Source organism: Camellia sinensis, chromosome 4 (genome assembly GCF_055761805.1).
Source record: "Camellia sinensis isolate YWXY chromosome 4, ASM5576180v1, whole genome shotgun sequence".
Classification (NCBI taxonomy): domain Eukaryota; kingdom Viridiplantae; phylum Streptophyta; class Magnoliopsida; order Ericales; family Theaceae; genus Camellia; species Camellia sinensis.
In genome coordinates, this window is record NC_138964.1 from 78,052,150 (window position 1) to 78,124,238 (window position 72,089).

The 72,089-nt window shown below is 34.3% G+C and overlaps 1 protein-coding gene across 16 annotated transcripts; it reads right to left on the reverse strand.

Annotated features, from left to right (window-relative positions):
• Window positions 1–18,703: 18,703 nt before the first annotated feature.
• Window positions 18,704–43,125, reverse strand: LOC114290539 (protein ACTIVITY OF BC1 COMPLEX KINASE 8, chloroplastic). Of its 16 annotated transcripts, XM_082925179.1 has the most exons (15): window positions 42,797–43,059; window positions 41,479–41,677; window positions 40,531–40,578; window positions 40,337–40,444; window positions 38,990–39,101; window positions 37,524–37,648; window positions 35,863–35,972; window positions 35,086–35,204; window positions 33,609–33,727; window positions 32,823–32,976; window positions 31,191–31,335; window positions 26,618–26,760; window positions 21,174–21,422; window positions 19,986–20,104; window positions 18,704–18,959 (listed from the first exon to the last, which is right to left on the reverse strand). In XM_082925179.1, exons 5-15 carry the CDS (start codon window positions 39,041–39,043, stop codon window positions 18,902–18,904), a joined length of 1,395 nt encoding a protein of 464 aa, XP_082781305.1. In that variant the 5' UTR covers window positions 39,044–39,101; window positions 40,337–40,444; window positions 40,531–40,578; window positions 41,479–41,677; window positions 42,797–43,059; the 3' UTR covers window positions 18,704–18,901. The 16 variants fall into 16 exon arrangements, 14 of the variants coding, with proteins under 14 accessions (XP_082781305.1, XP_082781302.1, XP_082781300.1 ...); XR_014366701.1 differs by lacking the exons at window positions 38,990–39,101; window positions 41,479–41,677 and adding an exon at window positions 24,421–24,595 and having other exon boundaries at window positions 21,208–21,422; window positions 40,337–40,465; window positions 42,797–43,125; XM_082925176.1 differs by lacking the exon at window positions 38,990–39,101.
• Window positions 43,126–72,089: the final 28,964 nt, after the last annotated feature.

Below are 72,089 nucleotides of genomic sequence, written 5' to 3' on the forward strand. Positions count from 1 at the left end.
GGTCTTCTCCTCATCTGGGGGGTACATAGCAATCTGGTGGTACCCTCTGTATGCGTCTAAAAAACTCATCCTTTCGTGTCCCGAAGTGGCGTCTACCAGTTGGTCAATTTTGGGCAGAGGGAAGCTGTCCTTGGGGCAAGCTTTGTTGAGGCTGGTAAAATCCACACAAACCCTCCACTTGCCATTCTTCTTTTTTACTACTACTGTGTTGGACAGCCACGTTGGGTACTGAACTTCTCGGATGGCCCTGGCTTCAAGGAGTCTGTCTACTTCTTCCTCCACTGCTTCGACGTGCAATAACGTCGGCCTTCTGGCTCGTTGAATCACTGGTTTTGCCGATCTGTCGACATTCAGACTGGGGTAAGTGACCTCGGGGTCAATGCCAGGCATTTCATAGGGTGTCCAGGCGAACGCCTCTATGTTTGCCCTTAAAAAATCTTCTAGTTCCTTTTCTTCTTCTTTGGCTAAGCCAGAGCCGAGAAGAAAAAATCGTTCTTCGTCGCCCTCCTGGACGAGGATTTTCTTTAGCGCTTCTTCGCTTTTTTCGGTCGGTTCTTTCCCGACGTCTTCCAGGACTTCCATGTCTCCATCTTCAACTTCTGCTTTCTTTGGCTCCTGTATACTACAGGTGGACTTTATTGCTGCCATGGAGCAATTTTTGGCTTGTAGTTGATCCCCTCTGACTTCTTCAATCCCATTCTCTGTTGGGAATCGGAGTAGTTGATGCAACGTCGAGGGAACTGCCCCCATTGCATGTAACCACGGCCTTCCCAAGATGATGTTGTAGGGTGAGGGTGTGTCAATTACCAGGAATTCTGTCCTGATCTTCTTAGTGCCGGCTTGTACTTCTATACTTGTTGCACCCAGAGGCCATGTCGGCGTTCCATTAAAGCCGACCATCGGGCCGCTGGATTGTTCTAGGTCATCAGGGTGAAAGCCTAGCTCTTTGTAACATCTGATGTACATGATGTCACAGGAGCTGCCTTGGTCTATTAGGATGCGTTTTACTTGGCACTCCCCAACCTGGAGGGATACTACCAAGGCATCATTATGCGGGTGTTGGACCAGTTCTAGGTCGGCTTCAGTAAAGGCTATCATTGGCCCTTGGCATTCATCCGGCCGATGTCTCTTTTCCCCAACTTGGTAGATATGCTGTAAATGTCTTACCCTCTGGGTTTCTCCTCTGACTTCGTTTTCGTTGACCCTTGAGTGGATCACATTAACCACCCTTGGTTCTCCTGCTTGTGGTAGCTGTGCTGGGGGAGGGGGTGCTGCTGGTGCCTGAGGCAACCTTGCCTGCTCTTCCCTTGTTCTGACCTCATCAACCAGGTCCCTCAAAGGCCTTGTCTGACTAGGTCCTCCAAGTGTGCTTTTAAGGCTCTGCAACCTTGAGTTGGATGCCCTTCTTCATTGTGGTAGGCACATCGTCTACCAACATTCCTTCCCATGAATTCCCCCGGTGCTCTTGCCGGAGCCCTGAAATATGGTTGATTTCGAATCCGATCTAAAATTTTATGGATTGGGATCCGGAATACCGTTGTTACCGCCTGTTTATTTCTTAGTTCTATTTCTTGTTTGGTCGGCCCACTGTTGACTCGGGCTCGCTTTGGTGAGCCGTTTCCCTTTTCTTGTTTTACCTCTTTGTTTCCCGATGTATCCTCCTCGGCCCTGGCGTATTTCTCAATTCTTGCCATGAGTTCTTCCATGCTTTTTGGCAATGTTTTTGCCAGAGACTTCCGTAGTGGGCAGTCATCTTTCAGGCCGTTCTTGAAAGATACGACTGCTACTTCCTGGTTGCATTCAGGTATTCGGTTGAACACCTCGTAGTACCTCTTCGCATAGGCCCTAAGGCCTTCTTCCTTGGTGATTCGTAGAGCCATCAAAGCATCAACCCTCAGGGGTTGCAGCTTGTTGGTCACGAACCTGGCCACAAACATCTCGGCCAAGCCTTCTCATGTCTTTATGCTTCCTTTCGGTAACTTATGGAACCAATCAGATGCAATTTCCCCAAAGGATGAGGGGAATACCTTGCAGAGCAACGGTTCGTTTCCGCTATATAGTGCCATTGAATTTAGGTATAGCCCAACATGAAAGTTTGGATCTGATTTACCATCATAGATTTGAAACCTCGGCATACTGAACCTCTTGGGTGGTTCGAATTTGTCCAGTTCCACCGAGAAGGCTGTCTTCGGTTTTACTGGAGAGTTTACCTCGGCTTCTGCATTCTGCTGCCTCCTCTTGAGGTAGTCCCTTAAGTCTTCTTTGCTCCTCCCTGGAGCTCGGCTGTCTTTAGATTTTAGTCTTTTTGGTATACTGCTTTCGGCCTCGAGGTGGGTCCGTTTGGGTCTTTCTTCATGGGTTGTGTCAAAGTGGAGTACTTGCCCCTGAACATGTCGATGTTCTTTGGGGTCTGGATTCTTCATGTGTTGCGTCCTTCGGGACTCCTCTTGCCTCGGCCTTTCTCGTCCGACTTCCTTGGAAGACCGGTGAGAATGCCTTCCGCTCCTGGTATGTTGAGAGACCTCGGGGATTGTTTTTCCTCCACCCTTCTGGGTGTTGGTTGCTGGTATCGGCGTATCTTGCAGCGGGTATGGTGGTTGCATAACATTATTCTGCATCATGAAGTTGACGACCGACTGGAGGTCCGCCAACTTGTTTGCTAATTCTTTTACTTCCTCGTCTCTGCGTAGGCACCTGTCCCTCCATACCTGGAGGTTGTCTTCATTGTAGTATTTTCCTTGGTTTGACCTCTTTGCTGTGTCGCCTTCCTGGATGTCGTCGTTCTCCCTGTGACCCTGGTCACGGGCTTCTGTATTGTGATTGTCTCCTTCAGCGTCAAGGTTAATTGGTCTGCTGCTCCCAGAAGGAGCATCATCCCCAATATTTCCCTGCTGTCCGTTACTGGCCATCTATTCTTCCTTCGTTCCCACAAACGGCGCCAAATTGTGTGGGTAAAAATCTGACCACACTGCCCGTTTAGTGATCAGCAGCAAAGCACCGGCAGAATAGATGGCTTTAGCAACCTGTAACAGAAAGAAAAAGCTCCGGCGGTGGTTCTTCCACCCGGGGGCACTCCGACGATCAAGTCAGTATGTTTCTCAAGGATAATCAAGTACTAAACTGAATACTCAAAGTATGAATTGCATACCTTAGACCCACGGGGGTGCCTCTCTTTTATAATATACTCAATCCATGTCCAACTAGAAGTATGACTTCTATGAACCCCAATCTTAGTGCTTACTCTGGACTCTTTAGGAGATAGAGATAAACTCCCTAAGAGCTTCATTCTTATCTTGGTTAAGTCCCCTTTTTGCTTTAGGACTCTTGCCCCTTATCTCGGATTCCGATATCTTAGGAGATAACCTCGACATCTCCGAGATTACCTCGGCATAACTACCAGGACACGTGGCACCTCGGCTGACACGTCGGCGTCACCATGCCACATGTTGGTATTCAGAAAATATGTCCCCACATACTGGCTTCCAAAATTGTCGCTAAGTTATTGGGCGGCTAAGGTTTGATGACATAATCCGGAAGCAAGCAGCCTCGCAGGCCTTCGAAGCAGCAGCCACCAAACACCATATGAAACACCTTGGAAATTGGAATCCAAACACTCCTCGTCTCACTTTTCCATTGGACACGTAGTGCCATCTCGGGAACATAATAAAAAGTCACATCTTTGAATAAAATATCTAAAAATGTGGCGGTCAAAAACACAATAACATCATTTTGGAAAGTGTCAAAAACGCAGTTCTAAAATTACAAATTAAGGTTTATGAAAAAAAAAAAATCTTTTATGATGGGTAAGAGTATTTTAGTCATTTTAATTTGATTTGATACCACAAATAAATATTAAATTAAAAAATAAAAAGTCAACTTTTTACTAACTTCCTAAATCACTTTTAAAAAAGTCAAAAAACTTGATAAAAAGCTAAAAATTAACTTTTTACTAACTTTCCAAAACAATTTTGTGGTGTTTTAGAAAGTTGGTAAAAAATTAATTTTTGATTTTTTTAACTAAAAAAATTAGTTTTTTAAATAATGACTTAAGTAAAAAAATTAATTTTTTTAATTAGAAAAAGTTAAAAATTAGCTTTTTGTTAGCTTCTCAAAATGGCCAGATTCCCAACCTTGTCCACCTTTCCTTTCCTACCTCTCTATATAATGGGTCAGGCTTCACTTTTAAAATCAACCCTCCACTCACCCAAAAATCTCTCTCTCTCTCTCTATATATTGCTGTGGATCGATCTAAAAGCGCAAAGGGGCAGGAGGGATTATAATAAATTTTTTGTAAAATGATGAATTCGATATTCAGTTCGTTCGATGCGGTTTGCGCTGAATTTATGGGGCAAACTGTGAAGGCTTCCTTACCAATAATACCATTTAGTAGCAACAACAATAACAACAGGGCCATATTTCAATCTCACCACAAATTAATTAGTACTACTAAAAATAGCAATAACATCAAGGAAGGCAACTCATCGCCGCCACCACCAGTATCACCATCGACATCCAGTCAGCGAAAGGCGGCGGCACGGTTTTGCGCCAGAATTAGATGGCCTGCACTGCTTCGAGACACTCGTCTCTTTTTCTTTTTGAAGAAACAATCAAAACAAGAAGAAGTTGCGTCACTCTGACAAAAAATTATTGGGTGCAGATAGAAGATACTGCGATGCGATATGTTACACGATATTTTCAACCAATCACAAATATCATGACTTCATCATGTTGTCTGATGTTGTTTTTTTGATGGTTTTCATCCATATTGTCTGTTAATGTAAATTGTAAATTGTAAACATACCTACTACTCCACCTACCACCTCCACTTCACCTACTCCACCTACCACCTACTACCACCTACTCTTCTATATATATAGGAGTCATTGTAACATTCAATATATCAATCAATAATACATACAATTTATTCTCTCTCTATCAATTTATCTTACATGGTATCAGAGCAAGGTTGACAACCTAGTAATTCCGCTTCACCGGCGGGTGGCAGCCTCGCCTTGGCTGCCCGCCGAACCTCTACACATACATTCACTCTGCTGCTAACAAATTCCATGGCAGAACTTCACCTTGAAGACACAGAGCATCTGAGCTGAAAACAAAAACAACACACAGCTACACGCATGCACAAACTCTCGCTGGGTTTATGGTAATGATCAACACACACAAGCTCCCTCTCTCTTGCTGGTTTTATGTTCGGCAAACTCAACCACCTTTATCACCATCTCCGATCTCTGACCTGAGTTGAGCCACCACGACAACCAACTCCGCTATGTCGGCGGCACCCGCATTGTCGCCGTGCACCGCCACACCACCTTGGATCATCTTCTTGGCCTCTCGGACAAACCTCTCTCTTGGATATCACACAAAAACAACCCGATTCCACCACATCGGCTCTCCAAGCCTTCTCAGCCGCCTTAGCTCTCTTCTCAATCCTCATCTCCGCGGCTCCCATCCCGCCGGCTTCAGCCGCCATCGCCGGCTTGACTCCATGCAAGGACTCAAAGCAGTTCGGTAAGCACACAGCAGCTGCAGCAGCTGGAGTCGTCGCTCAAACTACTTTCTCCATAGCCCCCTTGGTCTTGGACTCTCTCTCTCTCCTATCATACACAGAAGGAGATGACAGACAGCATTGTTTTTGGAGCTACACAACACACCCACACACCATACTTTCACACCCCAATACAGACAGCCCGACACCGACCCACACCACTCACATTTTTCGACCCTCTCTCTCTGGTCCCTTTTCCTCTCCATCAGACCCACTTTCATCATATCCATCATGTGCCTTCATTTATTCCACTCACCAGCGCACATACTTTCCCCATTAATACCTTTTTATTATTTTTATTATTCTTATTATTCTTCCAAAAAAAAAAAAAAAACCATCCACCGCTCAAACTTTATTTTTTATTATAACTTTATTTTTTTATTATCAAGCTTAATTGGTGCTCTTGATTCGCCCTGTTCCCCACTCCCAACTTTATTATTTTTATTCATCATTATCTATTCATCATCACCGTGCTCATCAAAAAAAAAAAAACAAAAAACAAAACAATTACAAATTTGCACAACAACTCATATTTTATTCATCTCCGGGATCAACCCCGATCACCATTTTACACCACAACCAAATAAAAAAAAAAAAAAAAAAAACCAAGACCCCCATCACAACAACCAAAGATTTGTTTTCTTTTTTTTGCAGACAGCCACCCACCGACCTCACTTCTTCGCCTCTTCCGCCGGTCTTTTCTTCTTGTCTCCGTCCTGGACGGCCCTTGACGGTGCTGCCTCCGTGTTTCCCACTCCACTGGGCACGATCACTACTCCCTGCTCCTCCACTGCAGCATATGGCGGCCCTCCAAATCGGAACATAACGGTGGCCTTCCGCTTCAGCTCCTTATTTTCCGCCTTTAGCACACTTATCTCTGCTCGCGCATCCTTATACATGCGCTGGAGCAGAGCCAGTTGGGCGTTTAACTGCTGCACCTCATTTGTCCTACTCTGCAGTCGGTGCGACAGGTTTGTGACCGCCGTCATGGTCTCCACACATGACTTCAAAGTATACTGATTGGCCTCAATATCAGTTTGCACCGCCATTTTTTGCTCCACCGACCGCATCGGAAAGTTCAACGGAGCAAAACCAGAGGCGCTTGGTTGAGGTTCACTGGCCACCGCACCAGTTATCTATCTTGTTGACTCGTTGAGGTCGGGAAAGAGAGTGAGCAGACCACGGGACGAAGAGGCCATATTCTGGGTAGCTGAACGGGAAGACGAGGCCATATTTTTGGGTTGCTAAGTGTTTCAGAGAAGCAGCGATTACCGATTGGTACTGTCAGACAGGGTTAGTTACAGAGTGTTTCAAGATTTGCAACTCTTAGAGACAAGCTCTCCGAGAGTTCAGAGGTTTCAGACTGGTTTGCACAGCCTCCGCCTCAACCTTGGTTTAAATAGCCAAGGCAGACACGCGCATCATGCGCTGCTCGGCGCTCGACGACAACCTGGGCGCGCCTTTTGATGGCACGCCTTTTGATGGCACACCTTTTTATGTATTGGGCACGCCTTTTGATGGCACGCCTTTTTGAAAACGGGCGCGACTTTTGAGGGCTCGATATATCTATCTACATGTATATCTTTTGGGCAGCCTATCTACAGCCTCATACAGTGTCTTCTACAACGGTCCGCTTTATCACTTCCTTTGTTTCAACCTCAAATAGGTTTCTCTCTTCACACCTATTTGAGTTTGAGGGGGGGTTATACATATATCATGTATCATGGTGAGTATGGTTACACACCATGGGAACCACCCAAGCCACCCCATGGCGCACTCCCTAAGTCGCCCCCTTGGTGCACCACCACAAGCTTCTACAACGGTCCGGCATGACCCCGTAAACTGTCCCGACATTGATTCCGGTCAGCTTCTACATTGGTCCGACAGTACCCCGTAAACTGTCCCGACATTGATTCCGGTCAGCTTCTACATCGGTCCGACATGACCCCATAAACTGTCTTCTACATCGGTCTGACACGACCACACAGTGTCTGCTACAACGGTCCGACATGACCCCGTAAACTGTCCTGCTACAACGGTCCGACATGACCCCATAAACTGTCTTCTACATCGGTCTGACACGACCATACAGTGTCTCCTATCCCATTTTTAATTTTATTTGTCAGCTTATTTTTCTGTTTTGTTACTCTCTCCAAACTCAAGTTGGCTAGTACCTATCCTCCTTGAGTTTGAGGGAGGCTGTTAATGTAAATTGTAAACATACCTACTACTCCACCTACCACCTCCACTTCACCTACTCCACCTACCACCTACTAGCACCTACTCTTCTATATATATAGGAATCATTGTAACATTCAATATATCAATCAATAATACATACAATTTATTCTCTCTCTATCAATTTATCTTACATTGTCCACTAATTTAGGCCCTGCTTGGAAGGAAATATAGTTTAAAGTTATTACCATTTATTATATCTCTCTTTTATTTTTATGTAAACTTTTAAGTAAAATGTTAAACTAATTAAAATAGTCAATTTTTCTGTTTAAAAAAAATAAATCAATTTCTAAATCAGCCGTTAATTGAGTTGGACGACACTGCTGTGTAGTCTCATCCAAAATAGCAGAGGATAATTGCTAATATTCGTTTGGGATGCGGGATGATTTTTTGATTTTTTAGTTTGGGATTAAAAAATTTTGTTTGGAATAAATTTTTTTAGTTTTTTGACTTTTGTAAATTAAAAAATAAAATGATTATGATTTAAATGTGATGTCGTATCTTATTGAATTAAAAATTTTATTTTATTTTTTTATGACTAAAATAACTCAAAAACCAAAAAATTTAACCTGCCAAACGAAAGCTAAATCATTCATTCATTAGCTTGGCTATGATGTCAAGCGTCCTCCTCAACTAATCTGAAAAACGAGAGTTGCGTTTGATAGAGTTTTCTAAATATGATTTGAGAGTAAGAGTTATATTTGAGTTTGTAAGTTTTTGAATTATAATTTAAGTGGAAAAAATTTATTTGGTGAAAGAATTTTGAATTGAGTGGGGAATTTTTGATGTGACGTATGATATTTGATATAAAAACTTACAATTCATAACCAAGCACACAATTCAAAATTTTATTAAAACTCATAAAAAAATTCAAAAAATATTTTTTTTGAATATATAAAAATTAATGTGTCAAAAAAAAAATACTGTTTCGGTAAACCGGCCGGTCGACTGGCCGGATGACCAGTGGAACGTCTGGTAGGACGACTGGTTAGCCCAAATTTTCCCGCCTAAGACAGAGTTTTCAAAATTGAGTATGGAATTAACTTTGGAAAACGGTAAACAAACATGAAACTCAAATAAAGTGGTAGAATTAGTTTTGGAAAAGCGTTCCAGACAGAGCTGAGAATTTTCTGGTGGATTGTTTGTTTGTTTTTTATAGGTATATATCTATATGTTAGGTTTTCAACTCACAAGTCTTATGAGAGTTTTAATATTTCAATTTTAACTTTTTAATTTTTTGATTTAAAAAAAAAATAACTTCAGCATTTATTGATTTTTCTCAACTCATAAGTATTTTTTGACTTCTCTCATAGTTACTGCAGCACCATTTTTTGACTTCTCCCATAGACTATGGTTAGTGATGAGATTGTTAAATTATTTTTGATGGTGCTACATGTACCAATTAGTATATTAACTAGTATATCAAAATTAGTTATGACATTACTTATTGACTTTATCCATTATATAACTTACAAATATCAAAAATCTCTTAAATTATGTCACATGATCAATTAGTACACTAGTTAGTACACTAATTGATGCATATAGTATTATTCAATTATTTTTATAAAAAATCTAAAAAAAATAATTTGTGTATTAAAAAATATATCTATAACAAATATAAATATCTATATCTATCTATATATATTATATAAGGAAAATAGAGATTTCTAATGAGAAGTCTCTTGAAAATTTCAAACTCTCAATCTAAAATTATTGATTTTTTAATTTATAAAATAAATTAAAAAAAATATTGACTGATTTATTGATTTAATTATTTTAGAAATAATAATTATTCATTAATTTATGGATTTTAAATGGGAAGATAACAAAAATATCTCCATCATAATCTCCCTCACCAATTTTCAAAAAAAAAAATAAAATGAAAACTTGTATTCCTTTTCTCTCTTCCAAAGAATTAGATAATATTTTTTATGAAAGTTGTGAGTATTTATCTATATCTTATATATTATATTGTAACATAACATAAAAAAACTAAAAAATAAAAACTAATTAAAAATCAAATATACAAACAGATAAAATTTATAAATTTGATTTTTATTTATTTAGTTAAAATATTTCTTTGCTTCTCAATATCCAATTTTAAATTTTAAAAATCTATAATGTCTATCTAAATAAATTTGATTTGAAAATATCTCCCACTATCATACTTTAAATTAATAAAATTTATATATCTATCACATATTTAACCAGCATCATAATTCACCTAAATAATAATAATTACAAACAAATAGAAACCACAGATAAATTAAATTTTAAAAATAGAAACCCACAATTCCATCCAAAAAAAATTGAAAAAAAAAATAAATAGAAACCACACAAAAATACAAAAGATATGAATTTAGATATGAATCTAAAAAAGATATAATAATATCTAAATTTGAATTATGATTTACTAATATAATTATCTATTTTTTGATGTATATCTATCAAAATTTTAAATCACTTAATAAGACAAATTAATTAATTTTTTAAAATTATTGGTTTTTTAATTTATAAAATAGATTAAAAAAAATATTGACTGATTTATTTATTTAATTATTTTAGAAATAAAAAATATATTTTAATTTATAGATTTCAAATGAAAAGATAACAAACATATTTCATAATCTCTTTATCCTAATCCCTCTCTCACCGATTTCCAAAAAAAAAAAAAATATTAAAATTCGTTTTTCTTCTCTTTTCTCTAAAAAATCAGATAATATTTTTCATGAAAGTTGTGAATATCTATCTTTATATTATATATTATATTATAATATAACAAAAAAAAAACTAAAAATCAAATATACAAAAAGATAAATAAACAAATTTGATTTTTATTTATTTAGTTAAAACTTTGTTTTGCATCTCAATATCGAATTAAATTTTAAAAATCTTTAAAGTTTATTTAAACAAATCTAATTTGAAAATATCTCTCACTATCATACATTAAATCAATAAAATTCACATGTCTATCATATATCTAACTCACATCATAACTTACCTAAATAATAATAATTAAAAACAAATAAAAACCACAGATAAATTAAATTTTAAAAAAAATAGAAACCCACATTTCCATCTTAAATAAATTGAAAAAAAAAATAGAAACTCACAATTCCATCTTAAATAAATTGAAAAAAAAAATAGAAACCACACAAAAATAAAAAAGGTAAAAATTTAGATATGGATCTCAAAAAAATATAACAATGTCTAAATTTGAATTATGATTTAGAAATATAATTATCTATTTTTCTAATGTATATCTATCAAAATTTTAAATGATTTAATGGGTCAAGTTAATTAGTTTTCAAATCTTATTTAAAGAATAATCTTATTAGTCATCCCAACTTTTAGACTTCGCAGGCACTGGTGGAGGAGTTAACGGATTGGGTTAGGTGAGATCTAAGTTGTTAGTGGTAACATTGTCCCACTCCATCAATTTATTTGTTTTTTAATTTTATTTTTTTTCTTGTGTGATTCTCTTTATCTGTTGTTAGTTTAGTTTTGGTTTCGGTTTCGGTTTTAGTGAGGTTTATGTGTTTGTTTACAATTTTACATGATGGAGAAGAATTATTGATGATTATGGTTGCAATCAAAGTATCTATATTTGTTATGTACCAAAGATTTTGATCGGATTTTGTTTTCTTCAATGAAGACCATAAAATTGAAGTAAAAAAAAAAATGGGTATCAAATTTCTTATTTTTTATTGTCATTTTATCTTATAGAAAATGTGAAAAATTATTGAGAATTCAAGAGTTTACTATAAGATTAGATTTTTGTATAACTAAGTAAATTTAAAATTTTTAAATATCATTGTGTTCTTTATTTTTATTCTCTTTCTATTCCATTATACCATTGCTGCTATTTGTTAGTTTGTTAATTATAATTCAATTAATTGAAAATAAAAGCCTAATATAACTTTTCATATATATTATAGTTAATTTGTTACAGCTATAGTTGTCTATAATAGTATAATATATAGGGATAATCTCTAAATATAATTTCTATTTTTTTATGTGGTTAAATAGTCTATCTTAAATAATATATAAAAGAGTTAGATGTCTTCTTTATCTCTAAAAAACCCAATCTATTTTTTTTTTAATTTTTTAAATTGAAACATCAATTGTTTATGTCCATAAAACAAAACTGCTAAACACATATCTAAAAGCTATACATTTTTTTCTTTTTTTTAAATATGTAGGATATTTACAAATGGAAAATGTTTGACACCTCAAATTTTTTTCCCCATAATTTGACTTATAATGATGTAATTATAAGTGTCAATTTTTATGCAAATATGAGAAAATAATTAATTAAATTATACATTTCAACCAACCACATACTCAAACTTTGACTATTTCAAGATGTTATTTCACTATAATTCCAATTAAGAGAATCTTCAACCTTTAATATTTTATTTTATCAAATTATAATTTGATAAAAATTTAAAAAGATAAAACACTGAAAATTATTGTTTTTTTAATCAAAATTGGTAAATAGAAAAAATATTGGGATAAGAATGAAATATTTTAAAAATTGATTAAAAAAAATTAATGAAAAAGTTAAAGTAATTCATATCAAATAAAAAATTTTACTCAAATTTAAAATTAAATTAGGTAAAAAAAATTAAAAGAAAATAATGAAAGTTTGAAAATATTTTGAAACCTTTTTATTCTTAAAAACTAGAAATTCGTATGTGTATTATATTCATATTGTATTTTTAGTTATGAAAAATGTAACTTAAATTATTGGATTAATAATAGAAACATCATATTAATTATTGTTAAATATCACTTTACTTTACATTTAATAATAAAATTATATATTTGTTTTAATTATAATTTTTAAATTTGTATATTTTCATAACAAGAAGAGGTATGTCATAACTCATTTAATCTCATTTAATCAGATTTAACTTTTTTTTAAATAAAAATTATCCAAATTGCACTAAATATATATATATATATATATTAATTCTTTAAAACTAATAATTTAAAAAGTTATAAATATAAAAGGTAATTTATAAATTTCATGCATACCACGAGACAAAAGACAAAAGACAAGCCGGCTCCGTTTGGCAAGGACTTTTTTTGGCTATTTCAGCCATAACAAACAAAATATCACATCCAACCCATAATCATACACTCTTCTCTCACAAAAAAAGCTAAAAAGTCCTTTCCAAACAAAGTTTTTTAGCCCATGCTAAAATAACCAAAAAAGTCAAAAAATAAAAAAGTCAACCACTTCCCAAACGGAGGCTAAATTTCTTCAAGATAATTATAATAATTTTTTTTTTTAATTTATAAAATCTCGTCCATAGCACGGATTACCACCAATATATATTTATTCACAAACCTCTCTTACTGTTTTGCTTAATTTAAATTATTTTTTTATACTTTAATCAGGAGTGAGAACTTAACACGTAATCCTTTAACATGACTCAAATCGTACACGTGATTAGAGGATTTAGATTAATTATTTTTTAACTTAAATCTAAATATGATACGATTTGAAAGTACGAATATTAAATGAGTCTTGTTTGGATTGAACACGCGAAACCCGAAATAGGCACGAGTTACTCATGTAAAAATTCATGTTGACATGTTGACACGAACTCACTATTGCCTCGCGTGTAACCCAAATACAATTTGAATTTAATAACCATAAAATCTTGAATAATTCATTATCATCTGTTAGATTAAAACTTAAATCACTATATAATATGGGCTATTTTTGGAAGATAGTTAAAAGTCACCTTCTAATTTTTAATCCATTTTGAGTCACATCATCTCTCACTTTTTTACATATTTTTTAGAAAAGAAGTCAAAGAAGGCCAAAAAAAAAAAAAAAAAAAATTTAACCATCTTTCCAATACCTAATGAAGTGTAACTCTAAATTAATGATAAATCGACTGTCGTGTGTAATTTGATAAATTGTTTCTCTCTCTCAAAATCTTGAAGGATTCTTCAATGAAGCAAAAGTCGTAAAACCTTTTTTTTTTTTTTTTTCAATTTATTATTTATTCCCCTTGACATACAACTTACAACTTGCAGAGTGATCTGTCAACCATCTTGTAGATTCAATCAGTTTTGGAGATTTCTTTCAACCATATGTACATTGAGATCAATTCATTCCATGTGATTCGAAGCATTATGATTGATAACAGTTCATGAAGTTGGCATACCACTAATTTCCTTGGAGAAGTTGTTGGATAACTCTAGTACTCTATGCCTTTTGTCTGTCATTTGAACTGCAACTTTTGAACTCGTTAAACTTCCATTGGTCTTTAAACTTCCATCGGAAAGACCAAGGGTTGGTCCAGTGGATGGGCCAATTTCCCTCTTTGTGCCGTTTTGAACATTTTAGTCCTATTTTAGGGTGTGTTTTTATCTTTATTCCCACAATAGGGTAAAACGGTTTTTCTAATGCCGTTTTTCAGAAAACGGTTTTTACAAAACCGTATTTATCGATTAAAATAATAATAAAATTTGAAAATAGAAACCGGCTTTTCTAAAGCCGTTTTTAATTAAGTTTTTAATTATTCTGAATTAATTAAAAACGGTTTTCGTAAAACCGTTTTACCATTAATTTTTTTTTTTAATTTATATTTTCAACATAAATATTTTTTGTTCAAAATTTTTTTTTAATGAAAACCGGTTTTAGAAAAGCCGGTTTTCAACATTAATTTTTTTTTATTTATATTTCCAACATAAATATTTTTTTGTTCAAAATTTTTTTTTAATGAAAACCGGTTTTAGAAAAGCTGTTTTTCAACATTAATTTTTTTTTAATTTATATTTTCAACATAAATATTTTTTGTTGAAAATTTTCTTTTAATGAAAACCGGTTTTAGAAAAGCCGTTTTCAACGTTGATTTTTTTTTTATTTATATTTTCAACATAAATATTTTTTGTTCAAAATTTTTTTTTAATGAAAACCGATTTTAGAAAAACCGTTTTTCAACAATAAATATAGGCATTTGATTGATTTATTCATCATTACAGCTCCTAATATTAACTAAGTTTTCGTCAATCTTACAAAATTCTTTAAAATATCATGGAAACTATTTTCATATATATGATCACAACCTATCAAATTAATTTGAAAAATTATTCACAAACATCATTTTTATATCATGGAACTGACGAGAAAAGGGGTTTGCAACCAACGCAGGATTTATATAAAAAATTCTGGCGTTGTTGAATGAAAAGTTTACAACCCTAATTTCGAAATTTAAAATCCCAAATCTGAATCCCTAATTTCGAAATTTAAAATCCCAAATCTAAATCCCTAATTTCAAAATTTAAAATCCCAAATCTAAAATGAAATCCCTCATTTATGCGATACAAACCTGAAAGTGGGTGTTTGATGAAGGTGTTCCGCCGGTGGTGTGCTTCCTCTTCGTCGTCAGTCTTCTTCGGCTGAGAGAGGGAGAAGAATATGGGTTGGATCAAACACGGCCTCTTCGTCGTCGGTCTTCTTCGACTGAGAGAGGGAGAAGAAAATGGGTTGGATCAAACACGGCTTTCATAAGGGAGAAGAAGGGAGCTGTTTCGTATATAATGAAATGGCTTTTCTAAAACCGGTTTTTATTAAAAATATTTTTGGTCAAAAAACAACTTTTGTAAAACCGTTTTTTAAAAAAAAATTTTTTCTCAAAAACGACTTTTCTAAAACCGTTTTTTATTAAAAAAAAAATTTGGTCATAAAATATTTATTTAAAAAAAATTAATGCAAAAACGGCTTTTCTAAAACCGGTTTTCATTAAAAAAAAATTTTGAACAAAAAATATTTATGTTGAAAATATAAATTAAAAAAAAATTAATTGGAAAACGGTTTTACGAAAACCGTTTTTAATTAATTCAGAATAATTAAAAACTTAATTAAAAACGACTTTAGAAAAGCCGGTTTCTTTTTTCAAATTTTATTATTATTTTAATCGATGAATACGGTTTTGTGAAAACCGTTTTATCAAAAACGGCATTAGAAAAACCGTTTTACCCTACTTTGGGAATAAGGATAAAAACACACCCTAACAAGGGACTAAATGTTCAAAACGGCACAAAGAGGGAAATTGGCCCAGTGGATGACATGTTTAATGTGATGTCTTAGTAACGGTTGGGTTTGGGTATTACTTCTTGTGTTGTCTGATGCAGTTTTCCTTTTTGCCTATTCCCCTCCTACTGATTGATGGGTTGTATAAAAATTCCATCGGAAACGTGTTGGCAGAGATAGGCATCGGAGTCGTTTGGGTTCATGATATGGGGCTTAGGGTGAGTTTGGTTAGGATGAAAGAGAGAGACTGCGCTTTATTATTTTTGCATTTGTTTAGCACATAAAAATGGTGAAAAGTGCAAACAAGTAAAATTTTCAATATTGCACATAAGGAAAATGTTTGAGACCCTCACAAAAGATGACCCCATGACCTCTATTGATATATTGATCATTAATGTGTTTGAATTTTTTTTGAAAGTTGTGTCTGACATAAATGGTTCGGATCATTTTGGAAATTATGGGGGTTGTATTTTGTGGGGGGTCTCTATCATTGTTGATTACACATTATTTGGGAAGACTAAATAAGTCCACACTTTTTTATCTTTTTATCTTTTTTGAATCACATCAATCAACATCTCCTCTCTACTTTTCTACACATCTTTTTATAAAAAGTCAAAAAATATACTTATTTAAAACATCCCAAACAATGGTAACTTAACTTCATTTTTTCTTAGAAAAATACGTTTTAAAAAAAATTCATCCCAAGTAAATGTATACAAAGAAAATAAATTTCCCTTTGTCAAAAATAAATAAATGAATAAATTTCATTTTTGTTTCGTTTACTTTCTATAATATTTTTTACTCTAATTAAATGACCCTTTTATTAGTTATCCCCTACTGAAGGGAAAAAGTGTCGGGTATGATTAATAATAGCCTTAAACTTTTCAAACTCAATTTTGTTGGACTTCTCTTTGGTTGAGTTTTCAAATCTATTTTCTAAAAGAATTTCAAAATTAGTTTGGTAGAAATTTTTTTTGAAAAACATCAATTATTTTCATATAATTTTTTTCTTTTTTGAGACGAAAGTAATTTTTAAAAAATTTAAAAATATATTTTTTGATGTCTACTTTTGTCAAATTAATCTTTAGTTTTACAAAAAAAAATAAATTTAAAAACAAAATTTTTAAAACTCAAACAAACAAAACCTTTAGAAAAATAAATTTCAGTCATTGATTTCAATTTATTACCTAAAATACGTCTAGCATGATGTACATTTTCCATTAAGTTTTGCTTCCTTTCAACTGCCCTTAGTAATTTTCTTCCTCAGTGGTTACATTTTGAAACTTAGCCCCGCAACTTGATTTTTTTAACTAAAATAGCTACACACAAATAATAATAATAATAAAAATTGAAAAAAAAAATCAAAAAAAAATTTAAAAAAATTAGAAAACCATTAAAAAAAGTCAAACATCTCAATAATTCACAAATTTTCGACACAATTAAAAAAAATCACAACAATGCTATAGATCACTAATTTGCTATTACTAACACCACCACTAATGAGGTGGAAAAGTAAAAAAAAAAAAAACTAAAACATAACATACATTGTGACAATAGGTGAGACTCACTGCCACATCATTAAAATCACCACTAATTAGTGGTCTAAGATATTTTTGAAAAAATCATTGTCAAACCCATTAATTTGTCTCCACCTCAAAAGAAACACATAAGCCCCTTTAGAGATAGGAGCAGTAAGAGGCACTATCACCAAAAAGTCAAATAAATCACCAAAAAAAAAAAAAAAAAAAAGAAGAGCCAATTCCCAAAAGAGATGTTAGTGGAAAATCAGGATAAACTAGGCTGACCTAAGAACTTGTCATAAACAATTAACATAAGTTACAATTCTCTTGGTTTTCAAGTTCTATATTGATATTTCAACGTCAATCTACAGAAAGTTCACATTACAACTTGACCAAAAATATAAAAAAATTATCACAATTGAAAGTTGAATGACTAAAGTAAGATTTAGCTAGTGTAAGGTGAAAAGTCTAATTTACCCTTGAACTAAAATCAAATTTCAACTCTGCACAACATCCAAAAATCAAAACTTAATTTGCATACTTGTTCTATTGAAAATCAATCAGTGTATCTTGTAGAGACTTGAACAATTGTCAAAAGAATGAAGATATACTTTGAGATCAAAATGTTTAAAAAAAATGAATGGTTGTATTTTACAAAGCCCTGCCAAATGTTTTAATATTTGCATAATAAAAGCACAAAGCTACAAGAATAGCTTGTGATAATGAATTAGCAATATCATTCTTCTTCTGATATCACTACAAAAATTTCAGTTTTTTACAACGGCATTTTGCCGTCACAAGTACTCATAATGCTGTCTCAAAAAAATTTTAGCGACGGTAAATAACTTTTAGCAACGGCAAACAAGGGATTACAACAGAGAGCGTTGCTAAAACGTTTTAGCAACGACATCATGCCGTCACCTTTTTTTGTGACGGCAAATGTGGCCTTTTGCGACAACATTTTACTATTGCCTATAATATGTAAAAAATTGAGACATTTTGCGATGGCATTGCTTTACCGTTGTTAAAAGTGTTATTTGAGATGGCAAATATGCTGTCGCGAAAGTTTTTTATTGCGACGGTATACGTGCGGTCGCTAAAAGTATTATTTGAGACAACAAAAAATACCATCACGAAAAGTTTTTTTATTGCAACGAAATGCGTGCTGTCGCCAATTTCTTTTGCGACGGCAATGCCTATGTCGCAAAAAAAATACATTTTGGTTCTAATGTTTTTTGAGACGGTGCGGTGCCGTCGAAAAAAAAAAATGCAATAAAATTATTAAATATATTAAAATTACCTGTATTAAATGAAAAACAATTGAAAAAGAAACTAATAATTGCATAATAATATAAAAATTCCTGTATAAAAATAACAATTTCTCCATAATAAAAATATTCTTGCATTCATAACTATACATTAGCAAAATTACCCCACTACATAATGTTGCATAATACATATATAATATTTAAATACATAATGTTGTTCACAATTCAAAATAACATAAATAAAAAACAAAAGTTAGTCGCATTCTTCACAGGCATGCATTCCATAAGAAGCAAACCTACTCGGGAAATATCTGAAAACAAAAAATAAAAATAATTAATGACAGTATAATTATGTATTAATATGTTAATTACAAAAAAAAAAAAAAAAAATTAACTACTATACAATTACAAAGATAATTAAGTAAATAATTTTGGCTAGACTGAAATCCGGCTCTAACTCCTAAACCTGATTCGAGTCCCGTCTTCTCCCACATTCGAGTCCCGTCTTCTTCCACAAGTCTCTCGTGCCTAGGCGGTCGTGTGTGCCAAGTTTCATGCTAATCTGACGTTGTTTGGTGATTTTGGGACGTCAACACCTCGAATTCAAGTTTCTTAAGGAACTAGTTTGCCTAGAATGAAATCCGGCTCTAACTCCTAAACCGGGAACCCGATTCGAGTCCCGTCTTCTCTCACAAGTCTCTCGTACTTAGGCGGTCATGTGTGCCAAGTTTTGTACTAATCCGACGCCGTTTGGTGATTTTGGGGCGTGAACACCTCAAATGCTAAATTTCTTGAAAAACTAGTTTGCCTAAAGTGAAATCCGACTCTAACTTCCAAACCGGGAACCCGATTCGAAACAAATCACCAAATAATCAAAGCAATGTTGTCAATGGCCCAGGCAACTCTAAACAATGGACCTAGCTGGTTTATTCACTTTTGCACAGGTAAAAGAGTTCAAAAAGATGATCATTGAATCAGTTTTTACATGAATGATTGTTAGAATAAGGAATATCTTTACTTTTTACGAGTTCCAGTTATTTTTTAATCTCACAATATTTGATATCTGCAGAATCATGTATTTTATCGAGTGACTTTTATATACAAATTTCCATGTTTCTATGGTGTCAATAACCAATTAAAAATGAATTGGGGTGGTTTGCAGGATTTTCAAATATGAAAATTAAAATACTAACAGCAAATTTCTCAAAAGAAAAAAATGTAAATGAAAGGGAGTAGTTACTGCAGAAAAAAGAAAAAAGAAACTGTGAGGGAGAGAGAGAGAGAGAGAGTAGTCAAGCAACTAAAATAATCAAAGTAAACATTGCAGTCCTTAGTACCTTGACATATCAATTGTTTGCCACCGTCCAAAATCTAAGCTAGAAAGCACAACAATGTGCTTTTTTCCACTAGCAGCGGCAAAATCAGCCACATTCTTTGCAAATTCAACCATCATCCCCTGTTTAATCATCCACTTAGAACTTTAGAGTCAATTTGTGAAGAAATGAAAATGAAGACACTATCTCCTAATGAAATGGAAACGAGCATACATCAAATGAAAAATAACCCTATGGAAAATCTACGCTACATGGTACACTTCAACTATGACTAGGAAACAGATTCATAAAGTAAACATATGTGTGTTTGTCCATGCATATCAGGTGGTTTTACTGGCCCCATTTGCTTCCACTTATTTGAAACTTATGTAGTTTTACTTTGTTTTGATCAGAAACTTATGTAATTTTACTTTACATTCACACAGGTTCGGTGCTTGGTTCAACTTATCAGATTTTCAACTTATTTGCCATTTCAACGTAAAAACTTCAAAATAAGCTAAAAAGGCTAACCACTACAACAAAAAAGGATTTTTACGGCACCAAATGCACGTCGTGGAAACGATTTTACGACGCACAAGGTAAAGCCATGTTATGACCAGTCATGGAAAGTCATTCACTTCAACGGCATGCCGTAGCATGCCGTAAAAAATATTTAACGGCAGATCTTGTGCGTCGTGTTTGACTTTTCTACAGTTACTTTTGCACGCCGTTGATTAAAGGGACAAACCACGATGCTCACTAGGACAAATATAATTCATTACTACAGACAATGGAACAGCTCAATACAATTAGATTTCTGTCATCGGACAGTATCCAAGTTTATGCCCACTAGAACAGATTCAAAATGAATGACACAGATGGTTCCAATAGCGAACTAAGAAAATATGTAATGCTGTCACTCGACAAAGTTTAAGTAATTCTGAATAGTGACCATGGCCATGATTTAACTTATGTTGTCTTCTGTATATTTGCACACCAATACCAATCAGTGAAAAGAAGAAGAAAACAAAAAAAGAACAAACAAAAAACTATCCTTGATGGTGAATCACCATAAGTTCGAGTACACAGCTAAGCAATTGAAGAGACAAGAAAAAAATACATGACTTTGGAAAAAATCCAAATGCTAAAAATAAATTTAATTCATTCACTAAGGATAAAAATAAAAAATAAAAAAGTATCATAAATCTTTACCAAAAGATAGAACCTCAACAAGAAAGATGGATACCTCACATTGGCATGTGGGCGATCAAATATTTCACATTGATTGATGGTAGGCATTGAACTATGAAGAGGAAGAACAAGAAACTTGCTGGGATCTCTAAGTAAACTGTTTGCTTTAATTTTTTCAAGCAGCTTAGAAATGTCATCCCAACCAGTGAGGAATACAAGAATGGCTCCATCACCTTCCTGACGACAGATGTGTTCTATTGTTGATTCCACCTACAAGAGATTAATGTATCTTTTAGGCAAAGAAGCATTTTCAAGGTAAGAGTTAACACCAATGTGACTTGTGAGAACCCTCTAATATGTTCCAAGAGCTTTATAAGTATGTTCAACAAATAAATGAAAATGCTACTAGCTTAAAATTGTTCAATGATGCAGTTCAAACCTTATACCTTTTTTTTTTTTTTTTTTTCCCCTAACAAATAAATTTGTACTTCAAACTCATCTGAAGAATTTTAAACGCAACAAATAGAATTAATAATAATAATAACAGCACCATGATGCCCAAAGTTCCAACATCCATATTTCTCTTAGTTTCCTACAAATAAAAAAGGGTTGCACTCAATGAATAAGGTTCCCTGCTCACAACAGGGTGTAGGATAGGAATAAGCAGGCAAGCTTCCCCAAACTGTTTGTAGAGAGGCTGATTCCAGGATTCGAACCCACTCCACAACGCTGGGAATCCTAGACACCCCTCAAACTCGTTTAAAATTAAAAGAGTAGCCTTATTATAAATATTTGTCTAGCTCCAAAGTGTCACTCCAATATCTTCCTCAAGTATCAATCTATTTGACAATTCAAATGTAAATGCTCAAATGTCCAGTATTAGGTAGCTGGCTGGTGTGTCACACCACAAACTTCCCTCTTACATGGGAGCTTCTATTTCAGGAACATTCCAGCTTCATTGTAGGAACCTATTCTACAATGGTTGCTTTTTTTCTTTTTCTTTAATTCTGCTTTCTTTTACTTTATAATGATCTTTTGCCTTTTCTGCACACGTTATGCTTCTGTGATCACTCAGCAACTTCTCTCCATGTTTTTTTATTTTTTCAATCTTTTTTTGGTATTTAGTTTTGTATTTTATTAGGTAAAGCTACGGATATATTGCACAATTTCTGTGGATTTTCTCGTTTATGACCATTTCAGATATCATGAAGTCTGGCAATAGCTGCATAAATTGATAAATATAGCACTTCTATAGATGAAGTCGCATTGCGTATGTTTAGTTACTACAGGATTCAGTAAACCCACCCACAAACTTTTTCAATTAATTAAATTAAGTGTGTGCTTCATACTAATTTAATATAACAAAGCATCACAAGAAGGTCCATGCTTTATTTTCTGGCATACTAAAGCATACCACACTTTGAGCAGAATTGAGTTTTGTACTCATGATTTGCTACTTTTAAGCATGAATCTTATCTAAATTCATTCTTAAAAGTGTGACTTTCAACCATTATTGTAGTAGTGACTCTATGGAAATGTTTTATACATATGGATATCCTATGCTATTTGTGTTTGGAAAAGTATATAAATGACATCCTCAGTTAGTCCCATGTACTAGGGGACAACAAACTTACTAATAGCATATGATTGAGATCTTCTTTGCCTCGTGTGCGTATAGTATTGGGTTGTCATGCCCATCATTTATTCGATATCATAGTGATATAGTTGTGTAGTAGAGTAGGTTATATACACAAAAACAGAGGCCTAACCATGGCTACATCCTTTTGGAATTGTATTAAAAAAAAATTAAGAATGAAATTCTAAAGCCAACAATATTTTCATGAAAACCATGACTCTCACGCCACCTGACAACCAAACTGAACAATCATGGCTTGAAGCAACCCAATTAGAGGCATAACCACAACAAAACAACCATGGTCTGAACCAACTCAAAGAGGCACAACCTCCACGACTGTGAAAAATGATTAGCAAATACACTATGGTGGTATTCTAAGATTTCATTTTCCTGGTGTTCTCAATGTTAGTATTGATACATATCTTTGCTAATATTAAAAAAAAAAATGGCAACTAAATTATTATATATACATGGAATTTAATTAAAAATAATCTCTCTTTATCTCATTTCTTTCTACTATCATTATACTATTTAGCTCCTAAATTGAAAATTCAAACATATTTCACTTAATTTTTGATGAATTGAGGCACATTCCTAAGTTGAAAAAAATTACAAGTAATCTCACTTTTTCTGAGTTAAATAAGCTGAAAAAATCAAATAATCTAGAATCTAGAATTGTAATCAAACACCATCAATTGACCTTTTTTTAATCAAATAATCAAACTAAACCCAAAGATTTATTTATAAAAAAACAAAATTCAAACCCATTAAGAAACGAATTGAACAAATACAAATTCTATTATGTATAAAAATTAGGTTAATTTTTTTTTATACATACCTTAGTCCCCACTCCATCCTTGAGTGTGAGAGATTTTTGCCCTTAATTCTTATTTTACAACTACTATATTAAAGAGCACAGATCCTTCAGGAAATAGTTTTTCAAACTTTGGAAAGCATAATGGTTCACACAAAGACAATAAGAGGCAAAGTCATGGCCTGACCAAAACGTGGCAGTTTAAAGGTGTAGCAGTAACTAATGTCCCTAAGGGCAGCAGCTATCCCCCGAATCCTTCCAAATCAAAATAATAATAATAATAACAATAATCTCACAAAATTTGTTTCCTTTCTTACTTTCTCTTTCCTCTTTTCCCCCCTTTTTTTAAACTCAAAGAAATCAAGATTTCAAAAAGCAAATGACTGTGTAAAGAAACCCAATAATGGAGGTGGATGTATGAATAACAGTCATAAAATAGCTCAGCTACGTCAAATCCAATGCTTAACGTGAGAGGAAAACAACATTTGGGATAAGATGAAAAATAAAGCAAAACCCAGATCACATTGAAGGGGAAAAAGAAAAAAAAAAACCTAGATTCCAATGTTTGATTTTTTGTGAGAAAAACCCAATTACAGATACGATTCACATATACGACTCGCATAAACAACTCGAAAACAGAGGAAGGCTCAGAAGAGAGGGGGAAAAAAACCTATATTGGGATTTCTGCAACAGAAGAAGGAAGCAATTTTGTGCATCGTGTTTAATTTTCTGTATTTGGTTTTTGTCCTCATTGGTTCATGGTGGGCATTAGACAAAACAACAAATCAAAAAACTCAAGAAAAAAGATATTTAGTTACCTAATCGCAGACTCTTCACAAGATTGGAGGGTATTCTGATCGATGTCCCAATACCAATTTGATGCCCTCTTGTGCAAAGGTGGCGGTGGCGGTGGCAAAGGTGGAGCTTCTGGCCGTTGTCTCTCACTCTCGCTCCCTCTCTTTTACATGCCTTTTGATGAACCCTTTCATTTTCCTATTGATTAGAAGAAGTCAGAAGAAGCCAAAAGTTAATGTATTTTGATATATATATATTTTTAATATTTGTTTTGGCATTTGGCTCCTGAATGTTTTTAATTTTGGCGCTATTTTTTTCAGTCATAGCTTTCACGACAGAAATTGAGTGTCGTGTAAAGTTAAATATTTTTAACGGCTGACTTTTTATGCATCGTGAAAAGTTCAATTTTTAATGAAAATTTTGTAGTTAATGAATTTTTTTTTTTCATTTTTTTTTTAGTTATTAAGGTCGAAAATTTATTTGTTTCATTTTTATTTTAATAATTTTTTTTTTTTTTTTGGGTAGAAGTAGGGGTAATATTTTAATGAAATATGTTTTCTATTAAAATAAAGTTAATTTTTTATGGTCAATGAAAAAAAAAAATTTGTAGCCCATTTTTTTTTGTTACTAAAATTCAAGAACTAATTTTTTGTGGTAGAGGAAAAGGAGCGGCAGTAGTGGTGAAGGTGGTGAATAAGAGGTGGTGGTGGTGATGGCGAAGGATATTAGTGGTGAAGTTGTGGTACTGGTAAAGGAAATGGAGTGGCGGTGGTGGAGGAGAAGTAATGGTAGTAGTAGTGGCAGTAGTGGTGGTGGTGGTGGTGGTGGTGGTAGTGGGGTGGTAGCGATAGTGGTAGTAATGGTAGTCGTAGAGGTAGAGTAGCAACAGTGGTAATAGTGGTGGTAGTGGAATGGCATTTGCAGTAGTGGTGAAGGTGGTAGAGGAGATGTGTGGTGAGAGAGAGATGAGTGAGAGACAGATAGAGAAGAGAGATAAAGAGAGAGACAGAGACAGAGTGATGAGCAAGAAAGAGACAAAGTGGTCGCTAAAAGTGCATTTTTTTGTAGTGGATCGATAAATTGAGAGGGAGCTCGGTAAATAAAGAAGGAGACAGACAGACAATGAGCTCGGTAAATAAATTGGGAGGGAGAGAGTGAGCAAGGTGAACACAATGAGGGAAAAAGAGACAGACAGACAGACAGGCACACAAAGAGAAAGAAAAAGAGGAGTGATAAGTGAGAGAGAGACAGAAAAAGAGAGAGAAACAAGAAATAAGCGAGAGATAGACAAAGAGAGAGAGAAAAAGAGCGAAAAAAGATGAACAAGAGAAAGACATAGAAAAAAAGAGACAGAGAGAAGAATGATGAGCGAGAGAGACAAAGAAAGAGATAGCTAGAAGAGAGATGAGCGACAGAGACAGAAAGAGATGAGAGAGATAGAGAGAAGAGAGATGGGCGAGAGACACAGAGAGAAAGAGAGAGAGACAGAGACAGAAAGAGAAGAGTGATGAGTGAGAGAGAGAAAGAGAAGAGAGAGAGACATGTAGATGAAAAAATGGGTGAAAAGAGAAATGTTATATCAAAAGAGTAAAACAACGTCGTTTTTTTTTAATTTTTTTTTGCGACAGAAAAATATCGTTGCATTTATTCAAACCATTTTGTGATTGTGACTGTATATATATGAAGCCGTCTCAAAGCCACAAATTTTTTTTTTTTTACTTTTTTGTTTTGCAAAAGTACTTATTACAGTTGCAAAAAACTCACTTTTTTTTTTGAGACTGCAGTTGGTGCCGTTGCAAAAATTCTATTTTTTCGTGACAGCAATCTCTGCTGTCACAATACTCTCATTTTTTTGCGACAACATTTTATGCTATCACAAATACTCAATTTTTTAGCGACAGCAAATTGTGCCGTCGCAAAAACTCACTTTTTGCGACGACAAATACTCGATTTTTTAGTGACAACAAATTGTGTCGTCGCAAAAACTCACATTTTTCGCTATAGCAAGTTGTGCCGTTGCAAAAAGTCACTTTTTGAGACGACAAGTGTACCGTCGCAAATGCTTCTGTCTTTTAAGTCCACTTTTCTTATAGTGTATACATAAAAGCACAATCTACGAACCAACTTGTGTTAATTGCAAATGGAGGACAAAAATGACTCTGCAATTACTTTGCAAATTTTCGTATCAAACAAATACCAAAGGACCGATCTGTACTTTACCAGAGAACGAACAATAGAATTGGAACACCATAAGACTTCCAGGTCGATTTGTGCTTGCATATATTCAGTCTTCACAATCCCACCACTCCCAAATATTCTTTTGAAGAGACCACGACTACATTTTCCAGTCTTGAGATCATTACCTGAAACAATAGCGTTTTTGAAAATATTATAAGCATGTTGAGTAATTGAAGACGAATTTATAGAATAAGGGAGCATTCAAGTGTCCCATGGAAGGATGATTCTATTCACACCATTAATACTCGCAGTATACACCATTACTTACACACACAAAATAATTTTTAGGATTTAAAAATATCTTAGTTCACACCTTAACTTTCCATTACTAACCCTATATTAACACACCACTATATACACCATTACACACCAAAAAATATTCATCTTCACCACCATATACAACAAAACCTCAAAAATCTTCAGAACAGAGACTAACAGAGACCATTTTCGTCGGTCTTGATCTCCATCGTCGACGGAGGTTGCATTTGGCCTCCACCTTCGCTAGTGTTGATCTCCATAGTTGGAGTTGAACTCTCATAGTGTCTCATCTCATCGTCTCATCGTTTCAAATCACTGGCAAAGTGTTTTATTTGGCCTCCATCTTCGCCGGTGTTGGATCTTCATTGTCGGTCTTGAACTCTCATCCCTCATTGTCGTTTCAAATTTATCAAATTAGTCATATTCATAAATACAGAGTTGAATAAACTTAATGTGTTCAAAAATTTATATTTGAACAATGAATAAAAATTTAATTTATTTTAACCAAACTAACTCAAAATGTTCAATTTTTCATGTATGAACATTTAATATTTGGTCAATTGTAATAATTTGAACAAAATTGTTTTGTTCAAATATAAATAATCGAACATTGTATAAAAGTTCAACTCTAGTTATCCGAATACGACGAACAAACTGATCTTCCCAACATACGAACAAGATAAATAAAAAACTAAAAAACCAAGTCATAAACTAACATTTTCAATGTTCAAATCAATGTTTTCAATGTTTATATCGAAACCAACCATTTCAGTGTCATCTATGATGTGCAAATCTTCAAAACTAATTGATTTTAATGTTCTTCAACCCTAAATCTTCGAAGGTAATAATGTTTTGAATTTGAAAAATAAGTATAATGGAGAAGAGAATGAAGTGAACTAATTGATAATGAATGATATCATAAGTGTATATTAATGGTGAAGATGATGAAGAAATATAATATTTATATGTTAAAACCTTAAACCCTATAGGAATGATGGTGTGTAAAGAGTATTTTATATTTTTAAATATGAAATTTTTGAATGGGTAGACTACACCTCTTGTTGTCCTTAATGGTCATTTCATTGGATGATATTATTGAAATATAAATTTAATCTATTAATGGTGTGTATCGAGGGAAGTGTTTTTTTGGACTTACTGGATAAAAGGGAATTATAGTCCACCGGACTGTTAGTCCTGGGATACATTGTCCCCGGACTATTTGGTTGGACTAAATATATATCCTAGGTTTGTTTAGTCATGAGATTAGATATCTGGATTGGACTATTCTATTGAATCCTATGTTTGTTTGGGATATTATGGAGAAGGATAAATGGTCAAAAGACTATTTTGACCTTTTGAATTATTTACTAAATAATAGAAATATTAAATTTGAATTATAAAATTAAATAAATAGAATATTAATAAAAATTACATTAATTTATTTTAATTTGTAGTTGAGACTTTTAAATTTTATTTTACTTTGCTAAGTATAATTAAGGGCAAAACACCAATAAATCCCAAATTTTAATTTGTTAAACCATTAGGTCCTGCCTTTTATTTTGTAGACTAATAAGTCCTATTTGAATGTTAATTACATATATACCCATTTATTTAACACGTAATTTTTTTTTGATGGAGGACAAATGTAAGTTTTTACTGATGTTGTAATGACAAAAATACCCAAAAAACTTACTATAGGCCTTTTTTAGATTTCCCTCCTTTTTCGAGCATCAGCAACATTAACTACATCAGCACCATCATCAACATCATCAACATTGTGAAACATCATCAACATCAACTACATCTTCAAACATCAACAATATCATCAAACATCATCAACATTGTGAACATCATCAGCATCAACTACATCTTCAAACATCATCAAAACATCAACAAATATCAACAACATCATCAAACATTGTAAACATCATCAACATCAACATCATCATCATCAACATTGTGAACATCATCAACATCAACTACATCTTCAAACATCAACAACATTAACTACATCTTCAACATTATCAAAACATCATCAACGTCATCAAACATCCGGAACATCATCAAATCATTCTTTTCTTTTCTTTTTTTCTAAATCTAAAGTTTGGGCCGTCGATTTTCCATATAATTTTTGTTGCCCAAACCCTAATCCTCTTTTGTCTCCTCACTCAATAGTAGCTCTCACTCTCTCACTTACTACTCTCTCGTTGTTTCATCTCTCTCTCTCTGTCTCTCTCTGTGGCAATTGGTCTGTGATCGGCCAGCGCAACGACCTTCACAACACCTTTGGTCAGTTTGCCTTTTTAATTGGCCTAACATTGCTGCGTGCTTTTCTTTCATCTGCAATTTGCTGTGTATATATACACATACATATACCAAATAATATATAATATATATACGTAACTTGCTCTGTATTGTTATTGTTGTTTCTCAAATGGAATTCAACTCTTGCTGCATTCTCTGGTCTTTTAACTGAAATTAATTCGGGCCTTACAAGGCCTGGTCTCGATTTAGTCGGCCACAAATAGTTCAATTTCTATTCTATAAATACCTCAAAAATGGCAATTCAAATTTTTAGGGACACAAATTAATATGATTTAGTTCTCTAAAATTCTGATTTTAATAAAAGATATATGAAAGATGTAGTTGATGTTGATGATGTTTCTGAGGTTAATGTTGATGTCGATGACGTTTCTGAGGTTGATATTGATTCTCAATTCCACCGATCACCTTCTTCTCCGATCTGGAATCAAGGGTTCGGATGTTGATGTTGATAATGTTGTTCAATGGTGGGTTTTGAATTTTGTTTAACTTCAATTGGAGAGATTGGGTAAAAATGTAAACTCTATATACAATATATCAAAAATATATATCATACCAAAAATAAAAAGGACTAAATGGTTTAAGAAAAAATAATTAGGACTAACTAGAGCAACATTTATTAAAATGTGATTTATGAGTAATTTTTCCTATAATTAATACGATATTATTAAAATACATAATTTAATAAAGTATAATAAATTTTATTAAGTATAAATCATTTAATAAATAAATTAAGTATAAATAATTTAATAAATATATTTTATTTTTAAAAAGATATTAAATAGTAGAGGATCAAAAATATAATCTCACTACTTAATCTCACGGGATGAATTATCCTACGGATTGTGTCCCCTCGGGATAGAGTAATCCCATAAATATGGGATTCATAGTCCGGTGCAAAAATTTTCAATCAAACAACAGACTATTAGTCCGGATGGACTATTAGTCCTATCCCATGCTTGAATCCTTCCAAACAAACACCACCTGAGAATATTGGTGGTGTGTAAATAGAATCACCCCCCATGGAATTGGAGTCCTTGCAGAACAAAGATAAAAGAGTAGTGCAGCAAACTCAAGTCATTGTTGTTAATTAGGAAAAAAATAAATTGCACAAAAAATTATAATGATAAAGAGTGTTGCTAAGAGCACCCCAAGAATTTCTTTTTGGAGAAAAAAAAAATTATCAAAATTTTACCTTAAAATAAAATTCCAATTTTGCCCTCATCTCTACCCCTACCCCTACCCCACCACCCACCTCCATCAACTCCAGCCACCTTCCCCCACCCTTGCAGACACCACCCATCCTCTCTAAGCCATTTACGAAGGCTCCCCACCACCGAAAACCTCCATACTGCAAACCCCCCCCCCCCCTTCACGATTTCTCTCTCTCTCTCTCTCTCTCTCTCTCTCTCTCTACCAAAATGTGGGGGGCTAGGAGGTGGCGCTGAAGGATGGAGAGGGGAGGGGAAGGGTGGCTAGTGCTGAGGGTGGTGGTGGAAGCGGCTAGGGTTTGAGAGAGTGGGTCCAAAGAAACTTTATAGAGTTCGAAATTAAGTGGATGGGGTCCAAAGAAATTGTATAAGAGCTATTAGCAGCACCCAAGCTGAAAAAATTCTCAAATTCATAATAATGTACCACACCCACACAATTGCTTGCACTCGTATTCACAAGAATACACATTTTTAAGAAAATGGAGCATGGGTAGCTTAGTGGTATCAGCTACTCTCTTTCATAAGGAGAGGTCAGGGCAATTGATCATGGTAGTAGGTATCCATAGGCAGCATATCAGAGGAGCAATAATAGGCTAGCCTTGTACACCATATCCGACACACATATGAACAGAAGGGAGGAAAAAAACAACAAAAAATTGGACAAATTTCAACAGCCATGTCAACACAGCACAGACAAATAATTTTAATATCAGACAACATATTGGCCTCTCAATGATTCAATATCAAGAGTTAATGAGAGCTACCTTTTAGTCTGCCAGCAAGATACAATGTTTCTTCTGCAATCGGTCTCCACTGCTCAGCACATGAGTAGTTGATTTCTAGACCAACACTAAGTCCTCTCAAAAGATGCACCATGCGAAGAACGGAAAACAGTTCCTCTGGAAAAGCCTAACATTTCCATAACAAAATAAGGAAATTAGGTTCATTACACCAAGGAATACAGTGGCATGAAGAATTCGTGTCTAAATTTCTCACCAAGTTCAACCCAGTCATCAAATTTTTACTGTCTTGTAACAGACATGTTTCTTGCTATAAGCATATAAAACAGTTTCAAATATGCACAACCACATTACTAGAACAAATGTCATTCACCTTAAATATGGCTGAATATATTTCCTAAAAATTCTTAAGCAATAATGTGCATGTTTGGCTGTGGGTTCTTTTGGGGGAAAAGGAAAGAAAAAAGAAAAAGAAAAAAGAAAAAAAGAGCAATGAAAAATTCAAAAAAACCCATCATTTTCATTGTGTGCAAATAATTTTTGAAAAGTAAAAAACAACTTTTGGTGTTACCGAAAAATGGGTAGTTTTTCAAAAAATAATTCAGAAGTGATTGGTAGCTCGAAATCAAGGCCCCGGAATCCCCTGAATTAAAAAACGACGTCGTTTTGTCGTTTTGTTTTTGTTTTTTTTTTTTTTTCAAAAGAAGAAAATCAGAAGAAGAGAAGAAAGAAGGAAGAAGAAGAAGAAGAAGAAGAAGAGAAGGAGGAAGAAGAAGGAGAAGAAGGAGAACTGGAAGAAGAACTAGAGGGGCCAACAAAATTGGGCTGGAGGCGGAGGCGGGGCGGGGGGCGGAGGCAGAGGCAGGGGCAGAGGCAGGGGGCAGAGGCGGGGGTTGCGAGGCAGAGGCGGACGCGATGGCGGGGCTGCGACGGGCTGCAACGAGCTGCGACGAGGTGACGGCGGGCGACGATCGGGCGGAGGCGATGGCGGGCGGAGGGCTGTTGCAGCTCCTCCTCTTCCCCTCTCTTCTCTTTCTCTCTCTCTCTTTCTCTTTCTCTTCTAAATTTTGGGCTATTCGGGGGGAAAAATTTGTGGGGAAAAATCATTTTTGAAAATAATTTTACAAAACAATTCACCAAACAAGTTTTTGTGTTGTTCAGGAAATAAAAATAGAAAATCAAAACAAAACAAAACAACCATAACATCTGTACAAATGAAAATACTCATTTCTAATATAGCAACAACACAAACTAGTTTTCAATAATTTCCTTTTTACGTGATGTACCAATATACCCATAAAATGGCATAGAAATGTTAACCATTGATGTTGTGTACTAACAAACAATCTATTAGATTTGCTGTAAAAAAGAAATAAGGAAGAGAAAGAACAAGATAAGAGAATACACAATGTACGGCTAATATAGAGACCCTTTCTGAATAAGGGTTCTCTTAGACACTAATATTTATATTAGTAAGACCCGAAGTACACAAATACCCCTTGGACTAAGATAACACGTGACACACATAAAACGTAACACAATCATATAAGCAAATGATGGTACCTTAATGTGCTTCTGGTGAAATGCCGAAAGTACAGGCAAATGGGAGATATCACATACCTCGTGGCTAATGAATACAAGGAATATAATGCATACCTGAACAGCAATTTTTTTTATTGAAGATTCTTCAGAGAAAGGTTGCAACATCTTCACACCAGGCTGTAGCTTTGTATCAAACATTGTCTGTGCCAACTTAAGCATTTCCTTTTGTCCATCCTCACACTTGATTAAGGTATGTGTGCCCAGCTCCCTAATAATTGAATACAATCAAACACCACTCAAACCCAATATAATTAACAGTGATTTAAAAAAAAATAAGGTTAAATTACACCTACATCCCCTAAGGTTTGGCTTTAATACAAATACCTCCCTAATGTTCTAGAAATTACATTTTCCTCCCTAAAATTTATAATCTCATTACAGTTTGCCTGCTCCGTTAACTAACTGTTAGGTGCTAACACCAATTGCTGACATCATCAATTAATTTGTTTGATGAATCGCGACAGTGGCACCAACAAGCAAGGGCATTAAAGTCATTTTAATTTTTCTATTAAGGGGGTCATTGTAATTTCCAAAATGTTAGGGAGGTATCTCTATTAAAGCCAAACCTCAGGTGAAAAAAAAATCAACCCATTTCAGTCAATTGAATAGCTACAACACACGCATATAATAGTCAGGATTAATAGAACTCGCCCCCCTCACCACCCCCATTTTTCTTTCGTTCTCTTTCTTTTCTTCTTCCTTTTTGTTTCTTTTTGTTTTTGTTTTATTTTCTGTGTGTGACTACCACATACAATCCTCAAAATAGTAGCTTGTCACCACAATTCCACTGGCATTAGATTTCAGTACATAAACAAGGAATTTATGGGCAAAATTTAGTACCTGTAGCTCTCTGATGCCCTTACAGGATCCTTGTCAGCAATAGCAATAACCAGATTAGCATTTCCAAGCCTTAAATTGTGTGGAAGGTCCTTCACTTGCCCGTAGTCAAGCAAGGCAACCTGATTAGGGATGACAGGAAGATGCATATTTAAGATATTAGAATACAAACATGGCGATAAATGATATTGAAATGTGAAGCAACCAAGTATTTGATCGAATTTTCTAGCTTAATCATCTTATAGTGTTATTTGTTTGGTTTAGTTTTTGAAAAATGATTTTGAGTTTTTTTTTTTTTTTTTCGAGTTTGTCTTTAGTGAACTTGTTTTATATTTTAGTCAAGAAAAATTTAGGTGCATCTAAAAGTAAAATATTTATGAAAAAAAGTTCAACAAAAAAAAAAAAAAGGATGGGGGGGGGGGGGAATGAGCAGGTATTTTTGTTTTTATGTCTTTAGTGAACTTTTTAAAAATTTCTTCACAAATATTTTACTTTTTAAGTGCATCTAAAAAACATTAAAAAAAAACTGACTAAAATATGGAAAAAGTTTGCTAAAGACGCAAAGAATCACAAAAAACTCAAAAACAGTTTTTAGTTGGAAAACCAAACAACTATAACCACAAATTTGAGAATAAAACTAAGACTATTACCCATTAAAAGAAAAAGTATAGGGGAGAAAAGGTTGGGAAGACGGAAGCAATGTTGAATGTTTTAAGGTAGCTATGAAGCACAGATACTTCAAATAGGAAGACGTATTCGTATCGTATCCGTATCGATACTCCTCGGATACTTACGGATACGTATCAGATACTTATTAAAAGTATCGGATACTTCTTAATTAATTTTGAAGTATCAAATCCTTCAAGTCACGTATTACTCCTTTTATGAAATTAGAATTGTATTATTTCTTGCATAACATCATGATATAATATAATTGCGAGAATAAACAGAATATTTTTACAATACTTTGCTTAGTCTTTTTTTTTTTTATAAAAATAACATAGTAAGCTCAAATATTAGAATTCATCAAATTGACATATCTTCATTATATCATGCGTGTCCCCTATAACTACATAGAAGTAAGGGTTAATAAGATAATATAACAATAGTAAAATTAAATATCAATAAATGAATAAGAAAATAAACTTGCATAGAATATTTTTGACTAGTGCAAAAGGAAAAAACATAGGGTCAAGTTATGGATTGTTTGGATATTATAATATCAACATATTAGACTTTATATTGAAATGAAATATTTTCAAGACCTATTGAAAATTTAAAAACTAAACTAGCTAATATCTTAAATTAATACCTAATTCTTAAAGATTAGTATTTTGCATTATAAAGTTACTGTGATTTCTCAATATTCTTGAGCTTATGTGTAACTCATTGCTAATAATTTATTTATTTTTTATTTTTTACAAACGTATCCTAACCGTACCCGTATCTTACTTTTTTAGGTTTTGCTGTATCGCCGTACCCGTATCGTATCATATCCGTATCTCGTATCTGTATCCGTGCTTTCTAGTACGGTAGTAAAGTTTGGTTGCCTACTTGCCTCAGAACCTTTACAGATCAGAATATTTCCAGGATGGGGATCTGCATGGAAGAAACCGCTCTTCAGTATCATTTGTCCATAAGCAACTGCCAAACTTTTAAGGATGTTCCTGCATTTGAGATATTTTAGTAAGAGCGTTATGCTTTCATTTAATTATGTCAATGTTGTTGAAGGATAGCCAATAAAGAAAAGCAAAGTACAAGAAGAAGGAAGCCGTGGAGATGCCTTTTGAGAGAGGATACCACATTCAAGGTGAAATGATTTCCCTTGGTCTAGGGTTTTTTGTGCAATTTAGTTTGTCATTTGAATATTATCATGGAATTTGCCTAGACACCATCAGAAAAGGTACCTAGAAAAAGCAAGCACATTTACTAATAAAGATGAGGGTGCAAGGATCCATCTCAGGGATATTTACAATACCAGGCAATACTTGCATTCAAAAAAGAAATCCTGAAGGATGAGGCCATTCACATGTTTGAATACCTCTCTCACACTTCTACAATAACATATTAAAGCACTTCATCTCAAGAAAAACTGCCCAAAATGTCTTACAGCTTAAAAGAAGAAACTAAGATATAAGCTAGTAAGTTATGGATTTAAAGTAGATGATATGAACTTTTTGCATAAAAATGGGGATTATGATAAGAAAAAATTGGCAGAAAAGGACTTCATACTCTCTGAGGTAATCAATGGGCTTACCTCTTTGCCGAGCTGCGATCTTACCACCAGGATTTATGCCTCTTTTAGCTATTTCATCTCCAAGCTTTAGAATTGGGATTCCGTCAATATATTCCATTACTAAGACCCTCCTAACAAAACAATGAAACACATTTAATTACCGCCAGGTAAAGTAAAAGAGCTTGCAGAATGATCAACAATGAAGTGAAGCAGAATCACAAATATACATAAACCAGCAGATCAGTAGCTAAAAAAATGAAGTTAAATTCACTACAAGAACACATAAGCCAGCATCTGTAGCTAAAAAAATAAAGTAAATTAATTTGGGAATTTATAATCAATCTAATTGCAGAGTCCAAGACCATTAAATACAGTAGGACAATCTAACCAATGTTTTAAACAGTGAAAGAGCAGGGTGACATACTAGAGAGCCTATACCAACGATTCTCATGTTCATCCTCTGCAACCATGTTATTGTTAATATTTTCAGAAAATATTTCCAAATCCACAGTGCTTTTTTCCAACTCTCCGGTCGGCAGACTGAATGCTTGTCCAAAACATCATAATGATAACATATCTGACCTTAAGTTTTGGGATTTAACTACATACTTTTCTCTGCCACTTCATCCTGTCAGACATCATATTTTCCGGATGAAAAATAAAAATCTAAATATCTTCTTTCTAATGTATTCTTCCCAGCAAAAGAGAAATAAATGAACAAATCATCCCTTCTTACTAGTGAAATTCACGTCCTTTCAGTTTTCCAGTACTGATTTTTTGAAATTTAAACTAAAGTAGTTTCCTCTGCCACTTCATCCTGACAATAATTTTTTCTCTTTTTCTCTTTTTCTCTTCTTTTTTTTTTTTTTTTTTTCTTTCAGATGAAACATGAGCATTTACATCTCTTCTTACTGACTACATTATTACCCTGTTCCCCTGTTTTTAGCACCTTCTAAGATGCAAATGTTTTCTCACTGATTTACCTATTTAAGTTGAGTATGTAAAGTGAGAAGAGCAGTGATCATAGTGTGCCTTCGTATTCAAGTGTCTGTTTGTTCATGCACATGATAACATTTTCCTTTCAGAGTGTGTTTGTGTATTCAATCAAACTATATTGTACTGCAGAGGTCAATTTTGACAAAAAGTAAACAATGTGACAAGAAAAAGCCAATTCACAAAGCCTCAAACTAAACTCAGCCAATATCCTACATTGAATTTGATGAAAATCCTTTTTCACAAAGAAGAGACTTGGCTTCTTCATTCATTCAGTAGAAAATAGAACAAAGGCACGACCATGAATTGTTTTTGTATTATACCCTTCAAAGATCATATTCCTGAGCATTAATTTAAGCTCTCAGCAAATAAACATCCAATTAGAGGATTGAACATTCTATTGCATGAAGGTCGCTCAAATCAAACTAACCTAAATACCATGGGCAACCAAAAGTGACATAATCAGAAACAAAGTCACGTAGTTGTCAGTAAATATGCAATTATCATTATCAAATGAAGTGTAATATTAAAATTCCCACTGGGGCATAAAATACCTCTTTCCAACCATTTAACAAGGTTCAGTATTAAAAAGTTTCATAATTACAATACAACAATGCAAAATATTTAGGTCCTAGTTAATTCTGCAGAGCAAGGCAAGCTAGAGGAAAACTAAATATGGCATAACATACCTAGTGACCATATTCCGTATCACCCTTGGCACCATAACAGGAGAATTTTTATTGTTCTCGTGTAGAAAATGCCTAATTCTTTCCATGGCATCAGCTTCTCTCTTGAAGTCAAATTCATACCCGATCTTGAACGATAGAAATGAAAACCAGATTATCATCCAAAAACATGATCTGATAAAATCTCACACAAAGAAAAAGCCTATATTTACTAAATCAGGAAAGAACTCGGAGAGTTCATTTAGCACTGATACAACTTGGAGTTGGACGTATGCAATCAAGGAAATAATGAAAATTATGAAGTTCAATATAACTACAGACCTCTCTTTGAACATTTAAACAATAAATATAACCAAAATAGGAGAAACACTCTGTAGAGCATCATTTTGTTAGCATTGTAGATAAATTGTCACTCATGTAAGGAAAATAGTTTTGATTTCTCTTCTCTAAAAGGATGTACATTACTTCCAAAATGCTAATCATAATAATTAGAGAAAGCAACAATCCTAGAAATCATGATGAATTTGGCAGTAAGAAACAGACTATTTGAGATTCATTTGAATATCTAAAGCACCATGGCCAATTCTAAACAGCAGCTAATCCTTTAAAAGCCTATACCAAGGCATCTGACTTGTTATGATATGAGAAATGGAGAGGAACCAAATCTGATTTTGAATTGGCAGAAACTCACCAAGTTACATTAATCAGATTTCATTTTGAAATTTAAACACTTTTCAGAAAATTCTACTTTCTTGTTTTCCGTATTTTTTTGTTTTTACTAATTTTTTTTTTTAATTTTTAGACACACTTAACATAAATACACTTAAAAAGTATAAATTTTGTGGAAAAAAAATCTTTAAAAAATTCACTAAATACTAAAAATTAAAAAAAAAATACAAAAATTAAAAATATTTTTCATATTTTTGAGTATTTATTAATTTTTTAAAATATTTTTTCACAAATATTTTACTTTTTAGATATATCTAAGTAAGGTGCATCTAAAAAAGTTAAAAAATGCTTAAAATTTTAAAAATATTCACTAAAAACACAAAAAACTCAGTTTTTAAAAAACTAAATTTAGAAAACTAAAACCAAACACACTGAATAGTGTTTTGCATAGAGGCCCATAGCAAGAAACGGAAAAGAACCAAGTTTTTTTTCAAACGAAGGTTTACTTTTTTTTTTTAATAAATAAACAAACTTTATTGAGAGAGCATCAAGAAGATGCAAAGAATACAAAAGGCACCCCCATACAAAGGAAAAAAAACTAACAGCACCTAACCAATAACATTATTCAAGAAATCTAAGAAAACAAACACATTCGAATCAACCTTCCTCTCCAACCAACCATACAAAACTATTAATAAACAACTCTCTAGCCAAGATACACAATGATGAACCTCTTGAAACGTTCACCAATTCTGTTCCAATCAAACCAACCACAAACATAACGACACCAGCAACCATACCCGCCGCCAGTGACGACCAACCTGAGCCCCCGTCCAACTCCAAAGCATTTCCATCACCCCTTTCGGCTATATCCAAGCAATCCCAAAGATAGAACAAATAAGCCCTCCACAACTGCGAAGCCATTAAACAATGAAGAAACAAATGATCCACCGACTTCGCATTAGCACAATACATATAACATTGATTCACTATAATATTACCACGCCGAACCAAATTATCAATCGTAAGATTCTGTCCTAAGGCAACCGTCCACAAAAAGAAAGCCATCTTAGACGGAGCTCCTGGCACCCAAATACTCCGCCAAGGAAAGTCCCTCCCCACCTCCCCCACCAAACTCCGATAAAACGACGAGACAGAAAACTGCCCCTTAGCGCCTACACCATTCCACACCAAGACATCCTCCCCCAAACAGAGTGTAAGGGTCTACATAGTACAGAAACTTCTATACTGACAGCTCGGAGAGCAACACATCTCCAACAACCCTAAAAACATATAGGATGTCTAGGAATTCCAACAAAATGAATTAGACATCATCATTTGGGCCACTTGGCCAACACTTCTCTGATTCTGTCCTTGACAAAAACAGAAGGCCAGTGCCAATCAAGGATGAAAAAGACACAATTGAAAATGAGTGAAGTGCAGTTGCAAAGAAAATAATGAGTAGTAATATTATAATCATGTGATTATGGATATGATATTATAATCATGTATCTATTTGTGTCCTCATTGTATCCCTTCCTACTGCTTTTGTGTTGAAGTATCTGTTTTTAGTCATGTCTGTGCCCACGTCTGTGTCTGTCCTCCATAAGCGATTATCATATAATTGATAGAAAACATTGAAAATATTTAACCAAATTATGGAATATCTACTAAGTTGTGCTCGGTAGACTTGTCAAATATTTGAAATATCAGAAACCAGAATCATTCAAATAAACTTTGTAGATAATAAAAAAATTATTATATTCAAATAGTGTGCAGTTTTACTGAGAGTAACTTTAAGAATTCAATCTAAAAACTCAAATAGATATATAATCCTACACTCTCCATTCAATAAATAGTACTGTATTGGGCTTATTGATTGAACAACTATTATGTCATCACTCAATCATCATGTACATTATTCAAGTAGGGTTTCAAAAGACTGATGGCTCTTGTATCCCATCACAAGATAAAAACAGTAAAGCACATTCAACATTTATCCTCAGTTTTTTTCTCTCCAATTTTACGTTTTTCCCTTTTCTTTGGCAAGACAAAATTATGATCAGGTTTCACGGGCTTTATGAACAGAAAGCACAAGTTGTTGCCACAAAATCATTTAAAATACCAGGTTGAAATGTTATGCACACCTGTTTCTCCATTTCCTTAGTTATAGAGAAGAGATCGAATTTGATATCTGTCTTTTGCATGTATAATGCAAAAGCTTGCAGGTTACGAATATCTGTCATCATCAACTACTGAACACCAGGATGTTGCACCTACATCACCATATCAGTCTAAACCTGTAAAACATATAGGGGAAGCAAAGTTAAAGTATCCTTACCTTGACAACAACATCTCTTTTGTCACCTTTTAATCTCGCTCGGTGCACCTAAATTGAGTAAGAAACGTAAGTAAGGTGTAAGTGTAACTCTCCGCAAGCATTATTACAAAATTCCATCCTAAATCACTTCACTGTGGAAAGCAACCCCTTAACAAGGTTGAGATGAGGTTTCCTTTTGTCATGTGAAAGTTATGACTGTTTGTGTCTTGTCAATTTATAAATAAATGGATAGGAACCAAAATGACCTTGAACTACACAGGTCCTGCTAGGGTTTTGTCTTTTACAAGACTTCTAATAATGTCTCTTTCTAAATACAGATTCTACAATATATCAATATCAAGTAGCTACAAAAAAACCAAACAGTAAAAGTAAAAAATAAAAAATGATATAAAAAAAAAAAGAGAGGAAAATATTTGCCAGGTCAAGCTCAGTAACACTTGTCAGTAAACAAATTTTCTTCAAACCAATAGGAAGATTTATCTGTGGAACTCAAAAGCATTTTAGTTAAGTTCACAACCAGAGATCTAACTTCATTTTGTTGAATGGCAGGTTTCCATACACATATATGATGCTCTATCACTAGTATCAGAGACAATCAAATTTTCCATAATGCCATTTAAACATCTTTACCTTCAAACCATTGAGTTCTCAGAAATTGAACATTTTTTTTAGCATCCTACTATTCATTTTCATGGTAACATGTCTTAATAACTTAATACCAAACAAACGTATCCATGGATGCTGACAGAAACTCGTGTCGGTTTTCAACTTCATCCATACATTTTATTTTATGCAGAGCTACTCAAAAAATTTAACAATACTCCAGTACTGCCGTGATAGAAGTTCATATTTACTCATGACTGGGGGGACTTCTCTAATTATTCTCTAGAAGTAAAATTTCTAAAAATGATTCAAACGACTCATTGAATCTTTGAGCAGGTCAGAGACCTCAGTTACCAATAGAAGCAGAACCAAGAGGATTCACTTCAAATCTTTTGAACAATCCATCTAAACTTTGACCCAACTCCTTCTCTAGCACCACTCAGATGACATCATATGGGGTTGCAGGGGATTGATCGCACAGCGTAACAAGCCTTCTAACCCATGCAGCCGGGGCTAAGTCAGGCTTCCCAATGATTTGGGCAACCTAAACCAAACCCCATCCCACAAAGTAAATTAATCTCCACCATAAACATCATTAAACAGAAACTATCGATCAATATCAAGTATCACAAGTAACCAAATCAAATATCAAAACAGCCTAAATAGTGAACCCAATTGGAGAATTAAAATAAGAATAGCCAAATTCAATAAATAGTGCATAATTCAACAAATCCCTTGGCATTAATTTATACCCATTCAAAACCCAAAAACGAGCACAAAATCAAAAACCCACATAAGAAGTAAAATCATTGATTATACCATGAGAATTAATTAACAAGTCTCTAGAGTACAAAATTAAATATTCAAAACAACCTAAATCATGAAACCCAATCGAAGAATTAATAAACAGTGCACAATTCAACCAATCCCTTAGGCATTACACCATTCAAAACCCAAAAACAAAATTGAAGAGCACCAAAGCAAAACCCCACAAAAGAAGTGAATCGTTGATTAAACCATGAGAATTGATAACAAATCACTCAAGCACCCAGATTAAATATTGAAAACAGCCTAAATTGCAAAACCCAATTGGAGAACTAAAACAAAGAACAGCCAAATCCAATACATAGTGCAGAATTCAACAAACCCCTTGGGCATTACATGATTCAAAACCCAAAAACGAAGTTGAAAAGCACAAAATCAAAAACCCACATAAGAAGTGAAATCGTTGATTATACCGTGAGAATTAATAACAAGTCTCTTGAGTACCCAAATAAAAAAAACAGCCTAAATCATGAAACCGAATTGGAGAATTAAAGCAAAAAATAGCAAAATCCAATAAACAGTGCACAAGTCAACAAACCCCTTAGGCATTACACCATGCAAAACTCAGAAAAGAAGTTGAAGAGCACAAAATCAAAAACCCACATAATAAGAAGTGAAATCATTGATTATAACACGAAAATTTACCAGATAAAATATTGAAATGAGCCTAAATCATGAAACCCAATTGGAAAATTAAAACAAAAATAGCAAAATCCAATAAACAGTGCACAATTCAACAAACGCCTTAGGTACACTACACCATGCAACACCCAGAAAAGAAGTTGAAGAGCACAAAATCAAAAACCCACATAATAAGAAGTGAAATCATTGATTGTACCTTGAGAAAAAAGCCACCAAGGTCGGAGCGCATGTTATATATCTTCTTAGCGGCAAACTCTGTTAGCTCCAGCCCACACTTCACATAGTGAGGAGCCTACTATCCACATGGTGAGGGTGGCACCATGTGCAAAAGGAAGATGGTGGATAGCTAAAAGAAGATGGTGGGGTGCCGCACAACCAAACCCACTCAGTGTGTCTCTCAACCACTCCTCCTCTCTCGTGTATAAATTGAGATGAGTGAGGAGGGATTGATCAGTGAATACAGTGAGCACAGTGACGATACACAGGAGAATGTAATCTGTGAGTGAGAGTGTTAGAGAGAGTTGTGAGCCGTGAGTATTGTAATCCTATAATTTTATAGTGGATAGGTAATCGTCGAATCACGTAAATCACTTGAGGTATTAAATCTCTTGAGATATTGTGTTTAATTGATTTTTGGTGTCTTATAGCTTTACCAAGTGATATCGAAGCTTCATCGGTCATATTTTAGAACAAAAACATAAGTTGCGTTTGGTAGAGTTTTGTAAATATGATTTGAAAGTATGAGTTGTATTTTGAGTTTGTGAGTTATGAAATTTTGATTTGAGTGTAGAAAATTTGTTTGGTTATGATTTTTGAATAGAGTGTTGAATTGAGTGTGTAATTGAGTTTTGAAAGTTTGATTTGACTTTTGAAGTAAGAAAATTAGTTTGGTTATGAGTTTTGGAAGGAGTTTCCAAAACTTAATTCAAATTATTATAACTCATAACAAAACATACTATTTTCACACTATTGAAAATTATGACCAATACTAATAACCAAACACTTTTTAAAATTCAATTAAAAAAAATTATTATTAACAGAAAATAACATTAATCAATTTTTTAGTTAAAAATACTACAAAGGAAATAAATTTTTTTTCAAAATAAATATTCAAAAATTTTAAATCATAAATATTTAAATAATTTAAATAATCTAAAAAACTTAAATCGTAAAAAATTAAATAATTTAAATATTCAAACAATTTTAAATAATTTAAAATGTTAATATTTTAAATTTAAAAACAACTCTACACTCAAATCGTAACCAAACACATAAAACAAAAGTCAGTTAAGAAATTATTTTTAAAACTCATAACCAAATATATAACAAAAAAAATTAAAATATTTAAAAATATTTTTATAAAATAGAGTTTGAATTTATTTTTATAAAATATTTTAAAATTTAAAAAATTAAAATCGTAATATTTTGAAATTAAAATATTTAAAAATATTCAAAAAAAATTAAAAAAAAGCATAACATATTTAAAATCTTAACAAAATTAAAATATTTAAATATTTAAAAAATTAAAATATTGATTTGAATTGAATTTTGAAAAGAGTTTTGAATTATGTGTTTGGTTATGAGTTTTGGAAAGTAATAATTATGTTTTAAATTGAGTTTTGAGAAATGGGTGTAGAATTATGATTTGAAAGTTCCAAACAAACAACACACTCAAATCAATGGGTGGAACCATATTTTGAGAGGCTTTCCAAACGGAGTCATAGTGTTTTTTGAAATTGTCCATAAATAAGTTGCTCAAAACTTATTTTTGAGCATACCACGAGAGGAATCCAGAACTGCAAAGCAGAGGCCAAGAAGAGGCCAAACGCGTCATCACGTGCCCTCGGAAGTTAGAGAGTGAAGCCCAGTTGCAGCATGCGCTACATGCGCCGTTTCACAACCAGCTCGTCTGCACATGCGCAAGCACGCGCCCTCATGCTCGCGGAAGGAAGAAGACGAGCTGCGTGGTAGCCACCTCAGCGACATGTCATCAAACGTCATCACCACGTGTCATGCGTTGACCACGCCGTTGACCGAGCCGAAGCCGAAGCCGAAGCCGAATTCGTTGAGCCGCGCCAGAACCAAGCTGCTTCCCAAGCCACGTTGACCAGCTGTTAACTAAGCCAAGCAGAGCCGTTGACCGCGCTTAGCCGCTTTGACCGGAGGAATTATCCGGTGCTTCTCAGCCGCACCTGATTCTGCAGATCTGAACCGTCCAAGCTGTTTTAGCTCGATTTGAGTCATTCTGAGTCCGTTTTTTATGATCTAATAGTGCTTTCCAACTATTTGGAGTATTTCGAACACATCCGTATGGTCAGATTTTGTAAATCAGATTTTAAAAATTTCCAGTCTTTTATTTGGCAATCCAAAGTGTTTTTTCGGCTAATTTGACTAGTCCGGACTCAACAGCGAAGCCTGTTTTTCAGACAGAGATCATTTGCTATAAAAAGAAAGAAGGCAATGGAGGAATCTACTTCAACTTCAGGATCCATGATCAAATTGAATCCTTTCAATTATGCAATTTGGAAGTCACGGATGGAAAACATCATGTATTATAAGAACCTGTTTGACCCTATTTTTGTAAAAGGGGTTAAACTAGAAGAAGTAAAGGATGATGAATGGATAAAGATGAACCGCAAGACTATCGGTTGTATCAGACAATGGATAGACCACAGTGTGTTCCATCATGTTGCCAAAGAGACAGATGCTTATGCTCTTTGGGCAATGTTAGACAACATGTACCAGTCAAAGACCGCCCGAAACAAAGCCTTGGTGATGAGAAGGCTTGTAAATCTGAAGTTGAGGAATGGTGTGTCTGTCGCCGAGCACACCAGTGAATTCAAAATTCTGGTTAATCAGCTTGCAACCGTCAAGATGCGTTTGGACGATGAAATGCAAGCCATACTACTGCTCAGTTCTTTACCGGACAGTTAAGAGACATTGGTGGTTTCTCTCAGCACCTCTACACCAGAAGGGAAGCTAACCATGAGCATGGTCACAAACGCCATGTACAATGAAGAAACAAGGAGGAAAGACATGGAAGGTAATCAGTCTCATGCTCTTGTCACAGAAGATAGAGGCAGAGAAAGAGGTAAAGGAAAAAGCAGAGGAAGAAGCAAGAATAGAGGTAGCTGGAACAACAAGAGTAAATCCAGAGACAACAAAGGTCGAGGTAACTCCAGCTTCACTTGCTTTCACTGTGGCCATGAGGGTCATATAAAGAGAAACTACCCAAGCCGGAAAGATAAAGGCCAAAGCAGTAAGTCAAAGGGAGATGAGAACACGACAGCCACAACAACTGATGAAATACTTCTTGCCTTTGGTGAAAAGGAGGATTGCCTTCACGCGGCTGACCACAGCTGTACAGAATGGGTGATAGACATAGCTGCATCCTATCACGCCACTTCCCACAGAGAACTCTTCAGCTTGTACAATGCTGGAGATTTTGGCACTGTTCGAATGGGGAATTCTAGCTATTCGAAGATTATGGGTATTGGCGACATTAGCATTCAAACTAATGCTGGGCACAAGTTGATTCTCAACGATGTGAGGCATGTTCCAGATTTGCGCCTCAATCTTATCTCTGAAAGCACCCTGGACCGACAGAGCTATACAAGTACATTCGGAAATGGCCGTTGGAAGCTAACAGGAGGAGCTTTGACAATCGCCAAAGGAGAGATGTCTTCAACACTGTACAAGACTCAAACGAAGATATGTCTGGAAAGTCTTAATGCAGCAGAAGACAAGGAGTCGCTAGACTTATGGCACAAAAGACTAGCTCACATGAGTGAGAAGAGATTGCATCTGTTGGCAAAGCAATCCAGAATACCCTTATCCAAAGGGAGTGCCTTGAAGCCGTGTGATCATTGTCTTTATGGCAAATAGCATCGAGTATCATTCAGTTTGACAAGCAAACGGAAAACAGAAGTGCTCAATATGGTATACTCAGATGTTTGTGGCCCAATCGAAGTGGAGTCACTTGGCAGCCGCAAGTATTTTCTAACTTTCATTGATGATGCATCAAGGAAGTTATGGGTGTATTTCTTCAAGACAAAGGATGAGGTTTTTCAGCACTTTCAGGAGTTCCATGCAATGGTGGAAAGAGAGACCGGGAAGAAATTGAAGTGTCTTTGCACAGACAATAGAGGCGAGTACACTTCCAATGCTTTTGCAGCATATTGTGCCAGCAGAGGTATCCGGCACGAGACAACAGTTCTCGGCACCCCACAACACAACGGTGTGGCAGAGAAGATGAACCGCATTATTGTTGAAAGAGTTAGATGCATGCTCAGAATGGCAAAGTTGCCAAAGTCATTCTGGGCTGAAGCCGCCCGTACAGCCTGTTATCTCATCAACAGGTCGCCTTCAGTCTCATTGAATTTTGCGATACCTGAGGTGGCCTGGTCCAGAAGAAAAGCATCATATTCTCACTTGAGAGTCTTCGGGTGTAAGGCATTTGCACAAATCTCCAAGGAAAACAGACAGAAGCTTGATGACAAGTCCACTCCATGCATATTTGTGGGCTATTCAAATGCAGCATTTGGGTACAAGTTGTAGGACCCAGTGAACAAGAAGATGTTCAGGAGCAAAGATGTGTTCCAAGAAGACCAGACAATAGCTGATTTTGAGAAGTCTGCAAAGTCTAGAGATGTCATCACTCCAGACTTGTTCTTATCTCCCGAGCCCTCACAAAATGCTAGATGTGATGATGTGCAACAAGAAGTGCCAGAGTTGCAGGATCCTATGCCAGAAATTGAGGATCAAGAGGAAAGAGATGAAGACCCGGATGAAGAGGGTGTTAAGCAGGGGGAGCAACCCCCTCAACCAGAGGCAATTGGGCCTCAGTTACAGAGATCTGGAAGAGCTGCCGTGCCATCAACCAAATATCCCGCTTCTCAGTATATTCTGATTATTGATGAGGGAGAGCCTGAGAGTTTTTCGGAAGCAAAAAGTTATACAGAGAAAGATTGTTGGATGCAAGCCATGAAGGAGGAGATGAGTTCTTTGCAGAAGAACCACACTTATGAGCTTGTTCCACTTCCAAAAGGCAAGTGAGCCTTGAAAAACAAATGGGTGTATAAATTAAAGAAAGATGGAAATGGTAAAATATTGCAGCATAAAGCTCGCTTGGTGGTCAAAGGTTTTGGGCAGAAGAAGGGAATTGACTTTGATGAGATCTTCTCCCCAGTTGTGAAGATGACTTCCATTCGAGTAGCTCTGGGATTAGCAGCTTGCTTGAATTTGGACGTAGAACAGATGGATGTCAAAATTGCCCTTCTCCATGGTGATTTGGTAGAAGAGATCTGCATGGAGCAACCAGAAGGATTTGAAGTTAAAGGGAAACAGAATCTAGTCTGCAAACTGAAGAAGAGTCTTTATGGCCTGAAGCAGGCACCGAGACAATGGTACAAGAAGTTTGATTCATTCATGGTGGATCACGAGTACACAAGAATAGTAGCATACCAGTGTGTATATTTCCGAAGGCTTTCGGATGGAAACTTCATCATCCTACTGTTGTATGTCGATGATATGCTAATCATCGGACATGATATTGCTATAATCAACAAGTTGAAAAAGGACTTGTCGCAGTACTTTGACATGAAGAATTTAGGCCCAGCACAACAGATTTTGGGCATAAAGATTGTTCATGACAGGAAATCTAGGAAGATATGGCTGTCACAGAAAAATATGTTGAACGGGTGATTGAAAAGTTTAACATGAAAGATGCCAAGCCAGTCAACACACCACTGGCCAACCATTTCAAGGTGACAAAGCGTTCGTGTCCCATGACAACTCTGAAAGGAAAGAATGGAGGCAATCCCTTAGTCTTCCGCAGTAGGGAGTTTGATGTATGTAATGGCGTGTACCCGGCCAGATATAGCTCACGCAGTTGGTGTTGTGAGCAGATTCCCCGCCAATCCAAGAAAGGAGCATTGGGAGGCAGTCAAATGGATTCCTCAGTACTTGAAGGAAACTTCAAAGATATGTTTATGTTTCAGAGGAGCTGAACCAATTTTGGAGGCATTTACAGATGCCGATATGGCAGGTGATCTTAATGGTAAAAAGTTTACATCAGGATTTCTGTTCACTTTTGCAGGAGGAGCTGTTTCATGGCAGTCCAAACTCCAAAAGTGTGTTGCTTTATCTACAATAGAGGCCGAGTTCATTGCTGTCGCAGATGCTGGAAAGAAAATGTTGTGGCTAAAGCGGTTTCTCCAAGAATTGGGTCTACAGCAGGAAGAATACAAGATACATTGTGATAGTCAGAGTGCAATTGATCTGAGCAAGAATTCCATAATTCACGTGCAAAGCACATTGATGTCCGGTATCATTGGATACAAGAAGTGATAGAAAAGTAGCTAATGAAACTAGTGAAGATTCACACGGACAAGAATCCTTCTGACATGATGACCAAGGGTGTCACCAGAGACAAACTGGAAGTTTGCAAGTATCTGACCGGGATGAACTTCAAGTGAAAAGTCGGTTAGCCATGTGGGCGTGGAGAGGGAGAATTGTTAGCTCCAGCCCACACTTCACATAGTAAGGAGCCTACTATCCACATGGTGAGGGTGGCACCATGTGCTAAAGGAAGATGGTGGACAGCTAAAAGAAGATGGTGGGGTGCCGCACAACCAAACCCACTTAGTGTGTCTCTTAACCACTCCTCCTCTCTCGTGTATAAATTGAGATAAGTGAGGAGGGATTGATTAGTGAATGCAGTGAGCACATTGAGGATACACAGAGGAGAATATAATCTATGAGTGAGAGTGTTATAGAGAGAGTTATGAGGTGTGAGTACTGTAATCTCCCTCCGGGATAATTCTATAGTGGATATCTCTCTCATGGACGTAGGCAATTGCCGAACCACGTAAATCTCTTGTGTTATTATGTGTGATTGATTTATGGTGTCTCATAGTCCTAAAAAACTCATGTTGTCTTTCCCACATTGCCTCTTGCTTCGTCACATCTTTCTCGAAACACACTCGAAGCTGAAACACCTAAAAGCACACAACAAACTCAAACAACAACATCAAATTAAAACCCATTGAAATTTGCACTACATACATATATACAGAGACAGAGACCTTGTAACCGGTGTAGACATCAATAGCTCGAACCCAGAACTGAAAGAAGGGTTGCCATGAGCGGAAGTGAGTGGAGAGCTTTTCTTGAAATTCTTTGAGATCAAGAGAAGGCATGGTTTGTGTGTGTGTGTGTGTGTGTGTTTTGGCACTATATTTGGATTAGTATTAGCCTCTGTGTGTCTTTGGTTTTGGTGACGCAGGCTCTCTCTCTCACTTCATGGTTCATAAACGGTTATTGACATTGGCAATTGTGGCTGAGAAAGTAAAAAAGGCAATGAATTCTTTGAATATTTTAGAAAAATGGTAAATTAACCTCTTTAAACTATTTAGAGAATCTTATTATAATTCTTTCACAATCAAATAGAGCTGTCATCAAATGAATGAAATTTTTGTTCTTTTATCGAATTTAAATTACTACCGTTAGGCTTAGGCATTCTCCCAAATGTCCATTAAAATATTGACTCAAGATTTTTTTTTTCATGTCCGGACCACTTTTTGAACAATCAAAGATATGAAAAAATTTGATAAAAATTTTAGTTTTAACATTAGAGTGAATAGTATCAGATTAAATTTTTATTCAAATTTAATGAAATTTTTTTTCAAATTTAATGAAATTTTTATTCAGCACTGGGGACGGTCTTAATACTAATTTTCACTTTGTATCTTTTAATTTTATTACATTTAACTTTTGTTATTAGAATTTGTTAAGAATTTTTACATAAGTAGATCATGTGTAAATCACATTACACACAATATTTAAGATAATAATGCACTTATCTAATGATTTTATTTGTATTTTGTCTACTAAAATAAGAGAGGCAAAGTACAAATGAGATCAACAGATAAGTGTATTATTATTCTCAAAAATCAATAAAAGTGTCATGAATTTCACACACAACCTAATTCCATTTAAATTCATAACAAAATTTTAACAAAGCGTAATAAGATAATACTTTGAAATAGATAACTATTGAGTTTTGACAAATGAATTATAATTTAAGAGGATTTATATACAATGTGTCTATCTAGTGCAGCTTAAATGAGTTATTTATAATTTATTTTAATTTAGAGTGTAGACTACAGTTAAAACCTAGTGATGGGGTTGTGCCTTTATAGGCACAGCACTGTATGAGGTGTTTTGTAAATCTATTTTGATAATCTGAATTGTTCATATTGTAGAGTTCATCGAATATACCATCTGTAAAAAAAAAATCAAATCAATTAGACATTTATAACTCATAACAAGACTACATTTATGTTTAATGTGACAACTGCCTCCTCAATTAAGCAAATTAATTAAATTAATTATGCACTTATTGTTAATTATGTGATTATGTAGTGTTAAGTGCTATTGTTATGCCATGTGATTATTTGATTTGTGTTATTGTGGATAGAAAGGTTAGAGTGCATAATAAACCTGTCTGATTCGCTAATTTTAACAAGTTAAAATTAAGAAAATTGAAAAGGAATTAGAGCCTAATTCACATTAGTATACTTTAAGTAGTGTAATTAAGAAATGAATTATTATTATTTATTATAATTATCATAAAGTATTCTACTCATCTAACCAAAAGAAGAGAACTAGTGGGCTTGATAGATATACCACACGTAGAGAAAGAGAGTGAAGGTGCTCTAAGTATAGAACTCAACAAGAAGAGAAGTAAGGGAGAAAGAACTGGGAGAAAGTTAGGAACTTGGCTTGAATTCTCTTCAATCATCAAAAATAGGTAAACTTTTCTTTCCAATTTCTTGAAACTAAAGCTCCTTTACTTACCATCTGCTAAGATACAAATGTAATTGAGGAAAATTTACAAGGAATTAGAGGCTTTAGTACATGCAAGCCAAGATAGAAAAGAATTGTGGGAAGTTGGCCTTAAATTCAACATGCATGGCATATTTTATGGACATTTGATTTCATTCATTTAATTTCTTGCATAATCTCCATAAATCTAACAGTTTGGAAAGGATTTTCTCATCAATTTTACAACTTGAAGCTTTGAGATACTTAGTTATGTGTTTATGTTTTTAGTTGAAGTCTTGAGCTTTCAACTTGGCCATTTGAACCTTGTTTAGAAGTTTGGGTTTGTGTTTCATAATCAAGACTCAAAGTTAAGCATGTTTATACGAGTTTTTTTGGAATGAATTGCATGAAAATAGGGTTGTTTTTGCGAAGGAACACGCTGCTCAAACAGAGCAGAATTCGGACTCAATTCAAACCCAGACCGCACATGCGACTAGAGGCATCGCACGTGCAGGAGAACCTCCCCTGTTTTTCTTTGCACACTGAAATAAAAGCACCTACGGGGGCAGGTGCGGTGAAGGTCCCGTACGTGCGACTGGGACCCTCGCACGTGCGGCCCTGTTTGGTAAGACTCGACTTGTTTTTCGCTTCTATTTTTCACCTCTTGGGCCTCCGATTGCATGGTTTTAAAGTGTCTTCATGATCATTTGCATCTCACGAGTACATTAGAATGAATAAACGAAATATTAGAATCGAACGAATAAAGACGAATGGTAATTGAGTAAATTAACAATCGAATCAATGGTATTGGCAAAGGATTGAATGTAATTGTATCGTTGTGCTTGAATTTGTTTGGTTAGGTCGAACACCACATCCTTAGTGCCTTATAGCACGTGTTCCACGGAGCCCACTGTGAGTAACAATGTTGTAAAGATATGTTTAAATTGTATTTATTTTCTAAACGATAAATTATATTGTTTCTAAATAATTACTTTCTATTGATTGAATGATAATCCTCTTTTGAATTATATTCGTGGCATCCATAGCGTATTGTTATGGTTATTGTTATTGATATCACTATTGTTACAGAGATCTCTGTTAGTTCCAAATCTTGGAACTATTGTTATTGTTTGATGGCCATCAATTGATTGTTCGGTCTTTAAGACCTATTGCATTGTATTGTATTGTTGCTATCGGATGTACCACGTATGACTTATATGAATATGAATATGATTAAAAATCATTGATCGAATTGAACGATTGATTAACAAAAAGATATTGATTGAAAATGTTCCATGATAATCGATTGTTTCAAAAACTGTAAGGACATCATTCTTAACCTCTTTACACATATGTTATTCACTGGCCTTTAGCTTACAATTTATTATATATATGTAGGTGAACGAGCACCAAACCAAAGCTATTGGTGCCGACCTGAATCTTTGTTTTGTCAAGCCAGCTATTGTGCCTCATAGCGAGGTTCCGAGCCTTAATGTGTCGAGGCTTTTCGGGTGGTTCAAGTCCACTCTTTTGTTTTTGCTAAGTGTAAAGAATGTTTAAGACTTTTGTTTATACTGTCCATGATGATGGGATTAATTCCCTAACTTGCATATTCTCTTATATACATGTGTTTTGGCATAAGTGGTTAAGAATATGGCTATGTATGTAAAAGTTTATTTTCATACAGGTCCTCACAACTCGTTGGACATTATCTTATTATTGATTGGTTTCTGCCAGCCCCGTATCATGTATTATTGTCATTAGTGTTAATCAGGCCTTTGGTAATCACGGATTACTGGCCGGTTACGATGCTAAACCTATAAGAGCGAGTTTGGGTCGTGACAGAGTGGTATCAGAGTACGAGTTATACCGCACGCACGTGTCCAAATGAGCTATAGGATGTCCTAGAAAAGCAATTGGGGCATTGCATGAACATAAATAAGTGTGTGTGGACATGTTATGTGTATATGTGCTAACATGAATAAGTAAACCATTTTTCTTATGTTTATTATTACCATGTTTTATATAGTGCAATGGAGAATGCAAGGAATACAGATGAACCTGAATCATCCGAAACAAGAATTACAAGATTGGAAAGGATGGTTGAATTATTGACTAAGGCTCTAAGACAACAACAGAACCAATAGCCCCCACCTCCTCCTCCGTTGCCAGTGTAGCCTGAACCAAATGTCAATGATGATATGATTGCTTTAATGCAAAAGTTTAATAAAATGAAGCCACCGACATTCCAGGGAAGACTGGAACCACTAAAAGTTGAGGCATGGATCCGCGAAATTGAAAAGCTATTTGAAGTATTCTCGTGTTCCGAGACACAAAAAGTGTTATTAGCTACTTTTATCTTACAAGAGGAGGCAAGACGATGGTGGATGCTTGTGCATAAAGATAATAATGCAATGATTTGGGCTCAATTCAAGGAAGCATTCTATGATAAATACTTCCCTCAATGTGTTTGTGACTGAAAAGTGACCGAATTTGAACAATTGAAGTAGGGTGCAATGTCAGTAGCAGAATATGAAGCTAAATTCACCGAGCTCGCTTGCTATGCACAGCACATGATAGACACTGATTATAAAAAGGCTAGAAAGTTTGAGGGTGGACTTAATGTGGAGATACTTGATCGGATCAATGTTCTAAAATTACTCAAGTATGTGGACGTCCTAGACCGGGCTATCATAGCTGAGACAAATGTTGCAGCATTGAAACAAGCTAAGGCACCAATGACTGAATGGCAGGGTAAGAGATAAAGTTTCCATTTCAAAAAGGGTCGAAACAACTCATTGAATAAGAAGCAAAATACAAGGTCAACAAGCAGTTCTAGCCAAGGCAACAATTCTATACCTCCCTGTCGAGAATGCAGCAAAAGACACAAAAGAGTTTGTTATAGAATTTTCGGGGCATGTTATAAGTGTGGCAAGGTGGGCCACATAGTTAAAGATTGTCCTCTTGCATCTCAAAATTTCACTAGACCTGTAGCAAGTGCTGTAACATCAACCGTTACACCAAAATCCAATCCTAAAGCTACCAGAAAGGAAACTCTAAGGCCAGGTCGAGTGTTTGCACTTGTACTAGGAGATGTGTAGAATACTGAGACAGTGGTGTCAGGTATACTCCCTATTTGTGCTCAAAATGCTTATATTCTGATTAATTCGGGGTCTACACACTCGTTTGTCTCGCATGCTTTCTCACGAAAATTAAATAGACCATTGGAACTCATGAACTATTTATTAGCTGTATCTTCACCTGCTGGGGGGTCTATGACTTGTGCTTATATGTATCCTGCATGTGAGATTGTTATTGGAGATGTGCTTTTATATGTTGATTTGCTACCTCTGAATCTTGATCATTTTGATGTAATTTTGGGAATGGAATGGTTAACCAAATATCATGCCTCCATTGATTGTGTAACAAAATAAATTGTTTTTCGTCCACCTGGATTTCCTGAATTTGTATTTAACGGAGTTGGTGTTGTACCTCCCCCATACTTGATTTCATCTATGAAAGCACTAAAATTGATTAAAAATGGGTGTAAAGGGTATTTATGTTGTATCTTGACTATGCTTGCTGATACTAAAACTAATGTAGACAGTATTCCTATAGTCAGAGAATTCCCAGATGTTTTTCCAGATACTTTGCCAGGGGATTTGATTGATAGGGAGATTGAGTTCATTATTGAGGTGATACTGGGTACACAACCAATTTCCACAGCTCCATACAGAATGACACCTACTGAATTGAAAGAGTTGAAAATCCAGTTACAAAAATTGTTGGACAAAAAGTTTATCCGTCCTGGTACATCACCGTGGGGTGCTCCAGTATTATTTGTGAAAAAGAATGATGGTTCATTGAGGCTTTGTATTGATTACCATGAGTTAAATAAGGTGACAGTGAAAAACAAGTACCCGTTGCCTCGTATCGATGATTTGTTTGACCAACTACAAGGTGCTCAAGTCTTTTCCAAAATTGACCTTAGATTCGGATAACATCAATTGAAAGTCAAAGATAAGGACATTGAAAAAACTGCTTTCCGAACAAGCTACGGACATTATGAATTTCTTGTTATTTCTTTCGGAGTTACTAACGCGCCTGCTGTATTTATGGATCTTATAAACAGAATTTTCAAACCATTCCTCGATGAATTTGTGGTTGTATTTATAGATGACATTTTGATTTATTCCAAGAGTAAAGAGGAACATGAACATCATTTAAGAATTGCCTTGTAAACTTTGAGAGAGAAGAAATTGTATGCAAAACTGATAAAGTGTGAATTCGGGCTTGATAGTGTTATGTTTTTGGGGTATGTGATTAATAAAGATGGCATTTTAGTTGACCCACAGAAAATTAAAGCAGTGGTGAATTGGCCTGGACCGACAAATGTTACTGAAATCTGAAGTTTCTTGGGTTTGGTCGGATATTATCGGAGATTTGTGAAAGATTTTTCCAAAATTTCTTTACCTTTGACTCAGTTAACTCAGAAAAGAGTACCATTTGATTGGAACAATCAAAGAGAATCAGCCTTTCAGGAATTGAAGACTCGATTAGTGACTGCACCGATTCTTACCTTACTCTCAGGTATGGATAGATTTACTATTTTTAGTGATGCTTCTTATAAGGGTTTGGGGTGTGTATTGATGCAGAATGGTTAAGTGATAGCATATGCTTCCCGACAACTGAGACTACATGAAAAGAATTATCCAACACATGATTTAGAGCTTGCCGCAGTAGTATTTGCATTGAAGATTTGACGCCACTACTTATATGGGGCAACATGTGAAGTCTATACAGATCACAAGAGCTTAAAGTACTTCTTTACCTAGAAAAAGTTGAACATGAGATAGTGCAGATGGCTAGAATTGATAAAAGATTATGACTTGCAAATTTTGTATCATCCGGGGAAAGTTAACACTGTTGCCGATGCACTTAGTCGAAAGTCAATTGGGAATTTGGCTTGTTTACTTACTGGGCAGAAAGAATTGCTATATGACCTTGAGAAATTTGGAGTTAACATTGTTTTACGTGAGCAAGGTGGGACCTTAGCTGTTATCACCGCCCAACCGGCACTTATTGAGGAAATTAAAGAGAAACAACAACAAGATGAATTTTTTAAGAAGATCATTGACGAACAAGAATCCAAACCAAGGCCAGACATTATTTTCAAAAATGGTGTATTGAATTTTCAAGGTAGATTATGTGTACCTGTAACAACCCCGACCTCTGATTTACGTAAATTTATGATTAATAATGCCTAATAAGTAATTAAGGTGAAATTTTGCATTCATTACGCGTGTGTTACGTGTTATATGAGTTTCTATCTGTTCTGTGTAGGAATATGTCTCTGATTTTATTTTATTTTGTAAATTGAAGGCCTTATCAGCATCCGATTTAGAAATTGACTTGGTATATGTGTTATTTGAAATTTTTAGAACATTATGGTAGGTTCAATTAAAATTCGATTCGGAACGAATTAAATTAGAATAATTGAAGTCAATTGCTTAGCTTAATTACAAATAACTAGCCTAAACTAATCAAGCATATAACATTTTCTACCATCATCTTGAACAAAAAACGTGTAGAGAGAGAGAGAGACTAGGGAGAAGGCTTCAAACAAAGGAATTTGCTAGAGAATTAAGGGGAATTGAAGAATTTGAACAAGAACTCACTAGAATTCAAGGAATTGAGAACCTAAGGTAAGAAATCAAGCCTTTAGTTTTGTACTTAGGGTACTTAGCACATGAATTCAAAGAATTAAGTTGTGTAATGCTAGAATTGAGCTAAAATGAAAAATATAGGCCATACCATGCATGCATATCTATATCATGGCATCTTGAGGAAGTTTTCAAAGAATTCTCACATGCATGTTATCATTCTACCTTAGTTTTGAGAATTCATCTCATTTTCCATCAATTTATCTCATTTGATCATGTTTTGAAGGCTTTAAACTTACACTTTTACATGCATGATGTATAATGTTATGTTTTCAAATATTTGAGTTTCATTTTGGATAATTGGTATACTTTTGGACCTTGATTTCATGAAATGATCTTCAATTCTTTATGTTTTCCAAGTTTAGACTTATTTTCTCAAGTTTTGGGGCCCAAAGGTTGAGTTTAATGGCTTTGAATTCAAGTTTGGAGAGTGTCAGAATCTGCGCTTAAGCGGACACTCTGTGATCTTGCAATTCCACTCGAGTGACCTGAAGTCCACTCGAGCGTGAAATGCATGCTCCCAGAAGTTGCATGTTTTGCAGACCCCTCGAGCGGTAAGAGTTGCACTCAAGCGAGGGCATGAGTCCCCTGTTTGAGCGAGAGTCGAGCGGCGGAGATTCCACCTAACCAGTACTTTTGCAAAGTTTACAGAGCGCTCGAGCGAAGGAAGTGGCACTCGAGTGGCCCCTCACATGTTTGCATGTCCGCTCGAGCGAGAGAAATTGCGCTCGAGTGTAACCCCTGTTTTTAGTAAGTTTTATTAAATGTGTTAAAGTGCATTTTAGCATCCACAACGCATCCTAGGCATTCCTAGGCCATGCTTAATAAGAGGTTAAGACCTAGAAACACACTAAGAATGAAACGAAAGAGATTAAGTACCAACCGAGTGTGTGTTTCATTATGTGTTTCTGCTGTGTGTATGTAAGTCACGTGCCCCAAGTTATCTGATTTGTTTGTTCTGTATGAAGTGTGAACAAGAACATGATTATAAATCTATATCTGATATGAACTCTGATTTATGAACCTGATGTGGACATCATTCATTTAAACCCTTTACTCTGTTATTATTCATTAGGCTTCCGCTCACTATTTATTTTATGTATGTAGGTGAGCAAGCGCGTGACCAGGCTTAAGCCAATTGTTGTGCCTCACAGGGAGGTTCCTTTTTGAAGAAGCCAAGTTTTGTAAACCTGATAAGAATATTTTCGCTGTTTGTTTTGCTTATCTATGTATAGGAACAAGTTTCCCTTTTTGGTTACATCTGTGTATGTGGGTGACGTAAGACTATTGTGTTATGACATATATATATATATATTTGAAAATTTCTGTCTCATATACGTTATCACAGCTCTATGGACAATGTATGTTTCTATAATTGCTTCCGCAGCCCCTTATTATATGTCATTTTGTTAAGAGGCCTTTGGTAATCCAAGGATTTCTGGCCAGTTACGATACTAAACCTATAAGGACGGGTTTGGGTCGTGACAGTACCAAATGATCCGAATTGAAAAAGCGAGTCTTGTAAGAAGCCCACAGTTCAAGATTTTCTATCCACCAAGGGAATACAAAAATGTACCAAGACTTGAAGCTTAATTTCTGGTGGTCAAGAATGAAGAAAGAAATTGCTGAGTTTGTGTCAAAATGCCTGCATTGCCAACAAGTCAAAGCCGAGCACCAACGACCCGCGGGATTGCTTCAACCACTGCCAATACCGGAGTGGAAATGTGAGCATATTACCATGGATTTTATTGTTGGACTACCTCACTTCAATAGAGGTATGGATTCAATTTGGGTTATTGTTGACCGTTTGACTAAGTCTGCTCATTTCTTACCTGTCAAAACAATTTATAATGTGGATAAGTTGGCTACAATTTACATTAATGAGATTGTTAGATTGCATAGAGTGCCTGTATCCATTGTTTCTGATAGGGACTTGAAGTTCACATCAAGATTTTGGCGAAGTCTACAAACAGCATTGGGTACTAAATTGAGATTGAGCAGTTGTGGACTCACCTTTTTCTCGCGCCCCCCGCCTTTCAGAAAAGGGGTTTGAAATGAAAAGGTCTCACAGTTAGGGCTCTTGTCGTGGTTTTGAATCTAGTCTCACAAGTGCAATGTGAAACTGATAAACACCAAAGAGTCCAATCCGGCAAATCTTTTTGGAAAATCAATTTTAAATCAAATAATGCTAAAATTGGACTGTTTTGCCAAATTACAAAGTCGCCACCTAAATATTTTTATTTTTGGAGAAATTTAGGAAATCCTGACTCGTGCCAAAGGCCACGTGTCCGTCGTCACCAAAGTTGTCTTGGCTTGGGAACTTAGGTACAAAGGGGGAAGGTCATGAAATGAGCACCCTCGCTTGACCGATCAAAGATCAGCCTCTACTAATCATGATATGAGATTTTAAAAACCTTATGTGTTTTTATTTCGGTTATTAGCTAACCTTACTATGTGATGCACACGCATACAAGTATAGACTACATCACAAGAATTGGAACATTTCAAGTCATGTTTGTTTGCGAAAATTGTTTGAATTTGCCACTCTCAAGTGGGCTTAAAAGATGCAGATTTGCCACCTCAAGTGGGCTTAAAACATGATTTGCCACTCTTAAGTGGGCTTAAAACATACATTCATCGAATTGTTCCAATTCAAACAACAGGCCTTCATCCACAAGCATTCATGTAGTTTAGCAAGTAAGCACATAACTTCATAACAAGCATGCTAATCATGGAAATATGGCAATCACACTTATGTAAGCATGTTAAAGCATAAAACTCACCGAGTACTCCAAGCCAAAACAAAAACTAAGTTAGAAAAATGCATGATTCCTAACTATGTTAGATGACTAATGCAACACATGCAATATGAAATTAATAGGCTCAGCTACTAAATCATGGTATTTGTAACACTTTGATGGCATGCTTTGAAATACGTATTCGAATAAGTATTGAATTGACAATGCAATTTGAATGATTTGCCGAGCTTCGGTGCATGCAAAACAAATGAATGGATGCAAACATGCAAGCATAAGGTATGCTAATTGAAATATGATACTCCTAAACTAACCATCGAAAGTGGTTAAGTAAAAAGGAGAAAGACGCGGGGTTCGAAGACATACACACACAAACACACTTATTACAAATTTGCAACATCATGCCCTCACGAAGGAGGGTTCGAATGAATATCTAACTAGCTACGCTAATTAAGCTAAGCTATTACAAACCAAAACTAATTAACTATTCTAAGCTAATTATTACAACAATTGAAACAAATTAACTAACTATTCTAAGCTAGTTAAATATTACAAATAAGAATTGAAGAATTAGTTACACTAATTAATTAAGTACAACATTTGAATTAACTAGCTATTCTAAACTAACTAAAGCAATTAAATGGCTTTGAGGGTGAGGGACGCATGCATGCTTGGTTGCTCCACCCGAAAATGCCACCGCCTTACCATCAGATGCCTCTGTTTTCACTTGTTTGATCACTAAAAATTGTGCCAACTCCTAGAATGCCTTTGCTCCAACTCAAGAGCACATTTGTGCAATTTTTCATTGGTGGCTAGTTGGCTACAAAAGGTGGCCGTTGGCCACTTCAAGTGGCCAGTTGGCCACCCCTACCCCGAACTTCTTCTTTTGCTGCAATAGAGAGAAAACAGAAGCAAAGCAATATATTTTCAAGGTTTGTGTGCATTGCTACTCTCCTTGTCATTACACAAGTTCAAAGGATTGTAACTCTCAGCCCTCAAACCATCAACCAGGCATTTTCAATGCATGATGGCTAAGGAACGGAGCTTGCACAAGTTAATGAATTCAAAACAAGACTCGACAAAACTACAACCCTATCATGCATGATCAAGGGTGATAGTGACCAAGAAAAGTGGCACGTTTCATCACTTTAAGTATGAAACGTCCCATTTTTCTCGTGTTCAAATTAACGTCCGATCCGAACACATGCAATGCAACACGAAGATGTTGAATCTTGCCTCTTTTACTTTGTTCATTTTGTTTACACATTTTAACTTACCAATCCATTCTTTAATTGATTAAGTCTAAGGTGAGTGTCCTCTAATGGAAAGAGGGCTTAAACCACAAGTACCTTGAGTATGAAAGAGACCTCAGGCCGTTGGTAATGAACTCCCAAAGGAATTAAACCATTAGGCATGAGGGTCTCAATTTCACAATCAAGCCAACAAAAGGGTTCAAAGCCACTTTCAAAATAAATGAAAGAGTAAAGAAGAGAGGGAGATTGCAGAGATTTCAGTGCTGAAATGAAGTGCAACATGACTCTAAAGCATACAAAAAACTCATGCAATTCATGCTAAAAAGCCTAAAACATTAAGCTAGTGAAGCCTCTTTACATTACAACCACACAATACAAGGCTCAAAAAGTACAAACACTTCAAAACAGTCCTAAACCAGCCTAAAAGGAGTCCTAAAACATGTTTGAAGTAAGCTAAAAATAGCTAGAATAAGAAGCCAAAACATAGCACAAGTTAAATTATTAAGCACAATTGCACTACAAGCATACAAAGCGAGCCTCAAGTACTCCAAACAGCCCAAAACAGAGCTAAAACATGCCAAAATAAAGCCTACAACATGCTTGAATTAAGCTGGGTTAAGCTAGAAAATCATGTTAACATATGAAGCAACCTAGGCATGGAAGCAAGACACAAAGAGAGGAGGCTAACCCCTCCCATTTTGGACTTCAAAATTTGATTTTTACCACTGAAATAACTCTGATTTTCAGTGATTAAAATAGCCAAGAAGTTTGATTTAAAGGTGGTAAGAAATGGCACAAAAAGCTTCATAAACTAAGAAACAAAAGGGGGGGAACAAACCCCTAACCCATAAAGACTTAAACCACCATTTTCAAGCCTAAAAAACATAGTTTTATATACCTCAAAATCAGCATTAAAACAGTTCAAAAAAAAGGTAAAACAAGCTATGCAAGACAAGTTCTAAAGATGAGTCTTATACCTCTTGAAGCACAATACAATTTTAGGCAACAAAACTAAGCAAAATCCCTTTCAAGAGCTCCAAGAAGACCTCCTAGAATCTCAGCTCCAAGGTAGTCAAGTTTGATCAAGGGTCTATGTGCAAAAGTGTAGAGAAAGCTAATTACAAAGCACAAAATAAGACGAGAGAGAGAGAATTCTAGAGAGAGAGAGAAATTTGATCCAAATTTTCTAACCCCCCAAAATGGGGGAGAACACCCCCTATATATAGAAAATCAAGATTCAAGCTTGTATTCATCCCTCCATATACGTGTATGGTGATGCACTTTAGTGAACAACAGTTGGCACAGCTAGCAAACAAATATCTAAAAAATGAGACAAATGGCTGTTGGCCACCAAAAGTAGCCGACAAGAACAAAAAGTGGCCGACAAGGCCAAAAATTGGCCGACAAAGTCCCTCTCCCTTCCAGGCAAGAGGCAACAAGGTTTGGCCCAAAAACAAGCACAAAACAAATAAGTTTAGAGGCTTAAAGACAAGGCGTTCCACCGAAGACTTCGAGCGCTCAAAACGAGCACAAACAAGCACAACCATCTAGTGCACAAACGATGACATCCGAATCTTGAGGTCGGTTAAAAATGGGGTGTCTACAACAGTGCATACCATCCACAGACCGATGGCCAGTCAGAAAGAACAATTCAAACTCTGGAGGACATGTTGCGTATGTGTGTGCTTGATTTTCAAGGGAATTGGGAAGCTCACTTGTTTCTAGCTGAATTTGCCTATAATAACAATTTCCATTCGAGCATTGGTATGGCGTCTTTTGAAGCATTATATGGCAAAAAATGTCAGTCTCTTATTTATTGGGTTGAAGTTGGAGATGGGCCTTTACTTGGGCCTGAAATTGTACATGAAACAACGGAAAAGGTGAAGTTAATTCAACAAAGATTGAAAACCGCGCAAAGCTGACAGAAAAGTTACGTGGCTGTTCGAAAACGAGACAGGGAATACGAAGTGGGTGATCATGTTTTTATTAAGGTGACACCAGTGAAAGGACAGACTCACTTTGGAACCAAGGGCAAGTTAGTACCGAGATATGTTGGGTCGTATGAAATCATTGAAAAGATTAATTCGATGGCATATCAGGTAGCGCTTCCTCCTGAAATGGAACATATACATAATGTCTTTCATGTTTCAATGTTGTGGGATTATCTTCAGGATCATTTTCATGTTATTGAGCCTACTCATGTGGTATTGAGTGATGACTACACTTATGAAGAACGACCTATTCAAATTGTAAACCGACGAATTAAGAAGTTGAGAAATAAAGAAATCCTGTTGCTGAAAGTAGATTGGCAAAAGCATGGTGGTGCCTATGCAACTTGGGAAAGAGAGGATGATATGAAGAAAAGATATCTAGACCTATTTCCACTTGATCTTATATTCCTTCCGAAGAAAGGAAATTGAGTGTGAAGGACCAAAAGCCCTAAGGGGGAAAGAATGTGACAATCGCCGCCTTAATTAAGCAAATTAATTAAATTAATTATGCACTTATTGTTAATTATGTGATTGTGTAGTGTTAAGTGCTATTGTTATGCCATGTGATTATTTGATTTGTGTTATTGTGGATAGAAAGGTTAGAGTGCATAATAAACCTGTCTGATTCGCTAATTTTAACAAGTTAAAATTAAGAAAATTGAAAAGGAATTAGAGCCTAATTCACATTAGTATACTTTAAGTAGTGTAATTAAGAAATGAATTATTATTATTATTTATTATTATTATCATAAAGTATTCTACTCATCTGACCAAAGAAGAGAACTAGTGGGCTTGATAGATATACCACACAGAGAGAGAGAGAGAGTGAAGGTGCTCTAAGTATAGAACTCAACAAGAAGAGAAGTAAGGGAGAAAGAACTAGGAGAAAGTTAGGAACTTCGCTTGAATTCTCTTCAATCATCAAAAATAGGTAAACTTTTCTTTCCAATTTCTTGAAACTAAAGCTCCTTTACTTACCATCTACTAAGATACAAATGTAATGGAGGAAAATTTACAAGGAATTAGAGGCTTTAGTACATGCAAACCAAGATAGAAAAGAATTGTGGGAAGTTGGCCTTAAATTCAACATGCATGGCATATTTCATGGACATTTGATTTCATTCATTTAATTTATTGCATAATCTCCGTAAGTCTAATAGTTTGGAAAGGATTTTCTCATCAATTTTACAACTTGAAGCTTTGAGATACTTAGTTATGTGTTTATGTTTTTAGTTGAAGTCTTGAGCTTTCAACTTGGCCATCTGAACCTTGTTTACAAGTTTGGGTTTGTGTTTCATAATCAAGACTTAAAGTTAAGCATGTTTATATGAGTTTTTGGGAATGAATTGCAAGAAGATATGGTTGTTTTTGCAAAGGAACACGCTGCTCAAACAAAGCAGAATTTAGACTCATTTCAAACCCAGGTCGCACTTGCGGCTCGATGCACCGCACGTGCGGGAGAACCTCCCTTGTTTTTCTTTGCACACTGAAATAAAAGCACCTGCGGGGGCAGGTGCGGTGAAGGTCCCGCACGTGCGGCTGGGACCTCTGCATGTGCGGCCTTGTTTGGTAAGACCTAGCTTGTTTTTCACTCCTCTTTTTCATCTCTCGGGCCTCCGATTGCATGGTTTTAAAGTGTTTTCATGATCATTTGCATCTCACAAGTGCATTAAAATGAATAAACGAAAGATTAGAATCGAACGAATAAAGACGAATGGTAATTGAGTAAATAAACAATCAAATCAATGGTATTGGCCAAGGATTGAATGTAATTTTATCGTTGTGCTTGAATTTGTTTGGCTAGGTCGGACGCCGCATCCTTAGTGCCTTATAGCACGTGTTCCACGGAGTCCACTGTGAGTAACAATGTTGTAAAGATATATTTAAATTGTATGTATTTTCTGAACGATAAACTATATTGTTTCTAAATAATTACTTTCTATCGATTGAATGATGATCCTCTTTTGAATTATATTCGTGGCATCCATAGCGTATTGTTATTGTTATCGCTATTGTTACAGAGATCTTTGTCAGTCCTAAATCTTGGAACTATTGTTATTGTTTGATGGCCATCAGTTGATTGTTCAATCTTTAAGACCTATTGCATTGTATTGTTGCTATCGAATGTAACACGTATGACTTATATGAATATGATTAAAAATGATTGATCGAATTGAACGATTGATTGACAAAAAGATATTGATTGAAAATGTTCCATGATAATCGATTGTTTCAAAGACTGTAAGGACATCATTCTTAACCTCTTTACACATGTTATTCACTGGTCTTTAGCTCATAGTTTATTATATATATGTAGGTGAACGAGCACCGGTCCAAACCTAGTGGCGCTGACCTGAATCTTTGTTTTGTCAAGCCAGCTATTGTGCCTCATAGCGAAGTTCCGAGCCTTAATGTGTCAAGGTTTTTTAGGTGGTTCAAGTCCACTCTTTTGTTTTTGCTAAGTGTAAAGAATGTTTAAGACTTTTGTTTATACTATCCATAAAGATGGGATTAATTCCCTAACTTGCATATTCTCTTATATACATGTGTTTTGGCATAAGTGGTTAAGAATATGGCTATGTATATAAAAGTTTATTTTTATACAGGTCCTCACAGCTCGTTGGACATTATCTTATTATTGATTGGCTTCCGCCAGCCCCCGTATCATTTATTATTGTCATTAGTGTTAATCAGGCCTTTGGTAATCACGGATTACTAACTGATTACGATGCTAATCCTATAGAGGCGAGTTTGGGTCGTGACATTTAAAAAAACAAACTATTAACATAATTTTGATAAATTTTTAAAAACTAATTATGGTGCGATCATAAGTCTATACATATCTGATTAACCTCATTTTTTAAATGAATAATGGGGTGTTTTGGAAAGATGGTAAAAAGCTGGTTTTTTGCTTTTTACCAAGCTTTTTGGCTTTTTTGGAAAGTGATTTGGGAAGTTGGTAAATAGCTACTTTTTTGCTTTTTTGTATAATATTTATTTATGGTGTCACATCACATTAAAATGACCAAAATACCCCACCAAACTTAGGAAATTTACTTCTTAACCCATGTGGTTGTTTGAACAATGATGTAATTTCATGGAGGACAATTACGTAAATTCACCACTTGCATTTTTGGCCCTTCCCAAATCAACATGCTTGTTTTTTTTGTGCTATCACTTGCGTTTTTGGAATGCTGCAAAACGCAACTTGTTGCTCACTTCCCAAATGGACACCATATATTCGATGAATCCTATAATATGAACAATTTAAATTATCAAAATAAAATCGAAATAAACCTCAATCGGGGCGTCACAGCGGTTGCTGTGAAAGCAGCCTCCTTTGTCCCACTGTTTAGTACAATTTTGTTTACAACTTAATGATAAAAATAGTTTAAATAAATTTTAAGAAGTTGATTATTTAGAAACTAGAAGGGGATGTTTTTAATATTAATGTTTTGATTCATATAACACTTAAAATATTTAAATTTTTTTTTATTGAAAACATTAAAATATGAAAAATAAAAAAGTACAATTTTTTGAAAATTGTTTTCTAAAAACCAGAACCAAACAAGTTAATTAATTTTTTTATACTAAAATATATATTTTAACTTATTTATCATTGTATATTCATACCATTTGCATTAATTTTTGTCATTTTAATCAACCTAAAAAGGAATGTTGGTATAATTATTAAATTTCAAGATAAGTCAATTAATTTACCTATAATTACCGTGAAAAGTTAATCAAAATTTTATCTTGAAATTAATGTATAAGATGTAAATTTAAAACTAATTATAGATCATACATAGAATAAATTTTATCTACACATTAAATAACAATAAATTATAAATTATAAATGAAATTTAACGTATAATTTATGAATACTAGATAATGACAACCATGTAGTCATTGTAGAAGATAAGTAAGAAAATAATATAGATAATTATTTTTACTCTTATAAACGCCCACTTTTCAAAGATATAATAAAAATTTAAGGGTTTTTTTAAATAAAATTTTTGACTAGATAGGTTTTTTTACTAATTTACAATATTTATGGACTTATATTTTATTTTTGTAATATTTTCAAGGACTAAATAGGTTTGAATAGATACTTTAGGAACTCAATGGATTCAATCGATAGTTTAGAAATTAAATATACTTTGAGTTGATTCATAGTAGTTAAGGTGGATATTTTGACAAAAATGAATTTGTCAATTCTATTAAAGAATTAACTTTTAAACTACAATCAAATGAGGATTTGGATCGTCTGTAGTGTTTTCTGTAATATCTCAAAATGACATCATTTTGGGATAAATTGTACTTTTTTAAAAAATTATTGACCAAAACCTGCCCCTGTATCATTTTTGGGGAGAAATAAAAAAAATTAAATAAATAAATAATATGCGGGTTTACTCACTCTAAAGTCTCAAGTTTGAAACCTCCTAAGTGCAAACAATTTATTGGAACCAATCTAGATTGGATTTTGCCTTAGCTTTAATTGGAAACTCCGCTAGTACTAGACTAATTAATCACCAATTAATAAAGTCCAATGGACTGGATATCGAATTATAAAAAATATATATAATGCAATGAATCCCTTCATACATAGCTCCCTTCTAGGGTTACAAATAAGTCGAACCTAGTTAAGTTGAGTTTTTGAGTGTCCAAGCTTGTTTATCAAAAATAAGCTCAAATAATCGAGCTCGAGCTCGGCTTGTCAAATATTTAATGAACTCAAGCTCGGTTTGAGCTGACTCGATTACATAAACTCGATTACATAAACGAGCAAAGTTTGAGCTCAAAAAGAAAAAAAAAAACTTAAATTAATTTACTTACTAAAGATAAAAATATAAAATTATGAGTAAACTATACACTAATACTTATATTAATAACAAATTTCATCAATCAAATATGTAAATTTATACAAACACCAAACATAAGAGAAAAATAAAATAGATTATTGACAATTTATTTGATATGTTATTAAAAATAAATATTAATTTATTCATTTCTATGTTCACTAGTCTTATCGAGTCGAGTTTAGAGTTACTCGAGCTCGGGTGTTGATTAATAAATGTGCCTAAAAATCGAAATCAAGCTCATTTATTTAGAGCTTGTTTGGCTAGAACTTTTTGGTTAAAAAAACACAAAAGACAAAATAGGCTAAATAAGTCAATAAAATAAAATGACACATCTAAATCATAATCATTTTATTGTTTCTCTCACAAAAATCAAAAAAGCCAAACCAAATAAACTTTTAGTCCCAAGCTAAAGAGTTGTTTTGGAAATATAGTTGATTGACTTTTTGATTTTTTTTTTTTTAAAAAAACATATAAAAAATATGAGGGATGGTGTGACCTAAAAGTGGTTAAAAGTTAAAAGATGACCTTTGATCATATTCTTAAAATAACCCAAAATAGTTTTTAATAAAAAACCAAAAAACTAACTAAAAAAACCAATTTCCAAACGACTTAGGTCTCGTTTGGGAACAAGCTTTTTTAGTAATATTTTAATTTTTTAGCTAAAATATGAGGTTAAAAAAAATAGTATATCTAGAATGACTTTTTAATTTTTTACAAAAAAATGTGCAAAAAATAAAGAGAAAAGTGAATCTTTAACCTTTTGGTATAGATTATAAAAATTTTAATTTTTTTAATAATTTTTTTGACTTTTAGACTAAAACTATTATATGCCAAACAAAACCTTTGTAAACTAGACGAGCAAAAACCTATTTATTAAGACCATCCGCATCGGTCTCAACAAATTTTGAGTCAAATTATAACCCAAAATTCACTTTTGTTATTTTAGCTAGTCACATTTTTAGTGCTCACTGTATCAAACTCTCTATTTTAACTCAATCTTATTAAAATATTAATTTCTTATTGTATTTGTTATTCTTTATTTTTTTATTAAATTGATGAGATGCTACCCAAACAATTCTTAAAAATGCAAAAAATAAAAATAAAAAATAAATTGCCGTTGACCGGCTGGTCAACCGGTTAGGTTAATTTTGGACAATTTTTTTCTTCTGCTACAGGCACTCACGGGACATCCAATAGGATATCCAGGAGGACATCTGGGTGGATGATCGGTTTAAAGATTTTGGCCCAGTTTTGCTCCAAAAAATATAATAAAAAATCATGTAGCTAATTCACAGTGGCTCAACAAAGTTGTTGAGGTACTGTAGCAAATTTAACAAAAAGTTAATTTTGAAAAAAATTGTTGAGACTATTAGAAAACAAATTTGTTATTTTAGCTAGTCACCTTTTTAGTACTCACTATGCATCAAACTCTCTATTCTAACTCAATTTTATTAAAATATTAATTTCTTATTGTATTTGTTATTCTTTATTTTTTTATTAAATTGATGAGATGCTACCCAAATAATTCTTAAAAATGTAAAAAAAAAATTAAAAATTAAAAATTAAAAAAAATTGCTGTTGACTGATTGACCGGCTGGTCGGCCTGTTAGGTTAATTTTGAGAATTTTTTTTCTTCTACTACAGGTACTCACAGGACATCCAATAGGATATCCAGGAGGACATCCGAGTGGACGACCAGTTTAAAGATTTTAACCCAGTTTTGCTCCAGAAAATATAATAAAAAATCATGTAGCTAATGAACAGTAGCTCAATAAAGTTGTTGAGGTATTGTAGCAAATTTAACAAAAATTAATTTTTAAAAAAATTGTTGAAATTGATAAAAAAATAAATTTGATACTGATGCTCCTTATAATAACTTCAAAACTATTTTTTATTTTGATACTAATGCTCTCTACAATAACTTCAAAACTATTTTAGAAAATTTGATGCAAAAGCTCCAACAACTCTATTCATTTCCAGCTCCACTCCCTCTCATGCAGATAAGGCAAGGACTAAAAGAAATGAGCACCCCCCATTACTCCCTTACCAAGAGTCCCCCCCTGTATTGATAATGACAGTCAACTTTTGGTGTAGCAATGTGGAACCAACACTGTTGGACTATCACTGTTGTTGCATTTTACCCAAATATTTTTGGGAATATTATTTCTAAAAAAATAATTATAAATTAATAAAAAAATTATCAACACTAAAAATTAAAGTTATACATTTTTCAATAATTATGTAATTATTTTTCTGATACAACACTGTAATGTAATTCTCTCAATATTTTTCATGTTAAGTTGATAGTAATCATAACCATGTACAAATAAAATTTATATACAAAATATTTATTTAAAATAATGTAATTTTAGATCTTATCAGTTTAAATAAAATGTTTTCAATGTTTAGTCTCGTGACCTTTTAGGTAACTCAAAAGATCGTGTTGACTATGTTCTTAAGTGAAGATTCAGATTAATTTGTCTCTTAATGGTGGTTATGAGTTGCTAAGTTAGTTTTCTTTTTTCAAACATGAAATTGTCATAAATTTAATTTACATATCCATTGTCGACAAAAACATATTTTTAGAATATACTCGTCAAAATCTATAAAATAAAATTAATATTCAATATGAAATTGTGTAAGAAGAAATTGAGAAATTTCACAATTATGAAAGGAGATTTCTCAATTTTTTAGAACCCTAAAATTTCATAACTTGTGCGGTTTAAGTGATTGCAAAATTTCACACTTATTATGTAGAAAAAATGAAATTTTACTTTTGTGTAAAAATTGAAATTTTATAAAATAAAATAAAAAAAAAATTCTTTAGATATTTAAAAAATTACGAAATTTCTTGATTTCTATGTCTGAGAAACTCCAAAATTTCCCCTTCACAATTTTGTATAAAAATTGTAAATTTTAGTTACATGATAAAGTTCACTGTTTTTAAAAGTTGCAATTTTTCTCAATTTTTTAAAAAGCAATGTTAGGGCCTTCAAACAAATTATCAAAATTTCTACATAATACTCACATAAGTGTGCCACATCCATGTGAATATTGTGTAGAATATTTGATAATTCTTTTGGAGTTTAGCATTTTTATTTTTAAAAATGCTAAAATTTGCAATTTTATAAAACTAATTTTTTTTAGTTTTTTTTAATTCTATATTAAATATTTTTTTATATAAAACTCCTCAAATATGTGTCAACATAATTTTTTTTTTATAAAAAAAAAAAAAAACAGAATTTGTGAAAGAAATGAATATAATTTTAAAATTATTTATTAAAAAATATCTCACACATCATTTAACTTGTTTATGCATACCTTACTTTATTAACAAGGATGTTTGAACCAAAATGTGATGCAATGAGCTTAAAAAATGGGATAATTTCATTTCAAAAAATGTTAGGAACCCACCCTTATGAACTCATAATTTATCTTGAATGTGTTTGTATAGTAGAAATTAAATTGATAAAGTATAGAGTCCATGAGTAAAATAAATTTGAACCATTGATTTCTTTTTCCGAGTAAATGCTATGTTGACAAGGATGAGTTTGTAATGTTGTTGTTTCATCTCATTGTATATTCATAAAAATATTTTAAATTAGTAGTAAATTTTATAAATATTAAAAAATAAAATCATAATTATTTTCATGCATTTGTAATTGACTTTTGAGAAAACCTCTAACATGTAATTTTCCATTAAAAATATTGAATTACGGGACCTATAGAAAATTTTAGCAACTACAAATTAAGGTATTTGATCAAAATTAATTACAAATACATGAAGATACAAGTTTTTTCTATGTAGAAAAATTCAACAAAAGTTGTACCCCACTAAAAAAAATCACATTTTTGTAATTATTTACCTCATTTTTCACTATTTTGTAATTTCCCTAGAGATCATTATCCATAATCTTAATAGAGATTGGATCTTCCAAACCGACCCATTGCGAGCCCATTTTTTGATCTGTCTTAATAATCTAAATTATACATTTTGTAAGACATCATAAGAAGATTATACATATCAAAAATTAAATTGATTTATATTATCCGTTAATTATATTTTAGATGAATGTGA

Coding starts and splice junctions, on each gene's coding strand:
- LOC114290539 (XM_082925175.1), bottom strand. CDS start 40,438: ATGATGACAGATATTCGTAACCTGCAAGCTTTTGCATTATACATGCAA. Junction 35,973..37,523: donor ATACGGAATATGGTCACTAG/GTATGTTATGCC, acceptor TTGTTTTGTTAG/GAGGGTCTTAGTAATGGAAT. Junction 21,423..26,617: donor ATTCTATTGTTCGTTCTCTG/GTAAAGTACAGA, acceptor AATCTCTTGTAG/GTGGAATCAACAATAGAACA.